The sequence below is a fragment of the Trichosurus vulpecula genome, chromosome 6, assembly GCF_011100635.1.
Source record: "Trichosurus vulpecula isolate mTriVul1 chromosome 6, mTriVul1.pri, whole genome shotgun sequence".
NCBI classification, from domain to species: domain Eukaryota; kingdom Metazoa; phylum Chordata; class Mammalia; order Diprotodontia; family Phalangeridae; genus Trichosurus; species Trichosurus vulpecula.
The window spans coordinates 262,524,802-262,596,890 of NC_050578.1; the positions used below are offsets into that span (position 1 = coordinate 262,524,802).

The window sequence follows — 72,089 nt, forward strand, 5'->3', positions numbered from 1 at the left end:
TTAAATTCCACTTTTGGTTCTTATTGACACTGTCACCTATGTCAGTTAAGAAGAGGAGGAGGTCATTTAACATTTCTAACTCTCAATTTCCTTATATGTAATATGGATCAAATTAGGGGCAGATAGTTGGCTTGAGTACTGGCTCTGTAGTCAAAAAGACTTATCTTTGTGAGTTCAAATTTAGCCTCGGGCACATACTAGTTGTGCGACTCTGGGCAAATTGCTTAACCCTGTTTGCCTCAGTTCCTCATCTGTAATATGAGCTGAAGAAGGAAATGGAAAATGATTCAATTATCTTTGCCAAGAAAACTCTAAATGGGGTCTCAAAGAATTGGACACAATTGGAAATGACTGATCTAAAACCTATCCTGGGTAATTCACAAGTCGTTTTTGAGGATTAAAGAATAAAAGGTATGCATTTGCCAAATAATAAGGTATGCATTTAAACAATGCAATATAAATAAATGTAAATATATAAATATATAAAAAATATGTAATATATAAATAAATATGCCTTTAAGTATTATAATAAATTTAAATAAATAAGATATGCAAATAAAAAGGTATGCATTTTCCAAATACTAAAGAGCTACATAAAGGTCAGCTATTATTATTAATCTCTTAATTCCTTAAGGAAATACTTTCTAAATTAAAAATAAAATGTGGCATCAGTTAGTGGAGACATATTTGGAAAAAAAGATAGTTTTCCAAATAATAGAATTAAGACTAACTACCTCACCACCTAATCTACATTTCCTAAGACCCTATTATAGAAAAAAGATAAAAGAAAATGCAGAGATGATAAGATCATTCCTAGCCATCTGGGTAATTTCCTGGTAGATCAGGTCAGGTAGTGATGAACTCCTCAGGGTCAGGGTAACAGCAGTAAAAAACTGCCTCTCAGGGTTCCCATTTTATACAAATGAGATCCTATTAATGATTTTGTAGTGATTCCATTTCTTGCCAATGGTTCTAGAACAGTAATAGTTGGGGAAGCAATGGATTATCTGTTACTGCTCTTTATACTTTGGGTTTTTGAGTATTGAAATAGTTTCTCATGAAATTTAAGGAAGGAAGGAAATAAACATTTACTAGACACTTTCAAAAGATTCTGAAAAGAACTCTATGAATTGATGCATAATGAAGTGAAAGAAATAGAACAACTTATACAATGACAACATTATAAAAGAAAATAATGTTAAAAGACTTTGGAACTCTGATTGATGCAATGGAAAATAGTAAGTCTAAAAGGTTGAAGTTGAAATGTGTCACCCACTTCCTGCCAGTGAGGAAATGGACTTAAAATAACAAAACAAAACATACATTTTGGGACATAGTCAATACCAGAATTCATTTTGCTGAACTATGTATATTTTTCACTTGGGCAGTTAGGTGGAACATTAGATAGAGTGCCAGGCCTGGAGTCAGGAAGATATCTTGAGTTCAAATCTGACCTCAGACATTTACTATCTGTACCATGCTTGGTAAGTCACTTAACCTTGTTTGCCTCAGTTTCCTCATTTGTAAAGGAATTGGAGAAGGAAATGGCAAACCACTGCAGTAGCTTTGCCAAGAAAACACCAAATGGGGTCACAAAGAATCAGACAAAAGTGAAAGTAACTGATCAAAAACACAGTGCTTAGCTCTTACTGTATACCAGTCACTGTGCTGAGTGTTTTCCAAGTATTTTGTCATCTGATTTTCCCAGCAACTCTGGGAGGTAGGCACCAGTATTATCCCCATTTTATAGTAGGGAAACATGAGGCAGAAAGTGAAGCTTGCCAAGAGTCACACAAATTGCTCAGTAACTGAGGCTAAATTTGAACTGAGTCTTGATTATTCCAGGCCCAACACTCTATCCATTGTGCCAATTAGTTTCATTTAGGGAGGACAAAGGGAAGTAAGGATAAACTGATCCATCTTATTGATTCTCTTCTCATAGAGGTAGAATCCTGCTCTCCTAGCCTTTCTGAACTCTGAGATACTTCCCCAGAGCCCAAGAACTCACCCTTTGTGTAGGAGGCCATTAATAAATAAAGAGCTCATGGCAACAAAAAAGAATAATTATGTCATTAATTTTGTTTATGAAATAAATTTTTATTAAACTTTTATCTTCCACGAACCAGTTTCCAGATTGTAAAGCATGATAAAATACAAAAAAAGGATTATTATTTAAAATTTTATTAAAACTTGTGACTCCTTAATTTGTTTCAAAGCTTAATTCAGGCTCCACTTTCTGGAGGATGCTTTGCCAATCTTCCTAATCCTCCCATGTCTAGTGTCCCACTCTCCTCAACAGTTTGTATTTGCTTTAGTTTACATGTAGTTATATGTAAATGAGGTCTTCCTGATAAAAGATTTATTCCTTAAGAACCTGGACTTAATCATTTTTATCTTTATAGCCCCAGATCCCAGCACAGGGCTTGGTATAGATTAGATGCTTAATAAATCTCCTTTGAACACTAAAAATATTTTCATTGATTGATCAATTTAGTCAGGACTTTTCATTTAGAACTTTATTTGGGCACTTTGAATCATCAATGTGTCTATATTTTTGTATTTGTTCTAGGTAATCAAGTCAATTCGTTTATGATCATTAAGGCAACATGTCAGTTGCACTTGCAGAAATATTAAATAAAGATATCTATATCTATCATCTCTGTGTACATACATAGATATATGAACAGATATACATACATCCGTGTGAGCATATAATGTGTAGATCTACACCTATCTGTTGATATAAACATATGTGTGTGTAAATCAATTGATAGCACTCTCTATGTACATATAAAGGTAAATAGCTATAGACAAATATCTTTCTATATAGATATTTATAGCATTTATATATAGTTATAGGTATTTGCAAAATGTAGAGGGATGATAACTCATTAGCTGTAGATATCTATTTAAATAAATATAGGTCATATTAAAATCCATTTAAATAAATATAGATAGATGATAGCTAGATACATATACATAGATAATGATAAAATATACATATTAGTGTAGGTGCAGATCTAGACAGAGACAATCATAGATGATATAGAGATTGAGAGATAAATGAGAGAGGTAAGAGAGAGAAGAAAAAAGAGAGAGAAGGTCATCACAACCACAAAGCAGAAATTCTTGAGTCAACAACAGAAATGATAGTTTTTAGTTGACACTGAGACATTGGATATAGTGTGTAGCCTGAAAGACTTGCCTAGAGTCACTAAGGCCTAGGCCTTAGTACATATGATATAGAAAGCTGAAAGAACACTATAATAGGCTATAGGATGTTAGACCCAGAAGTGTAATTTGAATAGAGAATATTAAAATTGGAAAACATCTTGTAACATTGAATATAGAATGTTATAATTGAAACTCAACTTAGAGAATATCTTGTTGAACACCTTTAATTTAAATTAGAAGAAATTGAAGTCCACAGAATTTAAATTACCGTTTACTGTTTCCCCAGATGGAACACCCAGGAAAGAATGACAAGGGCAAATTTTACTAATGTGGTAAGATTTATTATCCATAGATTTTCAGATGACCCCAACCTACAAGGGTTTCTGTTTGGGATTTTCTTAATCATCTATGTGAGCATTCTCATAGGATATGACCTCATCGGTGTCATAACCAAGACTGATTCAGCTCTCTAAACACCAATGTATTTTTGCCTTGGGAACTTTTTTATTTTTGGAAGTTTGTTACACCTCAGTCACCCTTCCCAAAATGCTGATGGATCTTTGTACCAAGAATAGAAATATTTCCTTCCTGGGATGTGCTGTACAACTTTGTTTCTTTCTTATTTTTGGAGTCACTGAGTATTTTCTCTTGACTGTCATGGTGAAGGACCACTATGTGGCTATTTACAAGCCTCTCTACTATCCTCTCATCATGAACCACAAAGTTGGTGTCTGCTTGGTGATTGTCTCTTGGATTTTCTCAATTCCTGGTCAGATAGGGCAGGCACATCAGATTTTGTTTCTTCCCTTCTGTGGTTCTAATAAACTCAATCATGCTTTCTGTGACATCACTCCAGAACTGGAGGTGGCTTGTGGGGACATCTCTGTGAATGAGTCTGCCATCTATGCTGGTTGCTGTGTTCTTTGCCACAGTTCCATTTCTGTTGATCCTTACATCCTATAATCAGAATCATCGCCAGCATCCTGAAATTGCAATCAGCCAAGAGGGAGGGGCACAAAGTCTTCTCCACTTGTTCCTCCCATCTCGTAACAGTTTCATTATTCTTTGGTCTGGTATTATTATGTATTTGTGACCCAAGTCCAGCCATTTAGCAGGAAAAAGAAAAAGCACTTTTTCTTTTCTACAATATGGTGACCCCAGCGTTCAATGCCCTGAAATATAGATGAGGAACAAGGATGTCATTGTAGCAATGAAAAAATTTCTACCTATCTAGTCTTGTGAAATGAATAGTTAGCTTTAACAGAGATTCTATTTCTTTTCTATTTGCCTCATGATTCCTATTAAACAAATCTGCTTTTAGTTCTGACTCTTATCTGTCTTTGAAAACATTTATCATTTCCAGCTAATAAGCTCTAATTATGGAATACTCTATTCATCTTTCCAGAGCTGTCATGAGTCTATATACCAACAAAATGAAAATTCCATCCATCTTTAGTACTTTCCTATAAAACACTGTCTACTTCCTTGGAGAAAAATATCAAACTAAGGTTATTGTTTCAATAATCTAAATAAGGTCATATACAATTCAATGTACATGCAATCAAGTTAACTATTGATTACTATATGTGAGGCATTATACTAAGCTCTAGCTATACAAAGGAATGTCAAAACACAGTCCATGCTAACAAGAAGCTCACAGTTTAATTAATAGTTTATGTTATGTGATGGCATATAATTATACTAGACAGATATACAGACATATCATTAAGATATCTTCTGCCACTATTTCCTCATTTTTTAATTTTCTCACACAGAAAGACATTCATTGAAACTTTCCTCTTTTTCATCCTCATTTCATATTTTCTGCCACCTGGATCACCTGTGTCCTCCACTATAGCCCCGGTCTTCCCAGGGAATTTGGCCAAGGCCCTGGACAGAGGCTTTAGGCCTCTGACTTCTCCCTTCACTTAGAGGCCTTCTCAGACCAAAGTCACCTCAAATCACCAGTTTCTGCTTCTTGTCCAGACTACTCTGGCCCGTACTTAAGAGTACTCCTGCTAAGAGAGAGATGTTCTCTTTGGGCTTCACAGAACTCAACAGCACTACCTAATACCAAGTTGGAACTTGAGGCAGGACCATGAACAAATGAATCACCTTCTTCCCTCAATGGACTTCTCTCTAGGCATTTATAATATTGTTGAACTCAACCCTCACTGGCTAGCATAGTTAGACTTCATAATACTGTTCCCATTGCAGTATTCTTTACCCCAAGCTCTCATAATACAGCACTTGTAATCCATCCCACATTGGTTGCTCCCTTACTTCCCCACACACCTGCTTTCCAGATTCTTAGTTGTGTGTTGTCTCTCCCCATTAGATTGTAAGCAACTTGAGGGCAAGTACTGTCTTTCTTTTTATTGATTATGTCTCCAGTGCTTAGCACAGTGCCTAGTACATAGTAGGTACTTAATAAATATTTGTTTTATTGTAGCAGCTTTATTTGATTGAAGCAGGTAGGTTGCACAGTAGATAGAATGCTGGACCTGGAGTCAGGGAGACCTAAGTTCATATCTGGCCTCAGATACTTACTAGTTATGTAAACATAGTCAAGTAACCCACCTTATGTTTGTCTCAGTCTATAAAATGAAATTTAATAATAGCAACTACTACTTTGTAGGTTTATTGTGAAGATAAAATGAGATAATATTTATGAAGTACTTTGGAAACCTTAAAATGTTATATAAATATTAGTTATTATTGTTATTCTTTTAAGAAAAAAACTGCCTATGAATATTTCTGAGCAACATGTTAAAACCTGTTTACAATGTTACAGAACAAAGAAAGAACCTTGAAGAACAACATACAAAGATACTTCAATGATGAAAAGAAAACCCAATTTCAAGATATTCTTTAGGTCTACACACTTAATACTCATGTGTTCCCACCAGTGCATTTGGATTTAATGCGTTTTTTTCTTTGTTTCCCAAGGGGATTAATGAAGTCTGGGGGTAATATCTTGATTCACATGTGAAATTGATTCAAGTGAGACAATGTTGTACAAAGTTTTCAGCCTCATTCTCGCTTCCAGAATCACTGAAGTTCAGTGGCAGGACTAAAGTCAGGACAACTGGCAAAGGCCTGGGATGTGGTGGATGACTGGGGTTAATAGTCATAAAGACAATACAGACAGTTCAAAACAAATGTGTTTAGTGAAATGACATAGTAAGAAAAATGGCAACAGACTACTCTATTGGAGTTGTATTCCCATAAAATCCCACTGTGCCAGTGGGAAGGGTGGAAACAGACAAAAAATACAAGAGATCCACATTTAGAGAGTATGCATAGCCAAAGACACCAAGTGGGGACAGAGTACATCATCAAGGCTAATACATATAAGTACTTAGTACAATGGGGAACTATTCATCAGAACTAAGATTTGAGGTGAAAGTTTTAGAAAAAAAATTAGATATTGATGAGAATGGGCAACTGGGACAATGATCAAGACAATCATAATGACAAATAAAAAAAATCTTTAGTCAACAGTATTTTCAAACATTTCTAACTAAAAACACTAAACCTAGAAGATTACTATACATTGTAGGTATTTTCGTTTTCTTTTTTTAACATAAGAAGGAAAAGCTTCAATAAATATTTTATATAAAATTAAATGATATAGGTAGAATTGTTGAAACTAGCAGATGCTGATTTAAATTTAAAAAATGAGAATAGTAGAATATGTGGTTATCAACACTTAAAAGTAAATGCATTAATTAATAAAGTAAGTAATACAAAATACTTTTTTGTGGGACATTGTGAGACTTGAATTTTTGGGAAAAGTGAGAAAAATTTGGTCAAAAATTAGTTTATATCAAGATCACATGCTATAATTCATTTTAAATGAGTAAATAAAATCTAAATTAAAATCACCATCTTTTTAAATAGATAATAATGGCTGCACTTTTCATAACTATAAGTAAAAAACTTATGACTGTTGAAGGTTAAATATAATTATATAGAGACAAAATAAAGGCCATTGATTTTATAGAAGTGAAAAATAAAGTTTTACACAAACAAAATCAATTCAGTTAGATCAAGAAGGAAAAAAATTGGAGTTTGGGGTAAATAGTGCACCAAATATCATTGTTAAAAACTTACCTTTGAAAATCTAAAGGAAATTGACATAGAATTATAAGAGTAAGAGACATGTATTAATAAACACATGGTCAAATGATGTGAAGAATTTTCAAGGGGAGAAATGCAAACTTTAAACAATCACTTGGAAAAACTCTTGGACAAAGCAAAATACAATTTAAGCAAATCCAAAGTATTATGCTTTAAATTGGCAAAATGGTAAAAGTTAGGACAAACAAAATTGCAGAGGTTAGGAGAAAACAGGTACAGTTTTGGTGGAACTAGAAGTTAGCCCATCTTTACTTGAATGAAATTTGAATTATTTGAAATAAAATTGTTATACCATTTATACGCTTTAAATCAGCAAGTGCAGGAATGGCCTTTTGGAGGTTAATGACAGAAAGATAGGCTACACCAAAATTTTCATAACAGTTCTGTTTGTAATAGAAACAAAAAATGTTATAAACTCTACCCAAATGATTGGGGAATGGCAATACCAATAGAAAAATATAACACAATTGAATGTTAAATATAAAGATTTCAGAGAAACTTGGAAACGTTTCTAAACTAGATATAGTGGAATGCATGTTATGGGTAGTCAGAGAATTTGAATTCAAGTCCTGTGTGACCATGGCCAAATCATTGAATTTCTCTTGCTCTCACTTCCTCCTTTGAAAAATGAAATGATTGGACTAGAAACTGTCTAAGGTACTTTCTCAGTCTCTAATTCTACTTCTTCAAACCTGTGTCACATACTGAAGTAATCAGAATGCATAAATATAAATCCACACACATATGAACACATGTGTATACATACACGTGTGCCTGTGAACATACTATATGTATTGTATGTACATGCATGCATATAGTTATATGGCTATATATATATTTATATAGTCATACATATAATTTGTGTGTATATACAATATATTACATACCTAGTTATTGTTATATATTCATTTGTAGTCATATACACATAACTGTATATACACATATATACATACACATAAAGAAATATAATTGTAGTAGCTGAAAAGAAACATGATATGTGCAAATTTAGAGACTCACCCCAAATGTTCACATGGGCTACTTGTGTCTGATCTATGGTAGAACATCCCATGCTCATATTGGTCTGATAAGTCACAATTGGACCCAATGAAACTTGATTCTAGCATAGCGATGTCGTTTTGGTCCTCCTCCAGAACAAAAAACAGCAGCCAACCAACCAATAAATATAGGTATGTGTATATATGTGTATGTCTGCATTTGTGTATGCAGGTATATGTGGGTATGTGTAAATATATATTATATATATATATATATATGTTGTGTGTATATATACATACATACATACACACACACATATATACGTGTGTGTGTGTGTTTGTGTAAAATGACTACATCACTGAAACCAAAGATAGGAGGAAAATGAGAAAACTTCTCAGGTGGATAATGAGAGGCAAATGAATAGACCCATCCTTAAATAAATACTTGTGTCTCATAAACCATATCAAACAGTATCTTCCACATAGAAACATGCTACAAAGAAAGCAGCACTTGATCATTGGTATTCTGGCTTATCACTTCTAAGTGTTGACCTAAATAATTCAATCTAATACCATTAATTTGTTGTTGTTAGTCATTTTTCACTTGTGTCCATCTCTTTTCATGACCCCATTTAGAGTTTTCTTGGCAAACATACTAGAGTGGGTTATCATTTCTTTCTCCAGCTCATTTTATAGGTAAGGAAACTGAGGCAAACAAGGTCAAGTGACTTGCCCATGTCACACAGCTAGTGAATGTCTGAGGCTAGATTTGAACTCAGAAAGATGAGTCTTTCTGACTTCAAGCCCAAAACTCTATCCACTATGCCACCTAGTTGCCCAATATCAGTAATAATAACCCACAACTATTGTTTAAACAAAGATTTCCTCCCTGTTTGAGTGGAATGTGAGTAGCGCTTACACATATTAGGGATACACACTAGCCCAGCAATCTCATTGATATATGGAGTTCTTGGACAAGAAAACTCTAGTAATGCACCTCAGTGCCCTAAGTGCTGTGAGCACCTTAAGTGAAGAGACTTATCCACAGTCAATGGTATGTATTAGAGATGAAATTAACTTGTCCTTCTGGCTTTCAGGCTTACTCCCAATTGTTATTCCAAATTGCCTATTTTGCAAATATTATCATTTGTATTTTACATGAAATTTGGAACTTGGTCTTTATATTTTTTTTTGTTTGATTATGTTTTATTTTTGTCAGGGTTTAGAGTTGACAAGTTGCACAACCAGGACTGGGACCCACATCTCCTGACTATAATCCCAGGTCTCTTTGCAATATATCCTATTGCCTCATTATTGCTTTTTAGAGGCTGGAAGCTGGCATTAGAAGATGTTGACTCTCACAAAACAATAAAAAAGTAACATGGGAGTGGAGCTTTCCCTAAAGAACAGAGCAGGACGGGAATTTTATTTAAACATTTTGAAGGCTTAGCTCATATTTTTCTTTTCCAGAAAAAAGTATCATATATGTGTGGAGGAGGAAGTAGACATCTTAATGTTCAAAACGTTAGCATCTGTCTGACTAGACAGATATGCAAATGGATGCTCTTAGTGATATATTTATCAAGAGAAGATTGGTTTAATACACACAAAAAAGGTAAGTGGAAACTCATTTGCTGGTAAAGCTCTTCTCTCTCGAAGAGTGTATGAGTGTGACTAGGCAAACTACAAACCTCCTGCAAGCTTTAAGCTCTAAGGCCATTGAACATATTTAATCAAGGATCAAGATTTAGCCACAGAACAAGATCATGCTTGGAAAGCTATGGCATTTCTTGCACATGGAAAAGATCACTGTACCTCAGAAAACACTTGTCATTTTCAGAATTTAATAACTATCTGCTAAAACTGAATCATCGTTTAGAAATGACTTGAAAAGCAAAGGGCGATAGAAAGAACAGCGGACTGGGCAAAGGAACAATCAAAAAACATGCCAATTTGAGGTAAGAGATAGGGAGAAAATTTGTAACTCAAAGTCTTGTAGAAATGAATGTTGAAAATTAAAAATAAATAAATATTTTTTAAAAGAAAAAATATTTACCAGGAAAAGTCAATTGCAAGAATATTATTGCAGGGACACATCTTGGTCTGAATAATAAAAGGTAAAACAGAGTTCTCTCTTCTCATTTTTTCTTTATCAAGGTAAGATTACTATATGTATAGCAAGCTATTTATCAAAGTCACTTTGCCAGTGCATTTACATATTCATTCATTTCTGTATATATATATACATATATATACACACACACACATATATTTATACACACACATATATGTATATATATTTGCACACATATATACATATACATACACATATACACACATATGCAAGTATTTACATGAACAAGACTACATGGTACAGAGGATAGAGCACCGGGCCTGGAGTCAGTAGGACCCAAATTTGAATCCAGTTTCAGATTCTATCTATGTCATTATAAGCAAGTCACTTAAACTTTTTTGCCCTCATTTTCCTCATCTAAAAATTGAGCTGGAGAAAGAAATGACAAACCACTGCAGTATTTTTGCCAAGTGAGGTTAAAAGTCATTTACAGATAAAATAAATGAACAACAAAATTTTGAACAAGCATAAATATATCTATTCGGGGTGTATATCCATAATTGATTTAAATGAAAACAGTATAAAAAAGTCAAAATACAGTAATAAATCACAGACCCTGCTTCCAAGCCCTCTTACACATAAAATAATACAAATTCCTAAAATTGAATAGGGTGTTCTAGATGTCAAAAGAAGGCAAAGCAAAATGGAATTCTCATGTACTTCATTTTGGACATAACCATGACCAAGACAACCACCACCACCATCATCATCTTCATCATCTTAGATTTGCAAGGTACTTTCCAAGTGTCATTTCATTTCTTTTTAAAATTTATTTATTTTTAGTTTTCAATGTTCATTTCCACAACATTTAGAGTTGCAAATTTTCTCTCCATCCCTCCCCTCCCCAACACCCCAAGATGGCATGTATTCTGATTGTCCCCTTCCCAAGTCTGCACTCCCTTCTATCACCCTACTTCTCCCCCATCTTACTCCCTATTACTTTTGTGTTATTTATGTATTCTTTCTTGTACTTGTTCTTTCTTGTAAATCAAGATAGATTTCTATACCGCACTGCCTGTATATCTTATTTCCTAGTGGCATGTAAAAATAATTTTAACATTTATTTTCAGAACTTTGAGTAACAAAATTTTCTCTCTTCTTCTCTCCCCACCCACCCTCTTTTAGAAGGCAAGCAATTCAATATAGGTTATATGTATATTGTTAAGCAAAACACTTCCATAATAGTAGTGTTGTAAAAAAAAACCTACTATATTTCCCTGCATCCTATCCTGTCCCACATTTGTTCAATTTTCTCCTTTGACCCTGTCCCTTTTAAAAACTGTTTGCTTCTGACTATCCTTCCTCCAATCTGTCCTCCCTTCTATCATTCCCCCTTTGTCCCCTTCCCCCTACTTAACTGTAGGGTAAGATACCCAGTTGAGAGTGTATGTTATTCCCTCCTTAAGCATAATCTGATGAGAGTAAGATTCCTTCATTTGCTTTCACCTCCCCTCTCTTCCCTTCCATTATTACATTTTTTTTGCTTCTTTTATGTGAGATAATTTACCCCATTCTATCTCTCCCTTTCTCCTTCTCCCTATATATTCCTCTCTCACCCCTTAATTTTATTTTTTAAATATCATCATTTCATATTCAACTCACCCTGTGTTCTCTCTATGTATGTATGTGTATATATATATATACACATACACATATATAAAATATATGTATATGTGTATATATGTGTGTATTTGTGTGTATATATATAGAGACTGTGTGTATATATATACACATATACATATATACATATACACACACACACACACACACACATATATATATATATATATATATATATATATATATATATATATATATACACACACACACACATATATATGTATATATTTTCCCTTCAACTGCCCTAATACTGAGAAAAGTCTCATGAGTTACAAATATCATGTTTCCATGTAGGAATGTAAATGGTTCAACTTAACAAGTCCCTTATGCTTTCTCCTTCTTATTTACCTTTTCATGCTTTTCTTAATTCTTGTATCTGAAAGTCAAATTTTCAGAAAATTTGAACTTCAATTACAAGACTCAGGAGAGGCATAAAGAGGTAAACAGGAAAAAAAAAACTTGTTATTCAACAAGGGCAAATTGTTTACATTCCTGTGTGGAAGGATATCTGTTAATCTTGAGAATGGTATAGTTAGCAAGACATCTAAAAGGGATGCACATAGACAGAGGGTGTTGGTATAAATTAACTGATGAGATGATAAAAAATCTAATTAAGGGCTGTAAATGGATTGTAATGGGTGATGAGGTAAGCAGAAAAGGGTAAATTACATCACATGAAGAGGCAAAAAAGCGTATTATAGTAGAGGGAAAGAAAGGAGGGAGAAGAGTAGTGTTAGAGCTTTAATTTCATTGGGTTAGGTTCAAGGAGGAAATAACATACTCTTGTAGGCATAGGAATCAAAGTTGCTCTAAAAGCAGTAAGAGGAGAAAGAGGAAGTAAAAGGGGGGATGGTTAGAAGTGAGGGAAGAAGCAGTAAGGGAAAAGGGTAAGATGAGGGGTGGGGGAGGCTGACAGGGAGGGAATATTGAGGGAGGCGGTGTTCAAAAGCAAAAATCTTTCATGGAATGGAAGGAAGAAGGGAGAAATAAAAGCATAAATGGTGAGGGAGGAATAGGATGGAAAAAAAGACACAGAAAATAATCATAACTCTGAATGTGTGTTTTTTTTTGAGGGGGAAAGGCAGGGCAATTAGGGTTAAGTGACTTGCCTAAGGTCACTTGACTGTGTCAAGTGGCTGAGGCCAGATTTGAACTCTTATAGTCTTTACTCCAGGGCTGGTGCTCTGCTCACTGGGCCACCTAGCTGTCTCTATAAGTCTGAATGTGAATGGGATGAACTCTCACATAAAACAGAAGCAGATAGCAGAATAGATTAAAATCTATAATCCTAAAGTGTGTTGTTTACAAGAAACACATTTGAAACAAGGATAAAGGTAAAAGACTGGAGTAGAATATATTATGCTTCAGCTGAAGTAAAAAAAAAAAAATGAAGCATGCTAGTAATACAAATCTCAGACAAAGCAAAAGCAAAGATAGATCTAATTAAAAAAGATGAGAAAGGAAACTATAAGTCACCATAGATAATGAAATAATATCATTACTTAACATCTATGCATGAAGTGGTACAATGTCCAAATTCTTAGTGAAGAATTTGAGGGAGTTACAGGAAGAAATGGTCAGCAAAACTATGCCAGTAAAGACATCAACCTCCCCCTCACTGATCATGATGAATCTAATCTCAAAATAAACAAGAAAGAAGTTAAGGAGGTGAATAGAATTTTATAAAATGCATATACGATAGACCTCTGGAGGAAACTGAATGGGGATAGAAAGGAATATACCTGTTTCTCAGCAGTATATGGCACATACTCAGAAATTAACCACTTATAGGGCATAAAAACCTCACAATGCAGTGCAGAAAGGCAGAAATAGTTAATGCATCCTTTTCAGATCATGATGCAATAAAAATTATTTGTAATAAAGGGCGATGGAAAGATAGACTGAAAACTAATTGGAAACTAAGCAATCTAATCCTAAAGAATGAGTGGGTCAAACAACAAATCATAGAAACAATCAGTAACTTCATTCAAGAGAATGACAATAATGAGACAACATATGAAAAATTATGGGATGCAGCAAAAGCAGTTCTTGGGGGAAATTTTCTACCTCTGAATGCTTGCATGAATAACATAAAGAAGAAGGAGATAGATGAATTAGGCATGCAACTAAAAATTCTAGAAAGAGAACTAATTGAAAATCTACAATTCAGTACCAAATTAGAAATATTGAAAACCAAAGGAGAGATTAATGTAATTGCAATCCAGAAAACTATTGAACTAATAAATAAAACTGAGAGCTGGTTTTATGGAAAAGAATATAAAATTGATAAACCTTTTGTCAATTTTATTAAAAAAGAAAGAAAACCAGCATCAAAAATGAAAAGGATGAATTCAGCTCCAATGAAGAAGAAATTGAAACAATAACTAGGAATTTTTTTCTCCAGTTGTATGTTGGTAAATTTGATAAGCTTAGGGAAACGGATGGATATTTACAAAAATATAAATTGCCCAGATTAACAGTAGAGGAAATAAAATACTTAAATAACCACATTTCAGAAAAATAAATTGTACAAGCCATCAATGAACTCCTTAGGAAAAAAATCTCCAGGGCCAGATGGATTTACAAGTGAATTCTATCAAACATTTAAAGAACAATTAATTCCATTACTTTATAGATGATTTGGGAAAATAGCCAAAAAAGGCACCCTACCAAATTATTTTTATGACATGAATATGGCACTAATTCCTAAACCAGGAAGAGTCAAAACAGAGAAGGAAAATTATAGACCAATTTCCCTAATGAATATAGATACAGAAATTTTAAATAAAGTATTAGCAAAAAGAATAAAGTCACTTATCATGAGAATAATGCAGTATGGCCAGGTAGGATATAGTCTAGGAATACAAGGCTGATTCAATATTAGGAAAACTATTGGCATAATTGATCGTATCAGCAACAAACTAGCAAAAACCATATGCTTAACTCAATAGATGCAGAAAAACCTTTTTGATAAAATACAACACACATTCCTATTAAAAACACTAGAAGCATAGGAATAAATGGACTTTACCTTAAAATTATAAGTAGTATCTACCTAAAACAATCAGCAAACATTATATGGAAGGTGGATAAACTAGATGCATTTCCACTAAGATCGTGGGTGAAAAAAGGATATCTATTATCACCCCTATTATTCGATTTGGTGCTATAAATGTTAGCTTTAGCAATAAGAAACAAAGAAATTAAAGGAATTAGAATAGCCTAAGAAGAAAGTAAGTTATCACTCTCTGCAGATGATATGATGATTTATTTAGAGAATTAAGCAAAAAAGAAACTACTTGAAATAATAAATAACTTTAGCAAAGTTGCAAGATATAAAATAAACACACATAAATTCTCAGCATTCTCATATATTACTAACAAACCCCAACAGCAAGGATAGAAAGGGAAATCTCATTTAAAGTTACTATGGGGAATCTTCCTGCCAAGACAAACCCAGGAACTACATGAACACAATTACCAAACACTTTTCACACAAATAAAGTCAGATCTAAATAAATGGAAAAACATCAGTTTCTCATGGTTAGGCTGAAGTTTAGGTGAAGTCTGGCAAACATGGGTATATTTCAGGTTTGTTATTACCAATAGGCTTAATAAATTAAAAAAAGTATTAAAATATGAGTTGCTATTATTATTACTACAATTTTAGAGTGTAAGCAACTTCAAATAGATTGCTTCTTCCATTATTTTTTAGAATCTCTAGCACCAAAACATACTCAATACATCCTTGTTGATTGCTGGATGTCATCTCATTTTTGTTGAACCTTTTATTTGTCTTACTATGCACTATTTTAATTCTCAATTTATTCTTCTATATTGCCTTTTGGGCATAGTTCCAAATTGCCCTCCAGAATGGCTGGATCATTTCACAACTCCACCAACAGTGTAACAATGTTCCAATTTTCCCACTTCCTCTCCAGCATTTATCACCTGGTACAAGCTGAATAACTCCACAATAAAAAAGAGGTTTCATCACAATGGGAGGTACCTTTACCATTGATAGATTATATTTAAACTATTATTTGCTTATTGACTCATCTATTAGAATCTGAGCTCCTCTATATATCCTCATTATTAAGTGCAGTGCTTGGAACACTGTAAGTGGATATCAAATATTCATAACCTAGTGGACTGACTAGAAATGTCACTTACTTCACAAAATTAATTATTGTATTATTGGGGGTGGGCTGAAAGAGGGAGAAAACATTGTCTAATCATAGAAGTGGCCTGACACTAGGGTATCAGAGACATTGCTTGTATAAAGTGTGTATAGTAGTGGGCATAACATTATGAGATCAGGAATACTAGTATCTGCTGATTATAGTAGCAGCACTCCTACAGTAGGTAATCTTGCCTTAAGGTTGGTGGATCATCAAATAGAATCATACTATGGATAGAGTTCCTAATCCAGGAGCTAGAGGAAGGAGAAATTCTGCATGTTAAAGCCCACTTTTTAAAAGGTCTTCACTGTCCTGGACAAGATGAAGTCAAGAAATATTTATTGAGGTGATTCCTGGTCAATCCTTATGCCAATTCCTTTGAGGGTAAATCACTGAGTTATGCAATAATTTGCATCTAATTGTATATTATATGATCATAGGGAAAGTCTATGTTTATATTTGTGAAGGTGGAAAAAAATTCTAACTGCAAGACTAATTTGATTTTTAGAAAATTCCCTTCATTGAAAGTGACATAAAGATTTTTTGGTAAATTATTTCTTTTGAGACCACATTCATAGGGCCATTAGAGGTACTCTAGGGCCTGGGTCACAAAGGTCTTGTAGGCAATTGTAACATTCTTCACATAAGTGTCATATTCAGGTTTGAAATAGAGTAGAAGGACATCTCTCTGACGTTGAGCTATGATGTAAAATGGAGAGAATCCCATTCTCCTCATACAGGCAGTGGAAAAGACTGCTTTTTGCCAATAATGTATAACAGCAGATTAATTCTTAGTTTGATAATTAAGAAGCGATTGGGAAAGTACCTAATCCTGAAATTTCTATATCACGAGATATGCCATCTGTTTTATGAATCTAGGAAATGATGCACGCAGGACGGTCTATGTTCTGGTGAGTAGATAAATCTGCTAATTTCCTCTTACACAATATTTTTCCTGGTCTGTTGACTGAAAACTAGAACATTCCTTTCATAAGTTCCCTGAAAGATAAATCAGAAAGGAACTGACAAACAAAGTGGGAGTGGGAGGGCTTATCTGGGATCATCCACCTCCTCCTCCTCCTCATTAAATTTCTGGTCACTATTTTTCTGCAGGCAACTGAATATCCATGAATATTAGCATGGATATATATATATATATATATATATATATATATATATATATATATATATATATATATATATATATATATATATATACACACACACACACACACACACACACACACACATATATACACACACATGTATATATATACATACATACACTATATATGTATGCATATATACATACACACTACATATATGTATGTGTGTGTATGTATAATATATGTATATGTATTTGTATATGTATATAAAGTGTTTCCCACAAGAGGTTTTCAATACATACGAAGACCAATATTAATACCATGTAGTTCATGTTAAAGGTCCACTGGAAGTTATAATGAATGCTACAGAAATTGAGAGGAATGAAGAATACCTCTGGATGAGGAGTGTAGGATTGTCAGCAACTTGGGCAAGCTGTGCATGAAAGGCTGCACTAAATTTAGTAGGAATCAAAAGAGAAGGCATCACACTTTGGAGGAAATGGTCTGTGTAAAAGGCATGAAGGCAGGAATGCATATATTATCTTCAGAGAATAATGAGCAAAGAAATTTGGCAGCATCTGTGGTTTCATTTAGGAAAATGGTTGGGACATAATATTAGAAAGGAAGCAAATTATATATCTGGCAAAAAGAAAAGGAAAAAAAATCAAACTGGAATTAGTAAAGAACACTATAGAAGAATCATAATAGGGTCTATAAAATGTTAGATTAGGAATAAGCACAAACTTGGTTCATATTATGCCTGAGAAACAAACATCCTAAAAAAGTGAAAACAGGCAGGAAAGGGATTGAATTTAATTCTCTATTCCTAAAGAAATACCTGAAGTTCCAGGGGTGGAGCCAAGATGGAAGCTCCAAAAGGGACTCAACCTCTCCCACGAATCCCTCCAAACACCTGTTAAAAGTGATTGTAAACAAAATTCTAGAGGTACAGAACCCATGAAACAACAGACGGAAACAAGTCTCCAGCCCAAGACAATCTGGACAGTGTCTGGGGTCTATCGCACCATACTGGGAGCAGAGCACAGCCCAACATGGGCTGGGCCAGGACAGACCAGGCTGGAGTAAACTGGGAGAAGCAGGCCTCAGGGCCCTGAATCACTGAACTCTGGCAGTTACCAGACTTCTCAGTGATCCAACACCAAAGACAATGGAGCAGTTCAGGAGGAAAACCACTGGATCTGGGTGAAAAGTTCATGGTAGGGCTGCAGGCCCAGGGCAGTGGAGGTGGCTGAATCCACCAATTGCCTCTTGAAAAAGATCTCAGAAAGAAAACTCCTTGGAATATTGTAGCCAAATTCCACAGTTCCCAGATCAAGGAGAAAATATTGCAAGCAGTTGGAAAGAAACAATTCAAGTATTGTGGAAACATGATCAGGATAACACAAGACCTAGCAGTTTCTACATCAAGGAATCAAAGAGCTTGGAATGTGATATCCTGCAGGTCAAAGGAACTAGGCTTAAAACCACAAATCACCTACCTAGAAAAACTGAGTATAATACTTCAGGGCAAAATATGGATTTTCCATAAAATAAAGGACTTTCAAGTGTTCTTGATGAAAAGAACAGAACTGAATACAAAATTCAACTTTCAAATACAAGAATCAAGAGAAGAATAAAAAGGTAAACAGGAAAGAGAAATCATAAGGGAATTACTAAAGTTGAACTGTTTACATTCCTACATGGAAACATGATATTTTTAACTTATGAGACCTTTCTCAGTATTAGGGTAGTTGAAGGGAATATATATATGTGTGTGTGTGTGTGTGTGTGTGTGTGTGTGTGTGTGTGTGTGTGTGTGTATATATAGGCAGTGGGCACAGGGTGAATTGAATATGAAGGGATGATATCTAAAAAAAATAAAATTAAAGGGTGAGAGAGGAATATATTGGGAGAAGGAGAAAGAGAGACATAGAATGGGGTAAATTATCTCACATAAAAGTGGAAAGAAAAAGCAATTATGATGGAAGGGAAGAGGGGGCAGATGAAAGGGAATGAGTGAATCTTGCTCTCATCAGATTTGACTTAAAGAGGGAATAAGACACACACTAAGTTGGGTATCTTACCCTACAAAAAAGTAGGGGGCAAGGGGATAAGGTGGGGGATGATGTAAGGGAGGGCAGATTGGGGGAGGAGGTAGTAAAAAGCAAACAGTTGAAAAAGGACAGTGGTCAAGGGAGAAAATTCAATAAAGGGGGGCAGGATAGGATGGAGGGAAATATAGTTAGTCTTTCCCAACATGACTATTATGGAAGTGTTTTGCATAACAATACATTTGTGGCCTATGTTGAATTTCTTGCCTTCTAGAGGAGGGTTGGTGGGGAGGGAAGAAGGGAGAGAATTTGGAAGTCAAAGCTCTAAAAACAGATGTTTAAAAAAAGTTGTCTTCACATGCAACTGGGGAATAAATATACAGGCAATGGGGTATAGCAATCTATCTTGCCCTAGAAGAAAGTGAGGGGAAAGGGGATGGGGGGGGAGGGAGGGAAGATTAGGCAAAGGGGCAATTAGAATATGTGCCTCTTAGGGTGGGGAGAGGGTAGATATCGGGAGAAAATTTGTAACTCAAAATCTTGTGGAAATCAATGTTGAAATCTAAAAATATCAGATTAAAAAAATAATTATGTTAGGTTCAAAGTTGTAAAATGACTCTTAAGGTATATTAATGGAGGTTGTTTACATGTCTAAAGCTCCTTATATCTCTGAAACCCAAGATCCAGCCCAAGCACAAAAATCCATAACTTAGTAAAGAAAAATGCAGCAATCATATTTGACCTCCAGTTACCATTATTGAGAAAATACTTTGAAATTTATTACTTTTAGAGTTCTCTCCTCAAAGATTAGCAGAGTAATGTACAAGAAAAAACATAAACACAAACTTGTAATCAACTTATATCTGACAATAAGGCAATGGTTTGATGGAGATACATTAATGTACTGAAAGACTATAATGCCATCTGAATGAACAAGTATTGAGGGACAAACTAAATCCTGAAATGAGATGTGGATGGGAAGGGGAGCATCAACACCATTTTCAATACAGTATTGTAAAATCAGGATTAGTGAGGAGGAAATTACAAAGAAGGAGATTTAGGCTTGATGTCAGGCAGATTTTCTGAAGACTTAGAGTTTATTAGAAACAGCACAGACGGACTCATTTGTGTAGTTCCCTGCAGGTTCCAAGTACATTTTTTCACTCCTCCTTTTAATTTTTATTTTCACCAGTTTTGTGTATCTTGTTTCAACACAGTAAAAAAAAATAACAAGCCTAAATCTATAAAAAATGCATTCCCTGACATCAAGGGACTCAAAATCCATGTCATTCTGAAGGACATTTCTATACAAAGTCCATACCAATACTAAAAACAAAAGTTAGAGCATAATGTATACAAAAATTATCTTATAGCTTTCGGAGGAGAGCTGGACAGAGATGTTAAATGGACAGAAAGTGGTCAAGCAATGGTTTGAAAATTAGGGAAAATTTGCTTAGTACTTAAAGAAACTTTTAGATTTCTACAATTATAAAAGAAGAAAGAGGTCACTGAAGCAAGAGGTATGATGAGAGCAAAGGCTTGGAGCCAAGAATATACATTGTGTTTATTTTAGAAAGATTATACACTTGGGTTGAAAGTGATGCTAGCTGTATACAATTGGGGTAGAAAATCAGAGATTCTGAAAGTTTGTGGAAGAACTTGAATGACAGGATAAGAACTCTAATAGTCTACTTGGCTTTGACCATGATTTAAAACAGAATCATTACTGTTTTGCCATTGATTGGTTTTGAAGACAACAGTCAGTGAAGTGGAAAGAGGGTTAGATGTGGACACATAGGAACCCTGTCAGAATAATGACTCTGCTGTTTAATACCAAGGTGATCTTGGATAAATCATTTCACATCTTGATGTATCAGTCTCCTATTAACTGAGGGGCTGGACTAGATGGCTGATAAGTGTTCAAGTAATAAATATTTGTTAATAAATCATAAACCTAGAGACATAGTACCACTGAGCCTATAAACCCATTAAGAACATCAGAAATTCAGAAAAGATGGGTGAAATTGAAAAAGTAGATAAAAATCAAGAAAGATAAATAAATAGATATGTAGAAAGATTTTTTAAGTGTCTAACATTTTTATTTTTCATTGGTTATTTTTTCTCTATTCTGTTTCTGTCTCTATACACACATATATACATATATAGACTATACATACATATACATATGTGTATATATTGACATATGTACATATATATGTGTGTATATATATGTACACATGCATACATATGTATTTAATAAATCCAGGAAGAACAGAGTGGTACAATGGGGAGAATGAGACAGGGAGATCCTTATTCTTGCTCTATCTCTGAAGATCTTATTAGGGAATATTTTAATTAAATGACCTTGGACAAGTCATATGACCACCTTGTTTCTCCGGCAATAAGACTAAAAAAAACAAAAGCTGAAAAACATAGGGTAGCTAGGTGGTGCAGTGGATAGAGCAATGTTCTAGAGTTGGGAAGGTCTGAGTTCAAATCTGGCCTTTGACACTTACTAGCTGTGTGACCCTTGGCAAATCACTTAACCCAATTTCATTTAGTTCCTCAGTTGTAAAATCAACTGAAGAAGGAAATGTCAAACCACTCCTGTATCTTAATCAACATCTTGGGCCATCTCCAGTTGTCCTGATCTACATCTGGCCATTGAACTCAGATGGCTCAGGAGGAGAAAATGATGCTGGTGACTTTACATATCCCTCCCTCCATTAACCCCAATTCATTTGCATATAATGGCATCACCTCTTTGATCTCATATCCCTCTGAAAACAAAAAAACAAACAACAACAATATATTTTAACAAAGAAAATCCAAATAGAATTAGGAATAGTTCGGCATGACTGAAAAATGACTGAAAGCCTCAGGTAATTTTCTAATTGTACTGTATAAATATATTTTACAGTGCAATGAGGAATCTTCCTTCCCATTTCAATGTATTGACTGATCATACATGTGAAACTTTGGTGAAGTCATTTTAAAAGGGCACAAGGCAAATAGTTGTGATAGTTAGGAGAGGCATTTGTTGTCTGGTATAGAAAGTCAGGAGATCACACAAATATTTGAAAAATAAAAAAAAAATAGCAGTTCATTAGATTTTATGCAATGACAACTACTGTCCACAGCTCTATAGCAGAAAAATCATAATTAAGGAAAAAATATCCTCCGTGCATAAAGTTTGGCTCAGGATAGAAAAGAACACATAAGTGGAATATGCTAGAATTTGTCCATTTAGAGAAGGAAGTGGGGCAATATATAGAGAGGAAGGAAGCAACATGTGGAAGTATTTTGAAGCAATAGAGACTGGACTGGAAAATTGAACAGGGTTTTTCTGGATGAAAAGTGACTTTGGAATAAGCCATACATCTGTATTTACCACTTTGGGCATTTTTAGTTTTAGGTAGTGTATTGTCTTACTGTCATTGTTCTTGGACACCCATCAAAATGGGGGATGTTCTACTATTGAACCTTTATAAAAAGAGAAATCCAAATTGAAATGCTAACTCACATTCCTTCTTTCCTGATCCATTTTCTAATCCACACACCCTGGTTATAACTAATTTAACTCTCAGACAACCAGTCTGCCACTACCTTCAATGAATCTCTCTCTGTCTCTGTCTCTCTCTCTCTCTCTCTCTCTCTCTCTCTCTCTCTCTCTTTGTCTTTTTCTGTTTATTCATTTCTTTCTTCATATATATATATATATATATATATATATATATATATATAATTTTTTTATATATATAATTTTTTCAATTGCTTACTGTTTGTAAGAAAATTACTACATTGTGGTGCTATTTAGAAGGATATGTATAAGTACTCCCTGGCAGGAAAGATAATGCCTCAGGTCCCTAAAACATCCCACTTTAGACTTTCTCTACTTCCTCTGAAGAGCTTCATGATGGATTTCTTCCATTAAAGCCATAAGCTATCAATAAACAGCTTCTGGGGTGGGATCTAAGAGTCAACTAATAGGGATCTTCCTTGTTTATCTGGTTATTATTTGCATCTTAGTTACAAGAGTTTGTAGATTTAGAAATGACTTTAAAACATTGAATATGTGGGGCAGCTAAGTGGTGCAGTGAGTAGATTACCTACCCTCAATACAGGAGAACCTGAGTTCAAATCTGGCCTCAGACACTTGACACACTTAGTAGCTGTGTGACCTTGGGCAAGTCACTTAACCCTAATTGCCCTGCCTTCCCCCCCTCAAAAAATTGCATATATAATGTTAGACATGAAAAAGGAATTTAAATATTTTCAATTCCAATCTCATATTTTACAGCACAATGGATAGAAATCTGGTCCTGTGGTCAGGGAGACCTGAGTTCAAATCTGATCTGAGATACTTTTTAGTTGTATAACACTGGAAAAGTCATTTTTGCCTCTCTTTTTATCAGTTTCCCAAACTGTAAATTGAGATAAGAATAGAACTTATCTCTCCAGATTATTTCAGGATCATTTAGGTAACAATTGTAAAGCACTTAGCAAAATAACTGTCAAAGTGAAAATGCTATATAAATGTTATTTATTGTTATCATTATTTTTTGTTACAAAACTCAGGCAAAATAGTTGAATATATTGAATGATGATTACACAGGCATTAAGACTCACAGTTAGGATTGAAGCCACTTAAACAAATGATAACTAAAATGTACATAGAACTGACTATGCTCTGAGTGTTATATTAAGTACTTTAGCAATATCCCAGTTGATCTTCAAAACAACCTTACAAGGTATGTACTATTGTTTTCCTCATTTTTAAAATGGGGAAACTGAGACAGAGGTTAAACAATTTTCTCAAGTTCAGAAAGCAAGTAAATATCTGAAGCTAGATTTGAACTCAGATTTTCCTATGTTCACACTTAGCACTATGTCACTTAGCTGCCTCTATAGCATCCTAATGCTAAATGTGAATTTTTATGTTAATGGGCACATTTCCTCAAAGCTGTTTTATATGTATACATACATATATATATATGTATACACACATATATATGTATACATACATATATATATATATGTATACATACATATATATATGTATATATACATATATATATGTGTGTGTGTGTGTGTGTGTGAATAGATAGATAGATAAATGGGAGAGAGAGAGAGAGAGAGAGAGAGAGAGGAGGGAGGGAGAGAGAGAGAGAGAGAGAGAGAGAGAGAGAGAGAGAGAGAGAGAGAGAGAGAGAGATACTATGTGAAAGATAGATGAGACTTACTCTGCTGGGTTCCAGGAACTGGACTACATCAAAATCATACCAATGACACTCAAGATGGCACAATTTAAAGTGGAGGAGAAATGAATCACCTTTTCCTTATATTTCATTGTGTGACTAAGTGAAACTGGATGCCTTAGGAATTAGTTGGTTCTCCTTCACTTAAGGGTTCTAAATGAGCTCTCATTTGTAGAATGGACATTTATTAAAGTAGAGATTGAGACTGTGTGAATCTCCAACCATTCAGATATTGAGACCACCATTCTCTATGTTACTTTCTTTGGTTTCTTTCATACTCCATGTTCTTTTTTCATAATCTAAATATAAGGGATTTGACAGAAAATGCTAACTTTGGAGCTAATCCTATTATTATCCCCATAAAAATAGTGATAATAGTGACTTCTGATTCATACTCTGCCCTTATCCTCTGTTCCTCAATTTGATGTTTCGATTCTCATGATACATCTCTAATACTTTCCAACAGGAATCATGGTGAGCCCTGACAAGAATCAGAGTAGTGTGGTCGTGTTCATTCTCTTAGGATTCTCTGATTACTCTGAGCTCCAGGTGCCCCTCTTTCTTCTGTTCCTCACCATCTATACAGTCACTGTGCTGGGGAATGTGGGCATGACTGTGGTTATCAGGATCAATCCCAAACTCCACACCCCCATGTATTTTTTCCTTAAGCACTTGTCCTTTGTGGATTTCTGTTACTCCACTATAGTTATACCAAAACTATTAGAAAACTTAGTTGTACAAGACAGAAGCATCTCTATCAAAGGCTGCATCACACAGTTTTCCTTTGGCGTCACCTGTGGAACAATAGAGATGGTCATGTTGGCAGTGATGGCCTATGACTGCTTTGTTGCTATATGTAATCCATTGCTGTATACAGTTTCCATGTCCCCAAAATGCTGTACCCTGCTAGTGGCTGTGGCATATTCTTGGGGTATAATTAGTTCTACTGTACTCACCTGTGAACTTCTGGTATTGTCATTTTGTGAGACCAAGATCATTGATAACTTTGTATGTGAATATTCTGTCTTCCTATCTGCTGCCTGCTCTAATAAACAATTCACTGAGGTAATCCTTTTTATCTTTGCGAATCTCAGTACATTTGGTACCCTCATCATTATCCTTACATCCTATCTTTTTATTTTTGTCACAATCTTCAAAATGCATTCAACCAGTGGGAGATATAAAGCTTTCTCCACTTGTGTCTCCCACTTGACAGCTCTTACCATCTTCTATGGCACCATCCTCTTCCTCTATTGTATTCCCAATTCCCAAAACTCATGGCTTTTGGTCAAAGTGCGCTCCGTTTTTTGTGCTGTAGGGATTCCTATGCTAAATCCCTTAATATACAGTCTAAGGAACAATGATGTGAAGGAAACTTTCAGGAAAATAATTTATCTCAAAATTATTTCTCATTAAGACCTTTTATATGAATTCTACTACTACTGGTTAAACTATTCTGATGGAGTTTATGGTGATTTTTAATTAATTCTCTTTGTCCTATTCATTTACTCCCCTCTCTAGTGGCCATACCTTCAGTTTGTACAAGAACCTGAAAGGTAATCTGGAAATTCTTAGGCAAATGAAATCAGTATGTTTGAAATGAGAAAAATCAGTGCCAGAAAATCATTACAATATACTCCATGTTGTAACATCAACCTCAGACCCTTTCATTAAAGCTTCTTTACAATTAATTGTAAAAATAAATTTACTAATTCTTCAAGAGTGAATACCCATTTTCTTTTTTCTTCAATCTGCATGTTTCCATCACTTCACAGCAAAGTATGGAACAACTGTCTAAGGTCTGAGTTAGTGGGAAGAGCAGGTGACTTTGGAGGCCTGCCAGACACAAACACCTTGATCAGTGGTCATAATCAGTGTTGGAAGAGAGTAATGGTCACCCACAACTGGAGGAACTCAGTTGATAGAACTCCTATAAAGCCAAGTTTAGTTCTACAAAGTGCTTAGTACAGTTCTTGTAAAATAGTGAATGCTTAAAAGTGTTGGTTTATTGATTCATTTTTACTGTGGAGACAAAGATTCCTGACTCTCCTCTCTTTTGACATGAGCAACTCTATCATAGAAAATGGATTCCAATTTATTTCTATTTTTAATTGATTTTCTGAAACAAAAAATTTTATAACATAGTATAATAAAAAGATGAAAAAGATAGTTATACCTCAGACTGGAAATCTATTATGCATAATTTGTTATTCCTTTTAAACATATATTAAATTGTCATATAACTTTCTTTTTTTTTCTTTTTTCCCTCTGCCCACCTGTCCTAGAGATGACTACCATCAGAAACAAATATGTATGTATGTATTTGTCTGTGTACACATACACATATATATGTATACACACATATATGTATATGTAAAATCATTCTATATGTACCTATATTTATCAGTTCTTCCTTCAGATATTGATAGTGTCTTCCTTCATATATCCTTTGCAATTAATTTGGTTATTTATAATCATCAAAATGATTTAGTTGCTCAATGTCCTTATTAAAATGATATTGCTGTTTACTGAATACAACATTTTCTTGTTTCTGATCATTTCCCTTTTCATTGTTTTACACAAGTCTGTCCATGGTAAAACTGCAAATTCATCAACCTCAGTTTCTCCTCCACAGTCCACAAAGTCCAGTGGCAAGATAAAAATGAAGATGACTGGTGATCGTCAGGGATTCAGTGGGTGACATTCACTCAATAAGAACAATTATAAAGCAATTGGGTTCAACACCAGTCAACATTAATGTTGACAAAGGAAAAAAAAACCTAAATTTAGAAGGTATGCATGCAAAATCTCACATAATGAAACAGAAGTTTCCTTATTTTGATGGCTGCTATAAAAAGGTTACTTTTTTCATCATTTGAGAGGAAGAGATTTGAAAACACCTAATTTCCCCTTCTCTTAGACATCACTTCACTAGTTTACTATATTTGCAATAATTTAAAAGAAGCACAACACCCTTCTGTTTGAATGGGTAAATCCTGTACTGTTGTCTGCTACCACTACGTAGAGAGTACAACTTTCAGAGCTGAGTGTCTAATCAAATAAATAGGAGAGAGTGATCTATATGAAAAAGCTCTAATTCTTTTTTTTCAATCATTTATTTATTTGTTTTTCATTTTCAACATTCACTTCTTTGAGATTTTGAGGTTTAAATATTTTTCCCCTTCTCCTTCCCCTTCCAGAAAACTGTGCAATCTTATATAGGCCCTACATATACATTCATATTAAGGAATTTTCACCTTAGACATAATGTAAAGATTTATAACCAATGGGATGAACCATGAGAAAGAAGAAACAAAAGAAAACAAAAGAAAATGAGAGAAAATAGTATGCCCCCATCTGCATTCAGACTCCAAAGTTTTTTTTTCTCCTCTGGATGTGTATAACATTCACCATCATGAGTCTTTTGGAGTTGTCTTAGATCCTTACATTGCTTAGAAGAGATAATTCTATCAGAATCAGTCATCACACAATGTGGCTGTTACTGTGTACAGTATTCTCCTGGTCCTGTTTATTCACATATCATCAATTCATGTAAATCTTTCCAGGTTTTTCTGAAGTCTACCTGCTCATCATTTCTTTCATCACATTAGTATTCCATTACATTTATATACCACAACTTGTTAAGTCATTTCCCAAGTTGATGGACCTGTGCTCATTTTCAAATCCTTTGCCACCACAAAAAGACCTATTTTAAATATGTTTGTACATATGGGTCTTTTTTTCCATTTTTATGATCTCTTTGGGATACAGCCCTAGAAGTGCTATTGCTGAGTCAAAGGGTATGGACAGTTTCATAGCCCTTTGGGCATAGTTGCAAATTACAATCAAGAATGGTTGGATCGGGAGCTACTGGAGATACCAGGGCAGAGTCTGCAGCTGTAGGAGCAGCTCTCCTTGAGATCTCCAGCCCACACACAGTCTAAAGGTTTGAAACTCATCTTCTTGACCTTCTGGGAACCATGCTGACCAGGTAAAACAGCTCTCCCTCCCTTACTCTACCAGATAATACTCCCTCAGGAGGAGGAGCCAGAAGGGGTGCTTCTATATCCTTCTAGCTTGGGAAGGTGGGGAGTACCCAACTTGTGGTGGCAAAAGGAGACTAGTGCAGGAAGAGAGATGTACCAGAAGGCCCCACCTCAGCAGAACAGTGGGAGGCTCTGAGCCCTACGAGGGTGGAGCTAGCAAATGTTAATACTAGGACCCCACACATGCCTTCACACAGCCAGGGGAAGTGGCATACACCAGCAGAGACAACTGCTGAGACCACCCAAGCTGTTGGTAAGGGCTAGAGGAAGATGAGACTTCCAGGAGCCAGACTACCCCTCCCACACACTTCACAAAATCAGAAGCCACAGAACACAAAGCCAATGAGCTTCAGAAGCAGAGATCCACTTCAGAAGCCATGAGAAAACAAACAAACAAACAAACATCATGAAAAAACAAACTAGGAAGCCAAAGACTATTGATTCCTAGTATAGAGACAGAGAAGTCCAAAATACGAATTCAGAAGAGGAGAGCATTGACGCTGTACCCACATCTGGAACCTCAAAAGGGAATGTGAACTGGTCTCCACCCAAAAAGCATTCTTGGAAGAACTCAAGGAGGACTTTAAAAAACAAATTAGAGAGGTAAAAGAAAAAAATGGAAAAAAATTCACTGATGAGAACAAATATTTAAAAAGTAAAATTGGTGAAAAAGTTAAGGAGGTTCAGAATAGGAACAGAGAAAATGTCTCATTGAAAAGTAAAATTAACCAAATGGAAAAGGAAGTACAGAAGCTAAATGAAGACAACAATTAATTAAAAATTAGACTTGGGCAAGTAGAAGCTAATGACCCTATGAGACATCAAGAATCAGTCAAACAAAATCTAAAGAATGAAATAAAATAGAAGAAAACATGAAATATCTGATTGGAAAAACACCTGACCTAGAAAATAGATCCGGGATAGATAATCTAAGAATTATTGGTCTACCAGAAAGCCATGATGAAGAAAAAGAGCCTGGACAGTATCTTCCAAGAAATCATCAAGGATAGCTGCCTGGAGGTCCTAGAACCAGAGGGTAAAATAGGCATCAAAAGAATCCACCGAACACCCCCTGAAAGAGATCCCAAATTGAAAACTCCAAGTAATATTGCAGCCAAATCCCAGAATTATCAGGTCAAGGAGAAAATACTGCAAGCAGCCAGAAAGGAACAATTCAAATATTGTGGAACTACAGTCAGGATCATGCAGGATCTTGCAGCTTCTACAAAAAAAGACAGGAGAAACTGGAAAATGATATCCTGAAAGGGAAAGGAGCTTGGACTACAATCAAGGATCAACTACCCAGACAAGTTTAGCATAATTTTCAGGCAAGAAGATGGGCATTCAAAGAAATAAGGGGATTCCAGACCTTGCTGATGAAAAGGCCAGAACTCAATGGAAAATATGATATTTAAATATAAAACTCAAGAGAGACATAAAAAGGTAAGTATGGGGGCAAAACACCCAAAACTACGTTATTCAATAAAACCAAATTGTTTACATCCTTAGATAGGATTATATTGATTTACATATCATATATATATATATACACATATACATGCATATATATATATATATATATATATATATATATATATATATATATATATATCAATCTTGAGAATGGTACAGTTATTATGACAATTGAAAGGGATACATATATATATGTATGTGTATATATATATATATATATATATATATGTACACTGAGGGTGTCAATATAAAGTGACTGATACAATGATAAAAAAAACATAATTAAGGAGTGCAAAGGGATTGTTCTGGGAGAAGAGGTGAGGGGAAGGTAGAAACGGGTAAATTAAATCACAGGAAGAGGTATAAATACATAAAGAAAAAAAGGGAAGGAAGAAAGCAGTTTTTGAGCTTTACTCTCATTGGATTTGGTTCAAAGAGGGAATAATATATTCTGATAAATATAGAAATCAAACTTGTCCTACAGACAGTAGGAAGGGAAAGGAGGAGGAAAATTAGGGGTAGAAGGGAGGGAAGAAGTAGCAATTGGAAAAGGGTAAATTAAGGGAGCGGTGTCATTAGGGAGGGAAAATTGTGGAAGACTGTGGCCAAAAGCAAAACACTTTTGAGGAATGGAAGGGAGAATGGAGTAATAAAAGCATAAACATTGGGGGAAATAGGATGGAGAAAAAGACACATATAGTAATCATAACTGTGAAATTGAATGGGGTGAACTCTCCCATAAAACAGAGATGGATAGCAGAATGGATTAAAAGCCATAATCCTACAGTGTGTTGTTTACAATAAACACATTTGAAATAGGGGGACACACACAGGGTAAAGATAAAAGAGTGGAGTAGAATATAGTATGCTTCAGCTAAAGTAAAAAAAAAAAAAAAAAAGCAGGGGTAGCAATCCTAATCTCAGACAAAGCAACAGCAAAGATAAATCTAATTAAAAGAGATAAGGAAGGACACTATACCTTGCTAAAAGTCACCTTTACAATAAAGTAATATCGTTATTTGACATATATGCACCAAGTGGTACAGCATAAAATTCTTAGAGAAGTTAAGAGAGTTACAGGGAGAAATAGACAGCAAAACTCTGCTGGTGTGGGACCTCAAACTTCCCCTCTCTAAACTTGATAAATTTAACCTCAAAATAAACAAGAAATAAGCTAATGAGGTAAATATAATTTTACAAAAGGCAGATATGATAGACCTCTGGAGAAAAATATATGGGGATAAAAAGAAATATACCTTTTTTTCTCAGTGGTACATGGCACATACTCAAAAATTGACCATGTACTAGAGCATAAAAACCTCACAGTCCAGTGAAGAAAGGGACCAATAGTCAATGTATGTTTTTCAAATCATGATACAATTAAACTTATTTGTAATAAGGGACCATGGAAAGATAAATTAAAATTTAATTGGAAACTAAATAATCTAATGCTAAACAATGAGTGGGCCAAAGAACAAATCACAGAAACAATTAATAACTTCATTCAAGAGAATGACAATAATGAGACAGTACACCAAAACTTATGGGATGTAGCAAAAACAGTTCTCAGGCAAAATTTTATATCTCTAAATGCATACATGAATAAAATAGAGAAAAAGGAGATGAATGAAGTGGGCATGCTACTGAGAAAGCTAGAAAAAGAGAAAATTGAAAATTCTCAATTAAATACAAATGAGAAATACTGAAAATCAAAGGAGAGATTAATAAAATTGAAATCAATAAAACTGTTGAACTAATAAAACTAACTGCTGGCTTTATGAAAAAAGCAATAAAATTGATGAATCTTTGGTCAATTTGATTAAAAGAAAGAAGAAAACCAAATTTCCAGTATCAAAAATGAAAAGCATGAATTCACCTCCAATGAAGAGGAAATTAAACAATAATTAGGAATTACTTTGCCCAATTGTATGCCTATAAATGTGACAACCTGAGGGAAATAGATGAATATTTACAAAAAAAATGCAAATTGCCCATTTCAACAAGGAAGCAAAATACCTAAATAACACCATCTCAGAAAAAGAAATTGAGCAAGCTATTAATAAATTCCCTAGTAAAAATCACCAGGGACAGATGGTTTTACATGTGAATTCTAACAACCGTTTAAAGAACAATTAATTCTCATACTTTATAGACTATTTGGGAAATTAAGCAAAGAAGGAGTCCTACTATTTTTTTATGACACAAATATATTACTAATAACTAAACTGGGGACAGTCAAAACAGAGAAAGGAAAGTATAAACAAATTTCCCTAATGAATATTGATGCAAAAATTGTAAATGAAAATATTAGCAAAAAGATTGCAGCAACTTATGACAAAAATCATGCCCTTTGCCTAGGTAGGATTTATTCCAGGAATGCCAGGGTGGTTGAATATTAGGAAAGATATCAGCATAATTGATCATATCAATAATAAAACTAGCTGAAACCATACAATTATCTCAATAGATGCAGAAAAGTTTTCTGACAAAATACAACATCTATTCCTATTAAAAACACTGGAAAACATAGAAATAAATGGAGTCTTCCCTAAAATTATAACATCTAATTAAAACCATCAGCAATCATTATATGAAATGGGGATATGCTAGACCCATTCCCAGTAGCATCAGGGGTGAAACAAAGATGTCCGTTATCACCCCTGTTATTCAATTTGGTCCTAGAAATGTTAGCTTTATCAATAAGAGAAGAAAAAGAAATTGAAGGAATTAGAATAGGCAAAGAAGAAACTAAATTACCACTCTTTGCAGATGATATGATGATTTACTTAGACAAGGAAGTGAAAACTACTTGAAATAATAAACAACATTAGCAAAGCTGCAGGATATAAAATAAACCCACAGAAATACTTGGCATTCCTATATATTACTAACATAGCAAAACAGCAAGAGATAGAAAGAGAAATTCCATTTAAAGTTGCTATAGACACAATAAAATATTTGGGAGTCTACCTGCCAAAAGAAATGCAGGGCCTATATGAACATAATTACCAAACACTTTTCACACAAATAAAGTCAGATCTAAATAAATGAAAAAAAACATCATTTGCTCATGGTTAGGTTGAGCTAATACAATAAAAATGACATTTTTACCTAAATTAATTTACTTTTTCTGTGCCATACCAATGAAACTAAAATTATTTTACAGAACTACATAAAACAATGGTAAAATTCATCTGGAAGAACAAAATGTCCAGAATATCAAGGAAATTAATAAAAAGCAATGCTAGGGAAGGTGGCTTAGCTATACCAGATATTAAACTGTACTATAAAGCAGCAGTCATCAAAACTATTTGGTACTTGCTAAGCAACAGAGTGGTGGATCAGTGGAATAAGTTAGGTACATAATATGCAGTAGTCAACAACTATAGCAATCTACTCTTTAACAAACCCAAAGAATCCAGCTTCTGGGCTAAGAATTCACTATTTTACAAAAACTGCTGGGAAAATTGGGAAATGGTATGGCAGAAACTGCGAATATACCAATATCTTACACAACATAACAAAATAAAGTCAAAATGTGTTCGTGATTTAGGAATAAAGGCTGATACTATAAGCAACTTGGAAGAGCGAGACATAGTTTACCTGTCAGATTCATGGGAAAGGGAAGAATTCATGACCCAATAAGAGAGAGCATTACAAAATTCAAAATGGATAATTTTGATTATGTTAAATTGAAAAGTTTTTTTTTTATAAACCAAGCCAATGCAACAAAGATTAGGAGGGAAGCAGAAAACTGGGAGAAAATCTTTACAAGAGTGTTTCTGATGAAGGCCTCATATCTAAAATATACAGGGAACTGAGTCAAATTTATAAGAATACAAGTCATTCCCCAATTGTCAAAGTATATGAACAGGTAGTTTGCAGAGGAAGAAATTAAAGCTGTCTATAGTCATAAAAATGATCTAAATAACTATTTATTAGAGGAATATGAATCAAAACAACTCTGAGATACTACCTCACACATATCAGTTTGGTTAACATGACAAAACAGGAAAATCATAAATTCTGGAGATGATGTGGGAAAGTTGGGACATTGTTCTACTGTTGATGCAGTTGTGAATTGATCCAACCACTTTTTTTAATATTAAATATATATATATATATATACATATATATATATATATATATATATATATATATTTAATTTTTATTTTACAACACTCAGTTCCACAAGTTTTTGGGTTCCAAATTTTTTCCCTGACCTTCACCTCCACCTTCTCTTCAAAGATGGGATAGAATCCAATATCTGTTCTACATATACTTTCCACAGCTCTTAGATATCACATCTCTCCTGTCAGATTGGCTAACATGACAAATGAAGAATATGATAAATGCTACAGAGGATGTGGGAAAATTGGAACACTGTTACATTGTTGGCAGAGTTGTGAACTGATTCAGCCATTCTAGAGAGTAATTTGGAACTATGCCCAAAGAGCTATAAAAATGTGCCTACCTTTTGACCCAGAAAAACCACTTCTAGGGTATATCCCAAACAGATTACACAAGTGGGAAAGGGACTCTTCTGTATAAAAATATTTATACCAGCTATTTTTGTGGTGGCAGAGAATTGGAAATCAAGGATATGCCCATCAATTGGGAATGGCTAAACAAGTTGTGGTATATGTATGTAATGGAATACTATTTTGCTTTAAGAAATGGGGAAGATACAGAATTCGTAATAACCTGTAAAGACATACATGATCTGATGCTGAGTGAGGGGAGAACCTTGTACACAACCACAGACATATTGCTTCTGTGATGACTAACTAATAGATTTGGCTCCTCTCATCAATACAAGGTTCAAAGACAGCTCCAAAGGACTCATGATGGAAAGAACTATCTACATCCAGAGAAAGAATTACAGAGTCTGAATGCAGATTGAGGAAAACTATTTGCTCTCTCTTTTGCTTTCCTCTTCTTTTTTATTTTGTTTTTTTTTCTTGTGATTAAGGTCATTGGTTATAATTCTTCTTTACAACTTGACTACTGTGTAAATAAGTTTAATGTGAAAGTATATGTAGAACAGATATTGTATTCCATGCCATCTTGGGGGGCAGGGGGGAGGGTGAAGATCAGAGAGAAAATTTGAAACTCAAAAACTGTAGGAACTGAGTGTTGTAAAGAAAAATAAAAAAATAATATTTAGTATTAAAAAAGAATGGTAGGATAAGTTCACAACAGCATCAACAATGTAACAGTGTTCCAATTTTCCCACATCCTTTTCAGCATTTATGATTGTCCTGTTTTGTCATGTTAACCAATCTGATATGTGTGAGCTGGTATCTCAGAGTAGTGTTGATTCACATTTCTCCAATCAGTAATGATTTAGAGAAGTTTTTTTATGATTATAGACAGATTTAATTCCTTCCTCTGCAAACTGTGTGTTCATATACTTTGATAGGAGAATGGAGAATCCATTGGAGAATGACTTGCGTTCTCATAAATTCAACTTAGTTTTCTTTAAACATTTCATAAATGAGGCCTTTAACAGAGACACTGGCTGTAAAAATTGTTTCCCAGCTTTTTGCTTCCCTTCTAGTCTTGGTTGAATTGCCTTTTTTGACAATGGGAAAAGGAATTTAACTATTAGGGACTTTCTATAAACCTATGAAATTCTAGGTCTAGAGAGGGAGAGATGAAGAGAAATATAGAGCGAAAGAGACAAAGACAGAAAGAGGCAGAAAGATAGAGATAGAGAAACATACTCATTAAAAAAGATAGAGACCCACAGAGAGAGACAGGCAAACAGATATTATACTTCTCAATTTCTGCCTCTCTCTATGTGTGTCACTGTCTCTGTCTCTCTGTCTTTCTCTCTGTCTTTCTCTTTTTCTATTGCTCTTGCTCTCTCTCACTCTACTTCTGACTCTCTGCTTTTTGACTGTCTATCTTTCCTTTCCTAGCTACCTATGCACCTATGTTTAACAAAATTCTTTCATGCTCCTCCACAACTAGTGCCTTCACTCTGAAATTATCTTTTTTCATATTACATATTACAGTGTGTGTGTGTGTGTGTGTGTGTGTGTGTGTGTGTGTGTGTGTATGTGTAAGAGGCAGGTAGGTGGGACAAAGGATAGAGTAATGTAATGGAATAATTTTTCTGAGTTCAAATCTGGTATCAAATAATTACTAGCTATGTGAGACTGTACAAGCCAGTTAACTCTGCTTCAGTTTCCTCATCTCTAAAATGATCTGGAGAAGCAAATGTCAAAATACCTTAGTACCTTTGCCAAGAAAACCTCAAATTGGGTAAGGAAGTGTTGGTTATTACTGAAATGATGGAACACATAAACATGCACAAAGAAATACACACACATATACATACATATAGACACATATATACATATACACACATATTTTTATACAAACATTTATGCATACTATATTTGTATATATCCATAACTCTATATGTATGTGGAAATACACACATGTGAATGTGTGTATATATGTGTATATATGTATACATATATATATGTGTGTGTATGCTATACACATAAACATATATAGTGATACATGTGTACTTCATATAAGTACTTCATACATATGAGCTCCTTTAGAGTACTGACTGCATTTTTGCCTTTATTTGAATCTTCAGTGCTTAGAATGGTACTTGGCACATTGTAAGACCTTACTAAATGCTTGTGGATGAACAGTAACATAATCAATGAATGACTATTTCTTTTAAAGCACTTTTTCCCATTTAAATGTTTTATTGATTGTTTTTCTTTTTGGATATCTAGTACTTGTTACTAATTCCCCAAAAGAATTGTGGAATGTTAGACCAATGGAATGTTACATTCTTGATCTTTTATGAAAATAGTATATAGAGTGTTATACATTTTAGATTCTTAACAAAGAATGAATTTCAATGTCTGAAAAGAATTCTGTTTATATAGTCCACAGTATTTCTAGGACATAAAGCTACTGATTAAATATTAAAGGACAAGGTAAATCAAGAGTTAAGTATTAAAAGTGAATGAAATCCATACATCCAGTCAAGAATATAGCACATGACCAAGTCCTGTAGACACTCTATCTTATTTGTCTTCATTTATTTAAATATCTTTTTTTTTTTTTTACAGCAGTGAGTTCCATGGACTTTTGCACTTTAAAATTTCTCCCCCTCCTTCCCTGAGATAGCATGCAACCTGATATAAGCTCTACATATACATTCATATTGAATATACTTTCACATTAGTCATGTTGTAAAGAAGAATTATAATAAATGGAATGAACATGAGAAAGAAGAAACAAAACAAAGGAAAAAAAACAGAGAAAGCAAATAGTATGCTTCTATATGCATTCAGACTCCATAATTCTTTCTCTGTATGTGGATAGGATTTTCCATCATGAGCTTTTTGGAGTTGTTTTAGAACCTTGCATTGCTGAGAATAGACAAGTCTATAAAAATTAGCTTTTGCACAATGTGGCTGTAACTGTGTTTGATGTACTGGTTCTACTCCCCTCACTCTGCATCAATACATACTAGACTTTCCATGTTTTTCTGTATTCTGCCTGCTCATCTTTTCTTATAGCACAATAATATCCCATTAGATTCACATACCAGAATTTGTTCAACCATTCCCCAACTGATGGGCATCCCCTCAGTTTCTAATTAATTCCTCACACAAAAAAGAGCTGCTATACATATTTTTGAACATGTGGGACCCTTTTCCATTTTTTTATTATCTCTTTGGGATACAACCCTAGAAGTGGTATTGCTGGGTGAAAGGATATGCACCATTTTGTAGCCTTTTGAGTGTATTTATTTTATGTTCTTAACCTGGAAGAGGAAGAGAACTTTAATGAGGAAAAAAAGAAAAGCTTTGCCCCTGAGATGAGGAGCCCATTTTACAACTTTGTGACTATAGGTAAATCATTATCTTTCTGAACCTCTAACTTCCCCTTATGGAAAACTGTGAATGATGCATACTGTCTCATTTTTACAAGATTCTTTTTGCAGAAAGTTCCTCATAAAACTAAAAACATCAGAGAAATGAGAGTTTATTTTATTATGTGATGCTACGAGATGGTATGCTTCCTGTGGAAACTGGGGTCTTATCTAAAATTGGTACTCCCTCTCAATACTCAGTGCAATGTGCACTTAATAAATGTGTATTTAGGGAACTGAAGTTTGACTGTTTATTTTTATCAAATTCACTGTTGTCTTGATTGTCAAAGGGGACATGTTTATCCCCTAGCAGTGAAAGAGAGTATGAAACTTACTCTGCCACATATTTGGATGTTTTGGGGCTAATTCAAGCTCCTTCAATAAGGGAAGTGAGGTGCAAACTTTAAGTTTCTATGACAATGGAAGTTATCATTATTACTAACATCATTACTATGTGAGTTATTATTGGGTTCAGCTCTTTCACTGGCTCTGAAATCTATTTTGATTTCGCTCATACCACATGCCAGTGTCAGTTAAGAGTTAATAAGTATGACATTTAAAAGACGCTTGTGGATAAAGTGCTGGGTTTATAGTCAGGAAGATCTGAGTTCAAGAGTAGACTGGTATATTTACTTGCTATTTGACCATAGCAAGGCACTTAACTGCTGTTTGGCTCAGTTTCCCCATCTTTTAAATGGGGATAATAATAACACCTCTTTCTCAGGGTTGTTATGACTCATAGGTAATATGTATAAAGTGCTTAGCCCAATTCATGGAACTTAGTAAATGTTAGATAAATTTAAGCTTCTATTAAATGTCAATAACTATACCAGGCACTTGAAATACAAAGAGAGAACTTTTTAAAAAGCTCTTGGTTTAAAGGAGATCATATAACATAAGGAGAAATCATAAACAAAGAATACAAATTTGTATGTGTATCAATAATATGTTATACTGTTATATTAATTATATTGCACTATATTGTGTTGCATTAAATTATATCATTATATATATGTATATATATATATATATATACACATATATTTTATTTAAGATCAATTAGAAGTGATTAAAAGGGAGAAAGGACTAACATCAAGGGACAATCAGGAAAACTTCTGTAGAAATAAGATTTTAAGTGGGACTTGAAGTAAATCAGTGAAGCAAAAGGCCAAAACAAGCTAGGAAGTAATTCTATATCTTAAACTCAGTCTATTACACTGTTTTGGGATTCCTCAACACAGCATTCTTTGCTGGACAGTCACCATCCAACCCCACTGTAGGTTAGTTATTGAGTGAGATCAGTATTTACAATATTTTAAATTGTCTCCTGTTGCTTCTTCTTAGGAGACTTCATTAGTATTAGTGAAAGAGATTTCAGCCAATAATAAATAATATGAATGGAAAATAAACTGACAGGAACTATCCCCTATGATTTCAAGGAAATACTATTCCCTTAAGACAGAATTTCCTCTGATTGCTTGCTTGGGCCCTAGCCAGGCAAGGTTATTATTCATCTCTGGCATCTTTTTCACAATGTTTTTTTTGAGCTAGAAGTAAAACTGACAGCATCCATCTCAGACTAAGTGTACTGATAATATAGGAATATGTGCTTCTCAGTCTGAATTTGCTGTGATATGGAGAAGACTTTATTGTCTTGTTGAAGACAGTTAAAATTGATTTCAGTTTCCATTTTTGTAGCCCATACATGCCCACTGCAGACTTAATTCTGAGTCTGATCAAATTTGCCAGAAGAAAATATTTTCCACTAATGGCCATTGCTCACTACCATGTCCTAGCTCAACATTCATTTCTCCATACATCTAGGAAACAACCACCCATAATCTGGGATTATAGCAGATGTGCCTAAAAATTCCCTTCTATTTCCTTTTCAGGAACAAGTATTGGAAATAGAAAATTCCTGCAAATTCCTTGAACTGAAACTGTCTGCCAGGCAAAGGAGATAGGTTCTACTCTCAAATCATCTTTTCACAGTGATCAATGCACATTTATTGGGTATTTCTTTTTCAGAGAGCACTGTGCTAAGCACCAAGAATCCTAGGAAATACCAGTCTTTCAATTCAAGAACTCACAATCCATGTGGGAAGAGAGTACAGATACATGCACAAAAAATGCAAACATTAGAAACTATATGTTAAATGTCCACAAATTCTGATAATTTGTGTAATTCGTTTTAAGAGAAAGTACAGACATTAAGGCTAGCTACTCAGAGAACACTTGTGAAAGAGGCAAACTAGAACAGATCCTGAAGGAAACAGGGCATGAAGAGCCTGGGCATTTCAGGCAGGGGCAATTATGAGAGTAAAGGCAGAAAAGAGAGAATTCATGTTGTACTTCAGGGAATTATGATTAGTATACTTAGGTCAAAACAATAACTTCATTTAGGAAAACATCGTGAAGATAAAATTGTTGAAGTATGTATTGTTTAGATTAAAATAAGACATGAATGTCAGGGAATCAAGTTGAATATTGTCTTTAGCTTTCCAGATAGTCTGGTACAGAGGTTGAACCAGATAATATCTAAGGCTTTTTTTTTTTTTTAATCAGGTCTCAGATAAAAGTGCGAAGAGCTTGGGTTTCTTATTCACAATCTTCTGATTCTTCACATGAATTTTTTTTCTATCTCTGCTCATGTTATCCTAAAGTCAGGGGAAGCCCTGGGTATCTTATTCCTCCATGCCCCATAACAGTATAATTTGTACTAAATCTATTCCTGCATGTCAAAACTTAAAAGCAGGGCAAAAAAAAAAAAAAAAAAAAAAAACTAGTAGAGATTAGGTTTCTTCTAGGCAATGATCATCTCATTTTTTACTACATAGACAATACCTTTGTACACCCCATGAATAAAGGAATTTTTTGACTATCAGAATGATATTAGAAATCATAAATTTATTAGGTTTATATGAAATGTAAATAAGGATTAGAAAGGATTTAAATAGAAGATTACATTGGTGGTTACTTGACTTTATTCCTGGAGTGTGATTGCCTAAGTCCTTTATTTTTGAAACTTCCTCAATCATTTGTCTTCACAGAGTAGATGATTAATGAGTTCTCAAATTCATGTGCATTTGGGGAATATATTCAAAATTAATTAACATATATTTTTGACAGATTAGAGGAGGCTATTTTCTTCATTATGGGTTCATAAGGAAGATTTATGAAAATCAAAACTACAAAATTTGGGGGGGGACAGAGCCAAGATGGAGGCTGGAAAGCAGAGACTTGCATGAGCTCCCACCCAGGTCCCTCCAAACACCTACAAAAATGGCTCTAAACAAATTCTAGAACTGCAGAAACCATGAAATAGCAGAGGAAAGCAGGGCTCCAGCCCAGGACAGCCTCGATGGTCGCAGGGTAAGGTCTATTGCTTGGGCCTAGGAATGGAGCAGAGCAGAGGCTAGTGTGAGCTGTGCCTGGACCAACTAGACTGGGAGCCAGGCAGAACAGGCCCTAGTGCCCTGAATCAGTGAGCTGTGGAAGCTACCAAACTTCTCAACCCACAAACACCAAAGTCAACAGAGAAGGTTAGTGGGAAAAGCTGCAGGGACAGAATGAAAAGAGGTCACAATTCAGCCACTGCCCCAGAGGTGGCGGAGGTGATGCAGCTACAGAACTACAGCTGCAATTGCTTCTGGTCGCAGGCCCACCTGGTGGGAGGAATTAAGTGGCGGATCTTAGCAGGAGTGCAGAGCCAGCTTAGATCTGAGTCCAGTCTGGATTGGCCGTTTTTGGGGGGGGAGGAGCACTGGTGTGGCAGAGCTTACTGTGTAGCTCTGAAAGCAACAGCACAGCCCCTCAAGCTTGGGAGAAAATACTCTATACTCTACAAGCAGTCATACCCCAATGAAAAACTCAAGGGTCAAGTAGTTGGCTGGGAATATGTCCAGGCAGCAAAAACAGACTCAGATTCAGACTCAGACTTTGGAATATTTATTTGGTGACAAGAACACCAAAACATACAGCCAGAAGAAGTCAACAAAGTCAAAGAGCCTACCTCAAAAGCCTCCAAGAAAAACATGAACTGGTCTCAGGCCATGGAAGAGCTCAAAAAGGATTTGGAAAAGCAAGTTAGAGAAGTAGAGGAAAAACTGGGAAGAGAAATGAGAGTGATAAAAGAAAGCCATGAAAAACAAGTCAATGAATTCCTAAAGGAGACCCAAAAAATACTGAAGAAAATAACACCTTAAAAATAGACTAACTCAAATGGCAAAAGAGCTCCAAAAAGCCAATGAGGAGAAGAATGCCTTGAAAGGCAGAATTAGCCAAATGGAAAAGGAGGTCCAAAAGACCACTGAAGAAAATACTACCTTAAAAATTAGTTTGAAGAAAGTGGAAGCCAGTGACTTTATAAGAAATCATGATGTTATAAAACAGAACCAAAGGCATGAAAAAGTGGAAGACAATGTGAAATATTTCATTGGAAAAACCACTGACCTGGAAAATAGATCCAGGAGAGATAATTTAAAAATTATTGGACTACCCGAAAGCCATGATCAAAAAAAGAGCCTAGATATCATCTTTCAAGAAATTATGAAGGAGAACTGCCCTGAGATTCTAGAGCCAGAGGGTAAAACAGAAACTGAAAGAATCCGCTGATCACCTCCTGAGAAAGATCCCAAAAAGAAAATTCCTAGGAACATTATTGCCAAATTCCAAAGCTCCCAGCTCAAGGAGAAAATACTGCGAACAGCCAGAAAAAAACAATTTGAGTATTCTCTCAACACCATCAGGATAACACAAGATCTAGCAGCTTCTGTATTAAGGGATCGAAGGGCTTTGAATATTATATTCTGGAGATCAATGGAGCTAGGATTAAAACTAAGAATCACCTACCCAGAAAAACTGAGTTTAATGCTCCAAGGCAAAATACGGAATTTCAATAAAATAAAGTACTTTCAAGTTTTCTCAGTGAAAAGACAAGAGCTGAATAGAAAATTTGACTTTCAAACACAAGTATCAAGAGAAGCATGAAAAGGTAAACAAGAAAGAGAAATCCTAAGGAACTTAAGTAATGTTGAACTGTTTTGTTTACATTCCTACATGGAAAGATGATGTTTGTAATTCAGGAGAGCTCAGTATTAGGGTAGCTGAAGGGAATATACATACATTGAGAGACAGAGGGTACAGGGTGAGTTGAATATGAAGGAATGATATCTAAAAAAAAATAAAATCAAATTAAGGAATGAGAGAGGAATATATTGAGAGAGGGAGAAAGGGAAAGATAGAATGGGGTAAATTATCTTGCAAAGAAGTGGCAAGAAAAAGCAGTTCTGTAGGAAGGAAAGAGGGGGCAGATGAGGGCGAATGAGTGTATCTTGCTCTCATTGGATTTGACTTGAGGAGAGAGTAACATACACACCCAGTTGGCTATCTACAGGAAAGAAGGAGGAAGGAAATAAAAAAGGTGGATGATAGAAGAGGGGACAGATAGGGGGAGGATGTAATCAAAAACAAACACTTTCAAAAAGGGACAGGGTCAAGGGAGAAAATTCAGTAAAGGGGGATAGGATAGGATAGGAAGGAGAAAAATATATTTAGTCTTTCACAACATGAGTATTGTGGAAGGGTTTTACATAGTGATATGCATGTAGCTTATGTGGAATTGCTTGTCTTCTCAGGGAGGGTGTTTCGGGAGGGAGGAGGGGAGAGAATTTAGAACTCAAAGTTTTAAAAACAGATATTCAAAAAAAAGTTTTTGCATGCAGCTAGGAAATAAGATATACAGGCAATGGGGCATAGAAATCTATCTTACCCTACAAGAAAGTAAGAAAAAAGAGGATGGCGGGGAGTGGGGTGACAGAAGGGAGGGCTCACTGGTGAATGAGGCAACCAGAATATATCCATCTTGGGGTGGGACGGGAGGGTAGAAATAGGAAGAAAATTTGTGATTCAAACTCTTCTGGAAATCAGTGCTGAAGGCTAAAAATGTGAAATAAATTAATAAATAATGCAAAAAAAAGAAAAGTAAAAAAAATACAAAATTTTAAATGTATATGAAATGTTTCCTATGGGCCCCACACTATGATAGAAAATCACATAACTCACTAAGATGAAGAAAAACAAAAATGAAAACATAAAAATTTGGAGGAGGAAGAGAAATGAAAGTCTAATTGGGAACCTGTAGGATTTTGGAAAACTAAGTTAAAAAATGACATAGATTTATGCAGGTAAGAGATAGCATGTGGAATGTCTACCAGCTGGGTAGAGAAATATTGTAAAAGGAATACGGATTAGAGTATAAAATTATTTTGTTTTATTCCTTTTTGGAAACAAATGTTAGGAAAAAAGCGCAATTAAATAAATTTATTTTTTGGATGTCATTCATTCAAAATTTTCAACATTTGGAAATTACTTCCATTTGCATCATTTCCTGTGTTATGTGGCCATCATGATCAGAACCATGATAGGTCCTGTCACTAACACCTAATTCAAAGCACCACTCAGAACTCAAACATAATATCTTCTGTATTCTCTTCTCATCTCCTCTTTTTTTCTCTCTTCTCCTCTCCTTTCTTCCCCTCAAAAGTATGAATCCATTTCATTTCCCCTTTTCCTCATCCATCCTTTATGAATTACTCACAAAATCTGATCTGATTCAAATTTTCAATAAATTGAAATTTCACAAATCAATTATTTTTTTTATTTTGTCTAGATCTCTAACTTTCTTATAAATAACTTTCATTGTGTAATCAGTCAGTAGAGAGTTTTGAGGACCTGGGTCTCAAAGGAATTGGAGGCAAATGTAATATCTTTAGCATAAGTACAAAATTCAGTTTTCAGATAGAGGAAGAGGACCTGTGTTTGGTGCTGAGCGTTTCTGTAAAATGGAGAGAATGCCATTCTCCTTGGACAGTCAGTGAAAAAGTCTGTGGTTTTCTGTTAATAATGTATACCAGTAGATTAATTCTGAGCTTGATCGTTAGGAAGGGAGGGACAAAATCATGAAATGCAACATCTCTACCATGGATCTAGGAAATGAAGCATCCAGGAGAATCTATGTTCTGGTGAGTAGATATGTCTGGTAATATGCTCCCCCATATTTTTTTTCTAGTCTATTGACTAGAAACTACAACATTCCTTTCAATAGCTTCCAAGAAAAATCTGAAAGGAACTGCCAAAAAATGGAATTGGGAGGGCCTATCTCAAATCACCGTCATCATCATCATCATCATCATCATCATCATCATCATCATTCACTTTTTAGTCACCATTTTTGTGTAGGGAACCTAATATCCATAAATATTAAGAGGTATCAATCAAAGCCTCTTCCCACAAAAATGTTTTGGTATAGGCGAAGATGAAACAGGTGCATTCAAAGACCAACACCAAAACCATGTAATTTATGTTAAAGGACCAATGGCAGTTACCAGCAAGGTTACAGAAACTTAGAGGAATGAAGAATGCATCTGGATGTGGAGAGTAGGATTGTCAGCAAAGAGTTTAACTGAGAAATTATGCATAAAAGGCTAGACTTAGTAGGGATCAAAAAGGGAAATCATCACACGCTTTTGGGAAAATGATATGTACAAAGGCATGAAGGCAGGAATGCATATATTCCCTTCAGAGAATAATGAGCAGAGTAATTTGGCAGCAACTGTGGCTTCCACATAGGAAATATTTTTGGGACATAATGTTAGAAAGGAAGCAAATTATATATCTGGCAAAAATGAAATGAAAAATCCATAGTGGAATTAGTGAAGGGCAGTAGAGAGGAATAATAGGAGGGTTTATGTAATGATAGATTATGATTTAGGACAATCTTTGTTGACGTTCTGCTGGTGAAACATACCCACTGAGTACAAATGGACAGAAAAGTGGGTTAAACTCTTCTGAGGAATTATGTGAAGCAATAAGTTGCCAAAGATATCTGGAGCTGCATTAGTGCAGGTCATTTACATGTCTGCACTCCTCATAATTATGGAAACAAAGATCCAGATCAAGCACAAAAATCAATCATTTAATAAAAAACACTATAAACATATTTTTACCCTAAGTTGTCAGTAAATTATACTTTGAAAATAACTTTTAGAGCTCTTTCTTTGAAGGTTTTCAGAGTAACATGCAGTTATAGAACCTAAACAAACACAGGGTTCTAATCAATTTAAATGTTTGACAGTAAAACAGTGGTTTGATTTGACTGAGATACATTAATGCATTATAAGAATACTGACCCCAGAATGGACAAGTATGAGGGATACAATGAATCCTGAAGTGAGACTTGGATGTGAAGTGGAGAATCATGGTTGTGTTGAATGGAATAATACAGAACCAGGAGTAATGGGGTGGAAGTCACAAGGATGGAAATTTAGGCTTGATGTCAGGCAGATCTAAACAATTAAAGTTTATTAAAAGTAGAACAGACTGAATCAGTATAGTTCTTTGTCTCCTTCACCAATTCTGTCAATCTTTTTTTCAAAATGTAGAAAGACTAAATTGTTGACATCAAAGGGCTTATAATCCATGTCGGGGAGGTGGACATCTGCACCAAAAATTCCATGCTAGTACTAAAAACAAAAGTAAGAGCTTAATGTGTCTTAAAAAAATTGTCTTACAGCTGTGAGAGTAGAGATGAACAGAGATGTTCAACAGACAGAGAATGGTCAAGGAATGGTTTAAAAATTGAGAGATTTGCTCAGTACTTAAGGAACATTTAATATGCCTACAATTAGAAAAGCATAAAGAAGTCACTAAGGTAGGGGCTATGGTGGGAGCGAAGGTGTGGAGCAAAGAATATATACTGGGTTGGTGGTATATAGAATATACATTTTGGGTAGAAATCATGCTATAGAGATACAATTGGGAAAGAAAATCAGAGCTCATGAGAGCAAATTTATGGAAAAACTTGAATGACAGACTAATAACCCTAATAGTCTTTTTGGTGTTGATCATAATTTGAAATAGAAGTGTTTCCAGGACAATTATTGTAAATAGCAAATTGATAAATGGTTTGTTAAGGACATAAATGACCAACAATATTTAAATTACAGGAACAGAGCTGGAAGAGAGCTTAGAGACAACCTTTCCAACCCTCTTGCTTTCTAGATGAGAAAATGGAGTCTCAGGGAAATTAAATTATTTCCTCTGCATCAAATAGCTATGGAGTGTCTAAACTGGGATCAAAAGATACATCTGCCTGTAAATAGATCTAAGGCCCACCCACTCTAATATGTTGTCCCTAACTGAAATTTGAGGAAAATATATCAATTGAGAAGAAAATTTAAAAAGGATGTTCTACTCATAGTGGGATTTCATCCATTCCCTTCTTCAACCTTTGATTTTCTGAGGAGATTTAAATGCATAAAATGACATTCTTTTCAAGTTCCTTTGTGTGTTTGTTTATTTTATTTTTTATTTGTTAACTGTGTATGTGTATCTTTGCCAAAGCACTTCAACCTTGAATTGATTAACCTTTTATAGCCTTACACAAAAAGGAAGTGGAGTCCTGAAATCCTCTTCTAATACCAGAAAAGTAAGGCATTAATATAAACTGGCTCTTATGGCTAAAATTGTCCTCATGAGTACTTCAGGGTGTACTCTTCTTTCTGTATGAAGCTAGGGGTAATGGAGGCACTGGCAAGAGAGTGCCCAGGGCAGGACTGGAACAGAGTTCACTGTGGGCTGTCCTTTGACCCTTACTGTCCAATATAACAAAAGGAATCTTCCCCAGCATCTGCCAATGTGCTTATCAAACAAGATGCATGTTTCTTATTCCAGATCTCCTCTCTCTCTCTCTCTCTCTCTCTCTCTCTCTCTCTCTCTCTCTCTCTCTCTCTCTCTTTCTCTCTCTCTCTCATGTCTATATAATGTATATCACATATAAACACATGTTTATGTTCATGTGTGTATACACACACATGTCTCTCTGTGTGAATTTGTATACACACCTAATAATCAATCAGTTAATGAAGAACTGGGGCCAAAGTCAGAAAGACACTACTTTTAGGACTCTGGGCAATTCACTTAACCTTGCTTTCACTCAGTTTCCTGAGTGAAATGAGGATAATAATAGACTTTACCTCCCAAGAATGCTGTGAGGATCAAATAAGATGATAATTGCAAAGCACTTAGCTGATGCCTTGTGCCTAATAAGTGCTATACATTATCTCAGTGAGCCAAACTCATCTGGATATGAGAAGAGACGAAATCTGACAAAGAATTCACATTAAAGTATTACTGACTGATAGAAAGTAGCATCACCTTTCCCTCTGGATATTAAGAGAGTACAATTAGAGAGGAATAATTAGAGAAATATAGAGATTTCTGGAATTAAAATTCAGGAGCTTCTTGGATGGTATATGATGTCTAATTCAGTGGGTAGAATTTAAGCCCTCTGATGATTATTAATTATATGGACATCAGCAATTTATTTAACTTTTAAGCCTCTTTTTTTTTCAATTGTCAACTAAAGACAATAATGGACATATTTCCTGAGATATAGCAAAATTTCGAGGTCAAAATGAGAAAAAGAATGTAAAATGTTATGAAGCCAGATAGAATCAGGCAAATGTAAAGATGATACAGATTGGAATTGTCATTTAATTGCTGCAGGGATCTGTTAGATGTAAAAATCATCAACTCCTCTGCCTTTTATTCTTTAGAGTTGGAGAAACGCCTAGAGCACTAAAAGGATAAGTCATCCACCCCAAGTCTCATAGACAAGATGTTTCAGAAAGAGGATTTTAATCCAGGTCTTTCTTACTCAGGGACAAACTTTCTACTCATTATGCTATGTTGTATCCCACATTATCATTCTTAATCACTAAACCCAAAGGAATGAGGCTTTGCAGATGAAATTGAGTCATCAGTCATTGATGATCTTTGGAGATGTTACAGTACCTTTCATATCTGAAGACAACCTACCCTCCCTGTTAGCAAGCCTTTATTGAGTTTCTACTGTGTGATAAGGAGCTTTTAGCACACAATCCCTGCTTTCAGGATTTAAAGCTAGAATGAAACCCAGGACAGGAACACAGACATATGTATGTATGTATGCATGTATGTATGTATATGAATGTTTATATGTATATATTTGTGTATATGCATACACACAGATACAGATACTGATAGATATAAAGTTATATCTACATCTATCTACCTAGCTATAGCTATATCTACATTTATCTATATCTATCTATCTATCATCATGCTTTATGGGCAGTTGGTGCACAAAGCCCAAAAATCATGAGGATAGATTGATTAGATAGATAGATAGATAGATAGATAGATAGATAGATAGATAGATAGATAAACTCACTTTATATACTCAAATCTGACCTCAGACTCTTAATTGCTCTGTGACCCTGGGCAAGTCAGTTGTTCACCTCAGTTCCTCACATGTAAAATGAACCGGAGAAGGAACTGGTAAAACACTCTAATATTTTTGCGAAGAAAACCCCAAATGGGGTTGTCAAGAATCACACATGACTTAACAAGAACGATATTTTTATATATTATGTATTTTAAAAATAGTATTCTGAAAAGGGGTCCACAGGTTTCACCAGACTACCAAAGAGGTCTATGGTAAAGAAACCAAGACTTATGATATAATTCACAGTATTTTGAAAAGCAGGCATATTCCTGAGTGCATATAATATAGAATGCTCCAAGCACAAAGAATCTTAGAACATAGAATATTACATGCTACTAACAGAAAAGACCTTGCAAATATCATATTAGAATTGAAAGGAACCATATACCACAGAATGTAAATTGTCAAAGTTGCAAAGGAATGTACAAATTATCTGGTAAAATGTTTTTCTTTATTTTTCTTTTGTCTTTTTGCTTTTTGAAGAGGTGAAAACTGAGTCCCATAGTGTTGCAGTGACTGTTGCTTTTTCTCACAGATGGAAAACACAAGAAAGCTAATGGAAGCAAATCTCACGGATGTGGTAGAATTTATTCTTCTGGGATTTTCTGACCTTCCAAAATTACAAGGGCTCCTGTTTGGGATTTTCTTAGTTGTCTATATGAGCATCCTGATAGGAAATGGTCTCATCATTATAATAACCAAGACTGATCGCACTCTCCAAACTCCCATGTACTTTTTTCTTGGAAACTTTTCATTCTTAGAAATCTGTTACACATCAGTAACTCTTCCTAGATTGCTGTGGAATCTTGGGACCCAGAAGAGAAACATTTCCGTTTTAGCCTGTGCTGTACAACTTTGTTTCTTTCTTACTCTGGCCATCACTGAGTGCTCCCATCTGGCAATTATGGCCTATGACCGTTATGTGGCCATTTGTAAGCCTCTCTACTACCCTCTCATCATGAACCACAAGTTCTGTGTCCATCTAGTGTTTGCCTCCTGGATCATTTCCATTGTTAGCCAGATAGGGCAGACATGCTTGATTTTCTCTCTTCACTTCTGTTTCCCCAAACTCAATCATATTTTTTGTGACATGGCCCCTTTACTAAAGGCAGCCTGTGGAGACACATATATGAATGAGCTCTCAATCTCTATTGCTATGCTGATATTTGTTGTGACACCTTTTATACTGATACTGCTGTCCTATTTCAAAATCATTGTTACTGTCATGAAGCTGAAATCTGCACAGGGGAGATCCAAAGCTTTTTCTGTTTGCTCATCCCACCTAGTAGTTGTACTGATGTATTTTGGCACTGGCATTGTTATGTATTTGAGACCCAAGTCTGAACATTCAGCAAACTTTGAAAAAATCACCTCTCTTTTGTACCTCATGATAACCCCAGTATTTAACCCTCTGATATACAGCCTGAGGAACAATGATGTCATTGTAGCATTAAAGAAATTAATACTTAAATGGCAAGACTTGCAAAATAAATAGTAGAAATCAATGAAGGCTCTGTTTCTACTCCATTTGTCTCATAGAAAGCTACTTCCAGTTTTTTTCCCCTACTTTCCTTATTAACTTTCATTTTAACCAACCAATCAACTGATAAATTAACATTTTAAGTGTTTTCACATTGTCAGGAACTGCGTTAAACATTGGAGATGTAAAAAGAGGTAAAATACAGTACCTGCCCTCAAGAAGATTATAATCAAAGGAGAAGACAACTACTCTTGAATCCAAGTAATACCATCCTCTGCCTAAAGAAAAAAAAAGTCTGCTGTGTTCATGTGTCATCAGAGAGTAATTTTACTCTATCTTTAAAGTTCTATTATTAAGAAGCTATCTTTACATTTGTTGTTAAATGATGAATTTAAGCAATTGCTTGAAAATGTCACAGACTAAAATAACCCAGCCTAAAATTATGCAGTACTTTTAATGTGGAACCACTTAAAGATTCCACTTAAATAAACTGGCAAGTATCTAAAATTTTCACTATGTATCATTGAACCAGGACTCGGAATCTGAGCAATTCTTTTGTCTTAAATAATGGCTATCAACTAATGACTCCTCAAATATAATTCTAGACTCTGTCTTATTTGTAAGTTTGAGCCTAAACATTTACTGATAAATGGATTCTTCATCCATTTTTCTTTTTGTCACTCCCCTCCCCTTTTAAAAAATAAATAAGGGGAAGGGAATTTAAAGTACATCTAATTTCATGCCTGACCCTATGAAGTCAATACTTTGATTGTGAAATATGTCATGAACAGGATATTTCTTCTTAATATTGTTCTGTCTACCAGCCTTTAAAAATGTGAAGAAGAAATAATAATAAAAAGATGTAGTCATTTGAAATAACAACTTGCAAACTTTAGCAATCTATGAGAATCTGCCAAGTACAGAGACTGTGCATTTATAGAACAAACATTATTCCATGGAAATAACAAAGGGAGCAGAGACATTATGATTAGTGTAATGTTTTCCTCACCTTTAAAGGACTGATTCACAGAAACCCAGAATTGGAAAAGATCAAAATGTCATAAATCTAAGAAGTTGTTTTCTAGGTTTCAAGATTTTGTTTTGTTTTACTTTTAACAAATTAATGATTTTATCAATATTGCACATCTCAGGTGATCAACTGCCTCTGCAGATACAGATGAGCCAGCCTCTTCCATACAAGGGATAGTCAGAGATTCTTTGGACAATATGAGTTTAAGTGACTTCACCAGGGTCAATTAGTCATTACGTGGAAGAGAGGATTCCTAAATCCAGCTTGCTGGCAGTGAGCCAATTATTTATCTAGTGCCTTATATTATCTCTACTTTTATGATACTAGAAAGTTTTTTGCTGTTCTCATTTGAGTTTTCCCCCTTAAATTATATTTATGCATTATTTTTTCTTTACATTGTCCATTGATTCCAGTACTGCTCTTTAAATTCAAGGCTAACCAAGTCTTATGACTTTTCTTTACATGAAGTGTTCCATTGCTTTAAGGAAATTCCAACATAAGCCCCCAGTATCATCAACAATCTTTTAATCCTTTTATATCATAATCTTGAAGACTTTCATTTATCTGGACTTTTCTTGCTGTTATTTCTAAATTATCAAAGTCCTTTCTAAAAAGTGGATTCAAAGCAATATTAGGTCAAATATTTAAGTAATAAGAATTTTCAATATAAAGAGATATAAAAATAGGAACTACATTATTTTGAAAGCTATCAAATAAATAAAAAAATCAAGTGTGTATATCACTTGGAAATGTTCAAAGTCATAATAACCAAAGAGATAATTTTGTAGTCATACCCTGTGCCTAAAAAATATTTCAAATAATTTTTAAACCAACACATATTTAAATGAAAGAAACCTGACAGAACTGTAGCAAAACAAAAAACACTTGTTCATTACTTAAAGAATTAGAAAATTATAAAATCCATAAGATAATCTGGCAATACACAGTTTAGATTGTTATTTCACTCACTTATTTCTTAATTTGAAATATACTTGAAATAACAACCAAATCAAAGAACATTTAAATGATCCATCTCCTTAAACATTTCTTGGAAACTTTCTATTTATTTATGAGTAATAAAAACCTCATGTTTAAATTAAAATAAAAACAACAATTATAAGATTGTAATTTAAATGTTCTTAAAAAGGCTATGCATGGCTATGTGATGTAATGAAAAGATGATGACTTTGAGTCAAAGATGGTAAATTCAAATTACAGCTTTTCTAACCACTGAATTGTCATCTTAGGGAAGTTATTTACTGTGTGACTCAAGGACTTCTAAGATTAATTACAGCTGGAAAACTACTATTCTATGGATTGATGGAATGATGAATTTTGGTATATTTATTTAATAGATTACACTAAAGTAATTAAGGACAAATAATCAAATTATAAAGAACTATGGAATGATCTTTATGAAAAATTAGAGGGTGAAAAGATAAAGACTAGGAGAATGGAGTATACACTAAACATGTTAACATAAGTAGAAGTCAGTTCATTGGAAAGAGAACTGTGATGAAAATATATTGGAGTAAAAATGGCAATGCTTCAGGTATTAAAATTAATGGTTTTACATATAAATATTTATTAAGAAAATAAAGTTTTTTTGTGATATTAAACAGTGTGCTGGTAAATGTTTAGCAACCAGTTCTCTCAGAGTAAAAAAAAAAAGTAATCTTTATTATTAACAATTTCTTCACCTCTTTCTCAAGTTAATAAAATAAATCAAGCCTTGATTTGTAGCATTTGCCAATTTCTGAGGTGTAAATGCTCAATTTAATGATTGTCTTTCAAGGGCCAATCCAAGGTGGCTTCAAGACATCTGTTCAAGCTTCTATTTTTTAAAAATTTGAAAAGTAAATATTACTTTTCATCATATCTCATTGCTTTTTTAATTTAGGAATATTAGCTTTAATAATAAGATTTGATTTTAATGCATGCTTTTATAAAAACATACGTACCCTCACACAAATATGAGTCATTACACAATAAATGAATGATCTGAATGATTTTCAACACTGAAAATGAAATCTATCAAAAGCCATATAATGGAACAAAAGATTATTGATCACTAAAAAAAACAATAAATATAAATTGGAACGATTAAAAGTTTTCATGTCAGAACCACCAAAATGAGAAAGATAATAAATGATGGAAATAATCAATATTCAAAGACTTGTGGGATCACAGATTTTCTAACACTAGACATAGACATAGCTATTTCTATATGCGTATACACACTCTCACATACAGTTAAATATGAATCCACACACAAACATACACACACACACACACACATATATTATATAACACACACATGTATTAGTGCAATAGAGAAATGATAGATGATTGCTAGAAACAAAGACAGATAAATTTTCAATGTAATAAAAAATATTTAACAAGGAGTGGAACCAAAATGGCAGGCAAAAAACAGGGACTTACATGAGGTCACCCCCAAATATGTCAAAATATCTGTTAAAAATAACTCTAAGCAAGTTCTATAGCCACAGAACCCATGAGAAAACAGAGTGAAACAAGTCACCAACTCAAGAGGGCCTGGATGGTTGCCTAGAAATTGTCTATCACACTGTTCTGGGAGCTGAGTGCAGCACAGCCTGTGCCCTTCCAGGACAGACCAGGCAGGAGCAGACTGGGCAGGGCAAGCCTCAGGGCCCTGAACCACTCTGCTGTGGCAGTTTCCAGACTTCTCAACCCACAAGTGTTAAAAACAACTTAGCAGGTCAGTAGGAAAACTTTGTTGGACCTGGGTGAGAGAAGGGCCCAGTCTGGCACCAGCCCCAGGCAGTGGAAATGGCTGCAACAGTAGGGGCTGCTTCCAGAACTCTATGCCCACAGACAGTGGGTGGGGGGAATCAAGTGGCTGATTGGAGTGAGAGTCCAGGGATCTCTTTGTTGGCACTGGATTCTCTTGCATTGCCCTGCTTGGATCTGGCGTGCAGGCCTGGTTGGTGGTCTTGGGGTGATAAAGAGCACTGGTGTGGCAGAGCTTGTTGTGGCTGTAGAGAGGGAGTCCTCCTGGTAGTTACATGGAAGAAAGGAGTGATTGAGATCACTTACAGACAAGAGCACAGGCCAGGAGAGGGCATACTGCCTAAGAAGAACTGAAAATTTACAGGTGCCTAGAAGTAGCTCTGAAAAAAATAGCCCAAAACCTCTGAATCTTGGGACACAGCACTCTCCACTACGGAAGCAGAGTTCTACCTTGGCAAAGAGCTAAAAAGTCAAGTAATTGGCTGGGAAAATGAGCAGACCATTTAAAAACCTCAGACTGTAGAGTCTTACTATGGTAACAAAGAAGATCAAAACATATAGCCAGAAGAAGACAACAAAGTCATCAAAAAGCCTCCAAGAAAAATAGGAATTTGTCTCAGGTTATGGAGGAGCTCTAAAAGGATTAGGAAAATAAAGCAGTAGAAGTGGAGGAAAAATTGGCAAGATAAATGAGAATGATGTAAGAAAATCATGCAAAAAACAAGTCAACAGCTTTCCAAAGGAGAGCACCCCAAAATACAGAAGAAAATAACACCTTAAAATACAGTAACCCATATGGTAAAAGAAGTCCTAAAAGCCAATGAGAAGAAATCCTTAAAAAACAGAATTGGCCAAATTGAAAAGGAGGCCTAAAATATCACTGAAGAAAATAATTCCTTAAAAATTAGAATGGAGAAAATGGAAGCTAATGATTTCATGAGAAATCAAGAAATTATAAAGCAGAACATAAAGTATGAAAAAATAGAAGACAACGTGAAATATCTCACTCAAAAACCACTGATCTAGAAAATAGATCTAGGAGAGTTAATTTAATAATCATTGGCTGCAAATGGTTGAAAGCCATGGTCGACAAAAAAGCCTAGATATCATCTTTCAAGAAATTATCAAGGAAAACTGCCCCAGTATTCTAGAACCAGAGGGTAAAGTAGAAATTGAAAGAATTCACCAATTGCCTCTTGACAAAGATCCCAAGAGGAAAACTCCTAGAAATATTTTAGCCAAATTCCAGATTTCCCAGGTTAAGGAGAAAATATTGCAAACAGCCAAAAAGAAAACAATTCAAGTATTATGGAAACACAATCAGGATAACACAAGATGTAGCAGCTTTTATATTAAGGGACTGAATGGCTTGAAATATGATATTCAGGAGGTCAAAGGAATTAGGATTAAAGCCAAGAATCACTTACCCAGCAAAACTGAGTATAATACCTTGGGGCAAAAAATGAATTTTCAATGAAATAGAGGACTTTCAAGCTTTCTCAGTGAAAAGACCAGAACCAAATAGAAAATTTGACCTTCAAACACAAGAATCAAGAGAAGCATGGAAAAGTAAACAGGAAAGAGAAATCATAAGGAATTGAATAAAGTTGAACTGTTTGCATTCCTACATGGAAAGATGATATTTGTAACTCATGAAACATTTCTCAGCATTAGGGTAGTTGAAGGAAATATACATATAGACATATAGACTAGAGGGCACAGAGTGACTTGAATAAGAAGGAATGATATCTGAAAAATAAAATAAAGGGTTGAGAAAGGAATATATTGAGAAGAGAAAGGGAGAGATAAAATGGGGTAAATTATCTCACATAAAAGAGGCAAGAAAAAGCTGTTATAATGGAAGGGAGAAGGGGTAGGTGAAAGGGAATGAGTGAACCTTATTCTCATCAGATTTGGCTTAAGGAGGGAATAACACAAAAACTCAATTGGGTACCTTACCTTACATGAAAGTAGGAGGGAAGTGGATAAGGAGGGGGATGATAGAAGGGAGGGCAGATTGCAGGAAGGGTAGTTAATACAAACACTTTTGCAAAGGGACAGGGTCAAAGGAGAAAATAGAATAAATGGGGGATGGGATAGGATGGAGGGAAATATAGTTACTCTTCCACAACAAGAATATTATGGAAGTGTTTGACATAATGATACATGTATAAACTATATTGAATTGCTTGACTTCTCAGGGAGGGTGGGTGGTAAGGGAAGAAGGGAGAGAATTTGCAACTCAAAGTCCTAAAAACAAATGTTAAAAATTGTTTTACGTGTAACTGGGAAATAAGATACACTGGCAATGGGGTACAGAAATCTATCTGGACATACAAGAAAGTAAGGCAGAAGGGGATAAGACGGTGGGAACAGGGTGATAGAAGGGAGGGCAGATTGGAGAAAGGGGCAATCAGAATACATGGCATCTTGGGCTGGGGGAAGGATAGAAATGGGGAGAAAATTTGTAACTGTAAATCTGGTGGGAATAAATGCTGAAAACTAAAAATAAATAAAAAAATTTAAAAAAGGAAAAAATACTACCAGGAAAAATCAATTGAAAGAATACTATTACAGAGACATATCTTGGCCTGAATGATAAAAGTTAAAACAGTGTTATCTCTTCTAATGTTTTTTTCTTTATCAAGGTAAGGTTACTTTATGCATTGCAAACTATTTAACAAAATCACTTTGCCAGTGCATTTAAATATTCATTCATTTGTATATTATATATATGTATGTGTATATATATATATATATGTATGTATGTATATATATATACACATATCCATACATACATACACACACATATGGAAGTATTTCTATGAACAAGACTACATGGTACAGTGGATAGAGCACTGGACCTGGAGTCAGGAGGACCTGAATTTCAATTCACCTTCAGATTCTATCTCTGTGATCCTAACCAAGTCACTTAACCTTTTTTGCCCTCATTTTCCTCATCTAAAAAATGAGCTGCAGAAGGAAATGACAAAACACCCCAGTTTCTTTGCCAAATGAGGTTGAGTCATTTACAAATGAAATAAATGAACAACAAAAATTTGAACAAGGAAAAAGTATATCTATTGGGGGGTATAGATCAATAATTGATTAAAATGAAAACAGCATAAAACAAAAGTCAAAAGTTAATAATACATCACAGACCCTGCTTCCAAATCCGCTTACACATCCAGATACAAATTCCTAAGATTGAATAGGGAGTTCTAGGTGTCAAAACAAGGCAAAGTAAAATGGAACTCCCATTTCCTTCATTTTGGACATAACCGTGACCGTGACAACCACCACCACCATCATCATCTTCATCATCTTAGATCTGCAAGATACTTTCCAAGTATCACTAAATTCTTTTTTAATATGTTTATCTTTAGTTTTCAATATTCATTTCTACAAGATTATGTTACAAATTCTCTCTCCATCTCTCCCTTCCCCCACAGAGAAGATGGTATGTATTTTAATTGCCCCTTTCCCCAGTCTGCTCTCCCTTCTATCATCCTACTCCATCCAACTCTATCCCCTTCTCTCTTACTTTCTTGTGGGGCAAGATAGATTTCTATAACCCACTGCCCATATATCTTATTTCACAGTGGCATGTGAAAACAATTTTTAACATTTATTTTCAGAACTTTGAGTTCCAAATTCTCTCTCTTCTTCCCTCCCCACAAACCCTCCTTGAGAAGGCAAGGAATTCAAAGTCAAGGAGAAAATACTGTAAGAAGCCAAAAAGAAATAATTCAAATATCGTGAAACTACAGTCAGGAACATGCAGGATATTTCAGCTTCTACATTAAATGACAGAAGAAATTGGAATATGATATCCTGGAAGGCAAAGGAGCTTAGACTACAACCAAGGATAAACTACCCAGCAAAATTGAGCATAACTTTCCAGGCAAAGAGATGGACATTAAATGAAATAAGGAAATTCCATACCTTCCTGATGAAAAGGTCAGAGCTCAATGGAAAATTTGATCTTCAAATACAAAACTCAAGAGAGATGTAAAAAGGTAAACAGGGGGAAAAATACCCCACAAACCTTGTTAATCAATAAGGGCAAGGTGTTTACATCCTTACACAGGATTATATTTTTATATAGGTTTTATATATACATATATATATACATATATATACACACACACACATATATATGTATGTATATATATACACACATATACATATATATGTAAATATATATATAATATATATATATATATATCAATCTTGAGAACAGTACAGTTATGACAATTGAAAGGGATATACATAAACTGTTTGTGTCAGTATAAAATAACTGATATAATAATTAAAAACATAATTAAGAGATGTAAACTGAGGGTTCTAGTAAAAGAAGTAAAGAGGTAGTAGAAAAGGGTAAAATACATTACATGAAGAGGCACAAAAACATAGTATAGTAGAGGGAAAGAAGGGAGGGAGAAGAGTAGTATATGAGCTTTACTCTCATCGGATTTGATTCTAGAAGATAATAACATACTCCGATAAGTATACAAATCAAACTTGTCATACAGGCAGAAGGAAGGAAAAAGGAAAAGAAAAGGGGGTGGTTGTCAGAAGGGAGGGAAGAAGTAGCAAGGGAAAGAGAATAAGATAAGGGAAGGGAATGAAGAGGGATGGTAAATTAAGGAAGGTGGTGGTCAAAAGCAAAACTCTTTTGACAATTCGAAGGGAGAAGGGAGAAATAAAAGCATAAAAGGGGCAGAGGACAGCATGGAGAAAAAGGCAGAGATTGTAATCATAACTGTGAATGTGAATAGAATGAACTCTCCCATAAAACAGAAATGGATAGCAGAATGGATTAAAAGCCATAATTCTATGATATGTTGTTTACAAGAAACACATTTGAAAGAGGGGGATGCACACAGGGTAAAAGCAAAAGGATGGAATAGAATATATTGACCTTCAGCTAAAGTAAAAAATGCAGGAGTAGCAATCCTAATCTCAGAAAAGCAAAAGTAAAGGTACATCTAATTAAAAGAGATAAAGAAGGAAACTATATCCTGCTAAAAGGCACCATAAACAGTGAAGCAATATCATTATTTGACATGTATGCACCAAGTAGTATAACATTCAGATTCTTAGAGGAGAAGTTGAGGGAGTTACAGGAAGAAATAGACAGCAAAAGTATATTAATGGGGGATCTCAAACCCCCTTCTCTGAATTTGATAAATCTAACCTCAAAATAAACTAGAAAGAAGTTAAGGTGGTGAATAGAATTTTAGAACAGGCAGATATGATAGACCTGTGGAGAAAACTGAATGGAGACAAAAATGAATATACTTTTTTTTTTCAATGGTATATGGTACAGACTCAAAAATTCACCATGTACTAGGGCATAAAATCCTCACAATCCAGTGCAGAAAGGCAGAAGTAGTGAATGCATTCTTCTGAGACCATGACACAATAAGAATGATTTGTAATAAAGGACCATAGAGAAATAAACTAAAAATTAATTGGAAACTAAGTAATATAATTCTAAAGAATGAGTCAATCAAAGGACAAATCATAGAAACAATTAATTACTTCATTCAAGTGAATGAAAATAATAAGATGACATACAAAAATTTATGGGTTGCAGCAAAAGCAGTTCTTAGGGGAAGGTTTATATCTCTAAATGCTTATGCAAATAAAGTAGATAAAAAGGAGATGAATGGGTATGCAACTGTAAAAGCTAGAAAAAGAAAAAATTGACAATCCCTAATTAGATGCCAAATTTGAAATAGTGAAAGCAAAAGGAGAGATTAATAAAACTGAAATCAAGAAAACTATTGAACTAATAAATAAAAGTAAGAGCTGGCTTCCTGAAAAAAAAAACAATAAAATTGATAAACCCTTGAACAATTGGGCTATAAAAAAAGAAGAAAACCAAATTACCAGTATCAAAAATGAAAAGGGTAAATTCGCACCCAATGAAGAGGAAATCAAAACAATAATTAAGAATTATTTTGCCCAATCGTATGCCCATAAACTTGATAACCTTAGGGAAATGGATGAATATTTTAAAAAAAATACAAATCGTCCAGGTTAAAAGAAGAGGAAATAAATTACCTAAATAACCCCATCACAGAAAAAGAAATTGAGCAAGCCATCAATAAACTCTCTAAGAGATAATCTCCAGGGCCAGATGGTTTAACAGGTGAATTCTATCAAACTTTTAAAGAAAAATTAATTCCCATAATTTATAGACTTTTAGGGAAAATACAAAAAGAAGGAGTCCTACCACATTCTTTTTATGACACAAATATGGTACTAGTACCTAAACCAGGAAGAGTCAAAACAGAGAAAGAAAATTATAGACCAATCTCCCTAATGAATATTGATGCAAAAATTTTAAATGAAATATTAGCAAAATGGTTGCAGCCACTTATCACAAGAATAATATGCTATGACCAGGTAGGATTTATTTCAGGAATGCAAAGTTGGTTCAATATTAGGAAAACTATCAACATAATTGATTGTATCAATAATAAAACTAGTAGAAAACATATGATTACCTCAATAGATGCATAAAAAGCTTTTGACAAAATACAACACCCATTCCTATTAAAAACTGTAGAAAACATAGGAATAAATGGAGTCTTCCTTAAAATTATAAATAGCACCTGCTTAAAATCATCAGCAAGCATTATATGTATTGGGAATAAGCGAGATGCATTCCTAATAATATCCAGGTTGAAACAAGGATATCCATTATCACCCATATTATTCAATTTGGTACTAAAAATGTTAGCTTTAGCATTAAGAGCAGAAAAACAAATTGAACGAATTAGAATAGGCAAAGAAGAAACTAAATTATCACTGTTTGCAGATGTTATGACGATTTATTTAGAGAATCCTAGAGAATCAAGTAAAAAACTACTTGAAATAATTAACAACTTGAGCAAAGTTGCAGGACATAATATAAACCCACTGAAATCCTCTGCATTGCTATACGTTACTAACAAAGTCCAACAGAAAGAGATAGAAAGAGAAATTCCATTTAAAGTTACTGTAAACACTATAAAATATTTTGGCATCTACCTGCCAAGACAAACCCAGGGCCTATATGAACATAATTATGAAACACTGTTCACACAAATAAAGTCAGATCTAAATAAATGAAAAAAATCAGTTGCTTGTGGTTAGGCCTAGCTAATATAATAAAAATGGCAATTTTATTGAAAGTAATTTACCTATTCAGTGCCATACCAATCAAACTATCAAAAATTATTTTACAGAGCTGGATAATAAACTCAAAGAATCCAGCTTCTAAGCTAAGAATTCACTATACCACAAAAACTGCTGGGAAAATTGGAAATTAGTATGGCAGAAACTGGGCATAGACCAGTATCTTATACCGTATACCAAAAGAAAGTCAATATGGGTACATGATACTATAAGCAATTTGGGAGAGCAAATTTATTAAAGAGTAGATTGCTATAGTCATTTACTAGTGCATCTTGTGTCCCTAACCTATTTCAATGATCCACCACTCTGTTTCTCAGCCAGTACCAAATAGATGACTGCTGCTTTATAGTATAGTTTAATATTTGGTATCCCTAGGCCTCCTTCCCTAGCATTTCTTTTCAATAATACCTGTGATATTCTGGACCTCTTGTACTTCCAGATGAATTTTGTTGTTATTTTATCCAGCAGACAAACTTCATAATAACCTGGAAAGACTTACACAATCTGATGCTGAGTAAGGGGAGCAGAACATTATACATGATTACAGACACACAGTATCTTTGATAACTAATTTTAATTGACTTGGCTCTTCTCAGCAATGTCAGGTTCTAAGACAGCTCCAAAAGATTCATGATGGAAAAAGCTATCCACATCCAGAGAAAGAATTCCAGAGTCTACATTCAGACTTTACTTTGAGGCAACTGAGGCAATTGAGGCAAAGTATTTGCTCTCTCTTTTTTTCTTCTTTTTTTTGGTTTCATTTCTTCTTTTTCATCATTCATTACATTGGTTATAATTTTTCTTTACAACTTTACTATTGTTTAAATAAATTTAATATGAAAGTATATGTAGAACCTACATTCAATTGCATGCCATCTTGGGGAGGGGGGAGAAGGAAGGGGAGAAAATTTGGAACTCAAGAACTTATGCAACTGAGTGCTGTAAACTAAAAATAAAAATAAAAGTTAAAAAAAGAAAGTCATATTTTCTATTCAGTTCTGGTGGTTTTATCAAAAATTCTTGAAAGTCTTCTGTTTCATTGAAAATCCATTTTTCCCCTGAAGCATTGTACTCAGCTTTGCTAAATAAGTAATTCTTGATTTTAATCCTAACTCCTTTGACCTTCAGAATATCATATTCCAAGTCTTTGATCCCTTAATGTAGAAGTTGCTGGATCTTGTGTTATCCTGATTGTGTTTCCACAATACTTGAATTGTTTCTTTTTAGTTGCTTGCAATATGGTCACCTTGACCTTGGAGCTCTGAAATATGGTGTATCCTAGAACACAAGGGTGGAGTGTGTTAGTAAGCAAAGAGGCCTTTGTTTTCTTTGAGTAACTCAGTTTATCTCATTAAGCCTTACTAGGTGCTGGGCCCCAGGCCCAGAGCCCTATTAGGTGTAAAACCTTAGTGGATGTGGATCGGCAACTAAAGTGGGGCCCAAGGTAGGGCTAACTCCAGGGAGGGCCTAGTTTACATGTCTGGGAGAGTAGAGGCTTTTAGACCACGTGGGTTTAAGTCCGCCTCTTTGTGACGATTCATGGGGCTGGCTAAGGGGAGGTGTTAACTCCAGAGCCATGCCCTATTGGGTGTTAACTTAATCTACGTGGATGTGAACCTCCCAGTGTCCTAAGGGGAGGGGCCAACTCAAGAACCAATCACCAGAGCCTGGGCTCTGGTCATTCAGGTGACGCTTGATGATGTCAAGAATTCTATAAGAGCAGAGAGGACAGCTTGAAGATCCTTTTCCGTTGGAGCCAGAGACAGCTACAGTCGAAGCTGAAGCAGGAGCTGCCGGTAGCAGAGTTGACCCACGTGTGGACCAAGGAGTGCTGAGCAAGGACTTGAGGTCAGTGGGTAATCTTCTTACCGTAGAGGGGAAGCATGTATATGATTTTGCTTTATACCATCATGCTTCTCTGTGGCTTCCTGGTTTCTCTTGTGAGGTGGACTTACTGGGTCTGGAAGCTTTTGATCAAAATATCAAAATGGGGACACTGGTTGGTGGGTCTGTTATTTTGGAGCTTAAATACATGCTTTAATTCTTCTGCCTTCTACCTAGAGAATTCCTTATACCCCGCAGTTCCATACCTTTCAGATATATATATGATTCTCTTTGAAATCATAAATTCTGCCTTCATAATACATCCCATCAGGGCCATAGTATTCTTAGAAGTTTTCTCTTGGGATTTTTCTCTTTTTTTAATTAGATATTTTTATTTTTAGTTTACCACACGTAGTTGTACATATTCTTGAGTTTCAAATTTTCTTCCCTTCCCTCCTTTCTCCCCTCCCCCCAAAAGGGCATGCAGTCCGATATAGATTCTACATAAATCTTTGCATTAAACTTATTTACACTATAGTCAAGTTGCAAAGAATTATGACCAATGGAATGAGAATCATGAGAGAGAAGAAGCAAAACCAAAAAGGAGGAGAAAAAAAAAGGAAAGCAAATAGTTTTCCTCAGTCTGCATTCAGAATCCACAGTTCTTTCTCTGGATGTAGTCAACTCTCTCCTTCCTGAGTCCTTTGGAGCTATCTTTGTGCCTTGTATTGCTGAGGAGAGCCAAGTGTAAAAAAGTTAGTCATCGCAGAATCAATATGTCTGTGGTTGTATACAATGGTATCCTGGTTCTGCTCCTCTCAGTCAGCATCATACCATGTAGGTCTTTCCAAGTTATTATGAAGTCCATATCTTTCCCATTTCTTGTAGCACAATGGTATTCCATTACATTCATATACCACAACTTGTTCGGCCATTCCCCAATTGATGGGCATCCCCTTGATTTCCAACTCTTTGTTACCACAGAAAGAACTGCTATAAATATTTTTGTACATAGAGATGCCTTTCTCACTTGTGTGATCTCTTTGGGATATAGCCTTAGGAGTGGTATTTCTGGGTCAAAGAGTATGCACATTTTTATAGCCCTTTTGGCATATTTCCAAATTGCTCTCCAAAATGGCTGTATCTGTTCACAACTCCATCAGCAATGTAATCAGCAATGTATTCCAATTTTCCCACATCCTCTCCAGCATTTATCATGTTCCTGTTTTGTCATGTTAGTCAATGTGACAGGAGAGATATGGTACCTAAGAGCAGTTTTGATTTGCATATCTCTAATCAATAGTGATTTAGAGAATTTTTCCATATGCCTACAGATATCTTTAATTTCTTCCTTTGAAAACTGCCAGTTCATATTCTTTAACCATTTCTCAATTGGGGAATGACTTGTATTCCAGTAAATTTGGTTCAGTTCCCTTTATATTTTAGATATGAGGACTTTGTCAGAGACATTGGTTGCAAAGATTTTCTCCCTTTTTCTGCTTCCCTTGTAATCTTTGTAACGTTGACTTTGTTTATACAAAAACTTTTCAGTTTAACATAATCAAAATGATCTATTTTGCATTTTCTAATGCTCTCTATCTCTTATTGGGTAAGGAGGAAATGGTTGGATTCTTTCCCTTTCTATTTTACTCTCTGATTAGAGAATATCAGGGTAGTTTTCCTTGATGATTTCTTGAAAGATGATGTCTAGGCTCTTTTTTTGATCATAGCTTTCAGGTAGTCCAATCATTTTAAAATTATCCATCCTGGGTCTATTTTCCAGGTTAGTGGCTTGTCCAGTGAGATGTTTCACATTGTCTTCTATTTTTTTTCATTCTTTATGTTCTGCTTTATAGTCTCTTCATTTTTCATAAAGTCATTAACTTGCATTTTCTCCATTCTAATTTTTAATGGACTATTTCCTTAAGTGAGCTTAAGGACCTCCTTTTCTATTTGGCAATTCTTGATTGTAGGCATTCTTCTCCTCATTGACCTTTTGGACCTCTTTTGCCATTTGAGTTAGTCTATTTTTAAGGTGTTATTTTCTTCTGGTTTTTTTTTTTTTTTGGTCTCCTTTAGCAAGCTGTTTACTTGTTTTTCATGATTTTCTTGCATAACTCTCATTTCTTTTCCCAATATTTTCCTTTACTTCTCTTACTTGACTTTCCAAATCCTTTTTGAGCTCTTCCATGCCCTGAGACCAATTCATATTTTTCTTGGAGTCTTTAGATGTAAGTTCTTTGACTTTATTGTCTTCTTCTGGCTGTATGTTTTGATCTTCTTTGTCACCAAGTAAGATTCTGTAGTCTGAATTTTTTTTTTGCACTGTCTGCTCATCTTCGTAGCCAATCACTTGACTTCTGAGCTCTTTGTCAAGGTAGGACTCTGATTCCAGAGTGGAAAGTGCTTTGTTCCAAGCTTCAGATGTTTTGTGCTGCTGTTTTCCAAGTAATTTGTAGGCAGCTGTACATTTTCAGTTCTTCTGACATGGTATGATCCAAGGAGAGGTATTTACTCCTCTTCTGGCCTATGCTCTGGTCTGTTAGTGACCCCAAACACTCTTTTCTGCTTTGGAACTGCCAGGAGGACTTACTCTCCATAGCCACCACAAGCTGTGCAACACCAGTTCTCCTCCTTACCCCAGGACTGCCACCAAGTACTGTGACCCAGATCCAAGCCAGGCAAAGAAAGAGAATACTGCCTCATCACCAGAAAGACATTCCTTCACTCCTGCTCTAATCAGCCACCTGATTCCCCCCACTTTTGTGGTCCTGGAGCTTTGGAAGCAGATGCTGTTGCTGCAGCCACCTCTGCCACCCTGGGGCTGGTGCCAGGAAATACCTGTGGGTTGAGACATCTGGAAACTGTCAAAGCTATGTGATTCAGTGTCCTGAGGCCTGCACCTCCCGGTTTGATTCCAGCCTGGTCTCTGCTGGCATGACCCATGCACCCGGGATGGTGTGATAGAGTTTTCCCAGTGACCCTCCAGGCCATCTTGGGCAGGAGATTTGTTTCACTCTGTCATTTTGTGGGTTCTCTCACTCTAGAATTTGTTTAGCCATTTTTACAGGTGTTTAGAGGTATTTGGGGGAGAGCTCAAAGAAGTCCCAGCTTTTACTTCACCATCTTGGCTCTGCTCCTACCCCCACCATATATCATTTCAGTAGCTCTCCATAAATACTCTGCAAGGTAAATGCTATTATTACCATTTCCATTTTGCAAATGAGAAAATTGAGAGTATAAGAGAAAAACGTCCTCAGGACCACACAGAAATTAATTTTCTGGGGGGGGCAGTATTTAGATTTAGGTCTTCTTGACTACAAGTTCAGTATGCTATCCATACTATCATCTAAATGACTCTCAGAAAAATAGGTCATTATGTCAAATTAAGAATGGCCCTAAATAGCTGCTAACTTAAACATCAAAATTTATACTGGAAGAATTTGATCATCCAGAAGTTATTACTGTAATTGGAATATGAAAGAATAAATAAAAACTGTTTCAGTGCAATGAGTCTTGTGCCTGCATCTTTGATTACCTAGAAATTTTCCTTGATTTCATAAATTGTATATTTTAAATTAAAAAACAAACATTAATTGGGCGGCAGAGGCAAGATGGTGGCTGGAAAGCAGGAACTTACTTAAGTTCCCCCCCCAGGTCCCTCCAAACACCTATAAAAATGTCTCCAAACAAATTCTAGATCTGCAGGACCCACAAAATACAAAGGGAAGCAGGGCTCAAGCCCAGGATAGCCTGGATGGTTGCTGGAAAGGGTCTATCACACGGAGCTGGGAGTGGAGTGGAGCAGAGTCCAGCATGGGGTGAGCCAGGGCCAATGAGACTGGGAGCCAGGCAGAACAGGTGTAGCACCCTGAATCAGTGAGCTGTGGCAGTTACCAGACTTCTCAACCCACAAATGCCAAAGACAACAGAGAAGGTTAGTGGGAAAAGCCTCTAGGAGAGAGAGAAAGTAGTTAGCAGTAGGCCATGACCCTGGGAATGGCAGAGGTGGTGCAGCTCTGAGGCTGCTTCCAGAGCTTCAGCTGAAGTTGCTTCCAGGCAGAGGCCCACATGGTGGGAGGAATGAAGCTTTGGATTATAGCAGGAGTGCAAAGTCTGCTTTGCCCTGCCTGGATCTGGGCCGCAATCCTGGTTGGCGGTTCTTTGGAGAGAAGGAGCGCTGGTGGGGCACAGCTTACTGCATAGAAGTAGCTCTGAAAATGGCAGCACAGCTCCTCAAGCTTAGAACAAAGTACTCTCTACTCTATAAGCAGTTGTAACCTGACAACATGCTCAAGGGTCAAGTAGTTGGCGGGGAACATGGCCAGGAAGTGAAAACAGACTCAGATTCAGACTTAGACTTTGGAATCTTTCTTTGGCGGCATAGAAGATCAAAACCTACAGCCAGAAGAAGTCAATGAAGTTAAAGAGCCTACATCAAAAGTCTCCAAGAAAAATATGAATTGGCTCAAGCCATGGAAGGGCTCAAACAGGATTTGGAAAAGCAAGTAAGAGAAGTAGAGGAAAAATTGAGAAGAGAAATGAGAGTGATGTGAGAAAACCATGAAAAACAAGTCAATGACTTGCTAAAGGATACCTAAAAAAATACTGAAGAAAATAACACCTTAAAAATAGACTAACTCAAATGGAAAAAGAGCTCCAAAAGGCCAATGAGGAGAAGAATGCCTTGAAAGGCAGAATCAGCCAAATGGAAAAAAGAGGTCTAAAATATGAGTGAAGAAAATACTACCGTAAGAAGTAGATTGGAACAAGTGGAAGCTAGTGACTATATGAGAAATCAAGATATTATAAAACAGAACCAAAGGAGTGAAAAAATGGAAGACGGTATGAAATATCTCATTGGAAAAAAAAAAAAAAACACTGACCTTGAAAAGAGATCCAGGAGAGATAATTTAAAAATTGTTGGACTACCTGAAAGCCATGATCAAAAAGAGAGCCTAGGTATCGTATTTCAAGAAATTATCAAGGAGAACTGCCCTGATATTCTAAAGCCACAGGGCAAAATAGAAATTGAAAAAATTCACCAATCACCTCCTGACAAAGTTCCCAAAAAGAAAACTCCTAGGAATATTGTTGCCAAGTTCCAGAAACCCTGGGTCAAGGAGAAAATACTGCAAGGAGCCAGAAAGAAACAATTTGAGTATTGTGGAAGCAAAATCAGGATAACACAATATTTAGCAGCTTCTATATTAAGGGATAGAAGGCTTGGAATATGATATTCAGAAGGTCAATGGAGGTATTAAAACCAAGAATCACCTACCCAGCAAAACTGAGTATAATGCTCCAAGACAAAGTATGGATTTTTCATAAAAGAGAGGACTTTCAAGCTTTCTCAGTGAAAAGACCAGAAATGAATAAAAATTTAACTTTCAAACACAAGAATCAAGAGAAACCTGAAAAGGTAAATAAGAAAGAGAAATCATAAGGGAATCACTAAAGGTGAACTGTTTTGTTTACATTCCTACATGAAAAGATGATGTGTATAATTCATGAGACCTTTCTCAGTATTAGTGTAGTTGAAGGGAAGAGATAGAATGGGATAAATCATCTCACATAAAAGTGGCAAGAAAAAGCAGTTGATTGGAAGAGAAGAGGGGGCAAGTGAGGGGGAATGAGTGAATCTTGCTCTCATCAGATTTGACCTGAATAGGGAATAACATACACCCTCAACTGGGTATCTTACCTTATAGGAAAGAAGGAGGTAGGGGACAAAAAAGGGGCTACGATAGAGGGGAGGGCAGATTTGGGGAGGAGGTAATCTAAAGCAAACACTTTTGAAAACGGACAGGGTCAAGGGAGAAAATTGAATGAAGGAGGAATGGATAGGATGGAGCAAAATATAGTTAGTATTTGACACCATGAGTATTGTTGAAGGGTTTTACATAATAATACATATGTTACCTATGTTGAACTGCTTGGCTTCCTAGTGAGGGTGGTTGGAGAGGGAAGAGGGGGGAGAATTTGGAACTCAAAGTTTTAAAACCAGATGTTCAAAAAAAAGTTGTTTTTGCATGCCACAGGGAAATGAGATACATAGGCAATGGGGCATAGAAATTTATGTTGCCCTACAAGAAAGTCAGGATATAGGGGATGGGTGAGAGTGGGTTGACAGAAGTGAAGGCTGACTGGGGAATGGGGCAATCAGAATACGTGCCATCTTGGAGTTAGGGGGAGGGCAGAAATGGGGAGAAAATTTGTAATTCAAAATCTTGTGGAAGTCAATGCTGAAAACTAAAAATATTAAATAAATAAATAAATAAAAACATTAATTAAAATTTTGTTTTCCCCACTTACATGAAAAATTATTTTTAACATTCTTTTGAAAATTTTGAGTTACAAATTTTCTCTATCCCTTCCTCCTCCCAAATTAGAAGGCAATTAATTTGATATATGTACTACAAATGTAGTCATGCAAAACATATTTCTATATTAGCCTTGTTTTAAAAGTACACAGACCAAAAAAATACAAGAAAAAATAAGAAAGTTTAAAAAAAATAGCGTGATTCCATCTGTATTCAGATTCCAACAGTTCCTTCTCTGGGGATGATAACATCGTAAGTCCTTTAGAGTTGCCTTGGATAATTACATTTCTGAGAATAGCTAAGTCATTCACAGTTGATCATCTTACAATTTTGCTGTTGCTGTGTACCATGTTCTCCTGGTTCTGCTTATTTCACTTTGCATCAATTAATGGAAGTCTTTCCAGGTTTTTCTGAAATGATGATACTGCTCATCATTTCTTATAGGACAATAGTATTTCATCACAGTCATACACCACAACTTGTTGAGCTATTCCCCATTTGGTGGGCATCTCCTCAATGTCCAATTATTTGCCATCAGAAAAGAGATGCTATGAATATTTTTGTACTTATAGGCCCTTTACTTTTGGGTCTTTTTATAAAAACATCTATTTTGGGATAGAGACCTTATAGAGGTATTGCTGGGTCAAAGGGTATATTATGCTTTTAGAGCCCTTTGTGCAGAGTTCCAAATTACTTTACATAATGGTTGACTTAGTTCACGACTCTACTAAGAGTGCACTACTGTCTCAATTTTTCCAAATCCCTCCAACATTTCTCATTTTCATTTTGTATCCTATTGGCCAATCTAATAGGTATGAGGTAGAACCTCAGAATCATTTTAATTTTCATTTCTCCAATCAATAATTATTTAGAGCAATTTTCCATATTGCTATATCTAGCTTTGATTACTTTATCTGAAAATTGTTCATATATTTCGACCATTTATCAATTGGGGAATTTTCTTATTTTTATACATTTTACTCAGTTCCTTATATATTTGAAAAATAAGACTTTTGTCAGAGAAACTTGCTTCAATATTTTTTTTTCACTTTAACTATTGCAAACTGTTTTCCTTTCCATCCTATTTCATCCTTGTTTATTCTACTCTCTCTCTCCTTTCACTCTGTCCCTGCTAAAAAGTGTTTTGCTTCTGACTATTGCTTCCCTCCATTTGCTCTACCTTCTGTCAATTCCACCTACCCTTTCTTATATTCCCATTCCCTCCTATGTTCTTGTATGGTAATATAGAGTTCTACACCAAATTGAGTGTATATATTATTTTGTCTTTGAGCCAATTTGAGAGTAAAGTTCAAGCATTCTCTGTCGCCAACCCCATCTTCCCCTCCACTGTGAAAGCTAGTTCTTCCTCTTTTGTATGAGGTAATTTACTCCATTCTACCTCTCCTTTTCCCTTTCTCCCAATGCATTTATCATTTCTAACTATTCAATTTAATTATTATTATGTACTATTCCATCATATTCAACTCACATCTGTGCCCTCTGTCTATATATACTCCTTCTAACTGCCCTGAAAATGAGAAAGTTCATGAGTTACAATTATCAACCTCCAATATAGAAACATACACAGTTTAACCTTGCTAAGTCCCTTATGATTTCCCTTTCCTGTTTACCTTTTTTATGATTCTTTTGTATCTTGTATTAGAAATAGAAATTTTCTCTCCAGTCCTCTATTTCATTTAATATCGATTTTTCCCAAATGGATTTTACTCACTTTTTCTAGGTAAGTCACTATTGGTTGTCATCCTTGCTCCTTTGCTGTTTGGAATATCATATTCCAAGCCCTCTGATTCTTTAATGTAGAAGCTGTTAAATTTTGAGTTTTCCTGAGTGTGGCTCCATGATAATTGAATTGTTTCTTTCTGACTGCTTACAAAATTTTTTCCTTGATCTGGGAGCTCTGGAATTTGGCTATAATATCCCTGGGAATTTTGTTTGGGGATCTCTTTCAGGAAGTGAGCAGTAGAGTTTTCTTATTTCTATTTTGCCCTCTGGTTCTAGAATGTCAGGGCAGTTTTTCTTTTTCTTTTTT

General features: G+C 35.1%; 2 protein-coding genes across 2 annotated transcripts; both read left to right on the plus strand.

The window, feature by feature from the left end:
- Positions 1–25,133: 25,133 nt before the first annotated feature.
- Positions 25,134–26,078, plus strand: LOC118854385 (olfactory receptor 5D13-like). Its single transcript, XM_036764744.1, has one exon. It carries the CDS (start codon positions 25,134–25,136, stop codon positions 26,076–26,078), a length of 945 nt encoding a protein of 314 aa, XP_036620639.1.
- Positions 26,079–49,954: 23,876 nt separating this feature from the next.
- LOC118855032 (olfactory receptor 10AG1-like) lies at positions 49,955–50,914 on the plus strand. The gene has a single exon (XM_036765165.1). The coding sequence runs from the start codon at positions 49,955–49,957 to the stop codon at positions 50,912–50,914; it is 960 nt and encodes a 319-aa protein (XP_036621060.1).
- Positions 50,915–72,089: the final 21,175 nt, after the last annotated feature.

Coding starts and splice junctions, on each gene's coding strand:
- LOC118854385 (XM_036764744.1), top strand. CDS start 25,134: ATGGTGAGCCCTGACAAGAATCAGAGTAGTGTGGTCGTGTTCATTCTC.
- LOC118855032 (XM_036765165.1), top strand. CDS start 49,955: ATGGAAAACACAAGAAAGCTAATGGAAGCAAATCTCACGGATGTGGTA.